General features: G+C 41.6%; 2 protein-coding genes across 4 annotated transcripts; both read left to right on the top strand.

Annotated features, from left to right (window-relative positions):
* Nucleotides 1-18245: 18245 nt before the first annotated feature.
* Nucleotides 18246-45489, top strand: LOC131248541 (protein phosphatase inhibitor 2-like). Of its 3 annotated transcripts, none has more exons than XM_058248861.1 (5): nucleotides 18246-18279; nucleotides 34697-34760; nucleotides 42216-42328; nucleotides 42435-42605; nucleotides 45128-45489. In XM_058248861.1, exons 2-5 carry the CDS (start codon nucleotides 34756-34758, stop codon nucleotides 45403-45405), a joined length of 567 nt encoding a protein of 188 aa, XP_058104844.1. In that variant the 5' UTR covers nucleotides 18246-18279; nucleotides 34697-34755; the 3' UTR covers nucleotides 45406-45489. The 3 variants fall into 3 exon arrangements, with proteins under 3 accessions (XP_058104844.1, XP_058104845.1, XP_058104843.1); XM_058248862.1 differs by lacking the exon at nucleotides 18246-18279 and adding an exon at nucleotides 19763-19784; XM_058248860.1 differs by lacking the exon at nucleotides 18246-18279 and adding an exon at nucleotides 22101-22740 and having other exon boundaries at nucleotides 34694-34760.
* On the top strand, nucleotides 31129-32724 carry LOC131249559 (uncharacterized). Its single transcript, XM_058250364.1, has 4 exons — nucleotides 31129-31609; nucleotides 31727-31857; nucleotides 31941-32016; nucleotides 32094-32724. The coding sequence occupies exons 1-4, from the start codon at nucleotides 31129-31131 to the stop codon at nucleotides 32405-32407; spliced, it is 1002 nt and encodes a 333-aa protein (XP_058106347.1). The 3' UTR covers nucleotides 32408-32724.
* Nucleotides 45490-72089: the final 26600 nt, after the last annotated feature.

The raw sequence follows: 72089 nt of genomic DNA, 5'->3' as shown, positions 1-72089 counted from the left end.
AGGAAGCAATAGGGTCGGCTCAGGTGGGGACGAGCAGTGAAAGATTTGAGCCGAGCTACTACATGTCTTGCCTAGTGCAATGGGCCAGCAAACATGCCCCGGAGGAGAAGATCGCCGGCCTTTTCAAAAAGGCATATGAATCTTTTGTCAATGACCTGGCCTCCATCTTCTATCGGGTAACTCTTTCAATCTTTCCTTGTCTTCAATTTTTACTACATTCGGATGCTCATTCTTTTATTTTTGCGCAGTCCATTCCGAGGCTCCTCTTGACTCGGGAGAGATTGAAGGAAGCCGTCAAGAAGGATGTTGAGGTGGAAGCCCTCAGGAGCGAGGCCGAGCTCCTGCGAGATGAGACTACCTTTCTCTGTTTGGAGCATGCGGAACTCCGCTTGCGAGTTGATGGCGGGAAGGCCCGAGAGCTCCAGCTACAGGGGGTCGTCAGCGATCTTGAGGCTCGATGCGGTGCTGCTACGGCCGAGCTGACTCCGGCTAGGGCCCATGCAGACTCACTTGCCAAGGAGAACACTCAGCTGAGGGACGTACTAGAGTGGACCAGGGCCGAAGCCGCAGAAGAACTGCACAGGGCGGTTTCCCATGCGAGGGATGTCCAACGGGCCGAAGATGAAGCATCCCTGGCCTCGGCCGTGGCCACCGCAGTAGAGGTTTTCAAGTCTTTAAACATAGTTCTTTGAATCCTCCTTAATGGTCGGCCAGAAATATCCTTGCCGGAGTATCTTCAGGGCCAGGGCTCGGCCACCACAGTGGTTTCCACAGATTCTTTCGTGAATCTCTCGAATCACATAATCTGCCTCATTGGGTTGGAGGTACCTGAGGTAGGGCTACGAATGCCCTTTCTTGTACAATATTCCCTCCAGAACTGCGTACCGCACTGCTTTAACTCTCAGATGCCTTGCTTCCAACCTATCCAAAGGAACCTCACCAGATGTGAGGTAACTATAAATTGGGTTTATCCAGCTCAGAGTATCATTTACTGGATTGACCGTTTTCTTCTCTGTCTAGTCAATGCTCGAATGTTCTATGAACTCCCCGGGAATGATTCGTGGGATCTTTCCTTCCATGGCCGAGGCTAACTTTGCTGGGCCATCGGCCCATGAATTTTCTGCTCCAAGGATTTGATGGATAGTGCAGCTCCAAAATTTTTGAATCAATTTTTTTACCTCGTTTAAAGAAGCAATCATTCTTGCTTCTTTAGCTTCATACTCGGTGGAGATATGGTTCACTACCAGCTGAGAATCACATCAGACTTGAATGGACTGGACCCCTAGGCTTGTCGCTAGTTTGAGTCCAGCGAGCAGAGCCTCGTACTCTGCCTCATTATTAGAGGCTTTGAAACCAAGTCGAATTGCATACTGGATGGGTGTGGAGTCAGGCGCGACTAGGAAAATTCCTGCCCCAGCGTGTTTGGCATTAGATGATCCGTCTACGTAGAGAATTCATCCTAGTTCAGATTCTGCCTTTTGATTGCTTGGGGGAACAGGCGAGGGAGCCACTTTGACTTCGGTACTGAACCCTTCTTCGCTTGAAGTGGTGAATTTCACAATGAAGTTGGCCACGGCTTGGCCCTTAACTGCTATCCTCAGACGAAACTAGATGTTGAATTCACCAAGTTCGATGGCCCACTTGGTTAGCTAACCCAAAACTTCGTGCCTCTAAAGAACTTGTTTGAGAGGAGAATCTGTTAATACAATGACGGAATGAGCTTGGAAGTACGGACGTAACCTCTGAGCTGAAATGATGAGACTAAGCACTAGCTTCTCCAGAGCCAGATATCTTGTCTCGACGGGCACCATGGCCTTACTCACATAGTATATGGGATGCTGTTTGCCTCCTACTTCTCTAATCAGAGCCGAGCTGATGGTTGAGGTCGAGACTGCTAGGTAGAGGAACAGGGGCTCACCTTCTTCGGGCTTGGACAACATGAGTGGTGAGCCTAAATACTGTTTCAATTGCTGGAAGGCTTGTTCGCATTCCGTTGTCCATTCTGCCTTCTTATGACTCTTCAACTATTGAAAGAAGGGGAGACATTTATCTGTGGCTCTGGATATAAAATGCCCGAGTGTGGCTACTCGTCCTGTGAGGCACTGTATTTCCTTGACAGTCCAAGGCGAACTCATATTGAGGAATGCTTTGATCTTGTCAGGGTTTGCTTCAATGCCCCTCTAGCTAACTTGAAACTCGAGGAATTTACCAGATCTGACTTCAAAGGCGCACTTTACAGGATTCAACTTCATCTAGTATTTTCAGAGGATGGTGAAAGTTTCTCCAAGATCTGTCAGGTGGTCGGACGCCTTGATGCTCTTTACTAGCATGTCGTCGACGTACACTTCCATCGTATGTTCGATCTGCTTGGCGAACATTTGATTCACCAGCCTTTGGTATGTGGCCCCAGCATTCTTCAGGCCAAACGGTATGACCCAGTAATAGTAGAGTCCCTTATCCGTGACGAAGGTAATCTTCTGCCTATCTGTCAGGTGTATCGCGATCTGGTTATACCCAGAGTAAGCATCCAGGAAAGAAAGTAGTTCGTATCCTGCGGTGTTGTCCACTAGCTGATCAATCCAAGGAAACGGGAAGCTATCCTTTGGACACGCCTTGTTTAGATCCAAGTAATCTACGCAAACCCGCCATTTCCTGTTAGCTTTCTTGACGAGGACTATGTTTGCAATCCACTCGGGGTAATGCACCTTGTAGTTTGTTATGGTCATAGTGACCACCAATACGTCATCGTGCAGGGCTAGATTCCGCGTGCATCTTCTTCTGTGAAGGTCAAACTGCACGAGCTGACCCGAAGCTCCTTGTTGGGCCACTCAGTCAAGTGGACGTAATGCTCTGGATCGAACTTTTGAGAGTGGGCTTTTCGAGCCCAGTTTAAATCTCCTCCACCGAATGAGCCCCCGAAGATGGTGCGGATTTCGGCTGGCTCTTCCGTGGTGTTATTCGACTGTGCTCACTCTCGCTCTTCTTTCCAAACGGTTCTCTCTCCCTTGGCGTATCGGCGCAGGTGTCCTTTATGAATAAGGGTCTCGATCTCATCCTTGAGGTCCACGCAGTCGGCTGTGTTATGACCGTGATCTCGATGAAAACGACAATACTTACATTTGTCTCGATGCTACGGGTCGGCCTTCATACAGATAGGCCAATTCAGAAGCTTTTCTCCTCGGATGTCTAGTAAAATCTGCTCGGTGGACGTGCTAAGGGGGGTGTAGGAATGAAATTTTTTCTCTGACTTTCTGCTCGGGCAACGATCGCGAGAGGCGCAATCATCCAGTCCCTTGCTGGACGGCTAGGATTCTTCGTTCCTAGGCCTCTTCCCTTTGCCAATCAGGTCTGTTACTTGAACATTCTTGCAGGTGTTGAATAATTCCTCGACATTAGTGTATTTCTGCGCTCTAGAGATGAGATCAGCTAATGTCTTTGGCGGATTCTTCCCAGTAGAGAAGGTGAACCTCCCCTCTTTCAGACCAACGAACACGGCAGAGAGTGTCATTTTGTCATCGTAAGCCTTCACTTGTAACACCTCCTCATTGAAGCGAGCGATGTAGTCTTTTAACGACTCCTTGGGCTCTTGGTTAATGGTGAACAGGTGAGTATTCGGCTTCTGACTCTTCTTACCACTGATGAACTGGGTAAGGAACAATCGACTAAGCTCTGCGAAGGAACTGATGGAATTAGGCTTGAGTTGACGATACCAACTCCGAGCGGATCCTGTACGTGTAATCAAGAACCCATGCACATCATCGCGTCCGTCACCGTCTGGATCTGCATCCATGAACGATAAGCTTCCACGTGCTCGGATGGGTCACCAGACCCGGAGTATTGGATGATTGGAGGTATCCGGAATCTCTGTGGCATCACCTCATTCATGATTATCAAGGTGAAAGGATGCTCGGTCTCTTCCATCATTGCCTGAACGACGGTGGGAACTGACGACAGGTGTTGCTTCTTTTCCAGTGTCTGAATCTTGTCGTTGAGCTCCACGAACCGTGTTTCCCAAGGATCTTTGTTCTCAACAAATATCTCCTGGGTGTTTTCTATCTCAGGAGTCCTCCTTCCCCTCCTCCGATCCAACTCGTGACAGAGATCTGTAGGTGTCAGGGCCAAGGTGACCGAGGCATTTATCGGAGCTCAAGTAGCTGCGTTCCAAGCCGAGACTCAAATTTAGGTCGGGGGAGGATTCTGAACAAAAACTGGCGCCCGGGGGGGTTGAGGTCCCTTGGGCCTCATACTCCTCAGCGCGGAGTGAGCTTCCACAAGAACGGGGTTTTCCTGAGCAGGACATGGTTGTGGCTCCTGTCACTGCTTCATCAGGTTAACCTCATCCCGCAGGGCCTTTATCTCGCTTTGCATGGCTCGATACTTACTCGCCCGATTGCAAGAACGCTGGGAAGGCCCTAGGGCTGATTCGGCGTGAAGTAGTGAAGAGGAACGAGTATGCTCATTTTGCTCCGGTTCTGCAGGTATTAATTTCTTCTTTCCTCTTGCCATTATGCTTAAGAATAGGAACCTAACCTTTTATATCAGCTTCCCACAAACGGCGCCAAAAATATTGATGACAAAATCTGGACGACTCCCCGCTCCGACTCTCGAACTCCGAATCGCTCCAGCCCCTTGGACCTGCACACTCGTAATGAGCAAAGGAGACCCTGGTCTAAGCAGGGGACCCTCCGATGCCTAAGTCAGGTCAAGGGAATCTGGGTCTAAGTTGAAGAGTAGAGGGAGAGTGTAAGATGTTGTGTACCTGTAGCAATGGGGTTTCCCTTGAATTTATACCTGACCATTGGATGGATTGGGTCCGTTAATCTTGGCACAATTCGCCCAATTAATGGGATTTTTAAATCGTGGAGATATTACCCGCAATCCTGGGATCGTGTAGCATATCATGCGTATTTGTGAGCGAGGAAATCAGTCATGTTCGCTTAAGGTAGTTTCCTATTTTATCGCATGAAGCGTCCACCTTCCTCCCTAGCCTCGGCTCGGGATGTCAGGATGAAGAAGCCCTGACTAATGTGGATACGGGCCTTCACTGTTGATTTGTTAAATGTGGATTATGTCATGAGTCTGAGCCAAGCACCGGTCTGAACAGAATGTGGACTTGGCTTTATTCATCTGTCGAGCATTCTAGAGGTCTTCCCTCTGAGCTCTGAGGCGGGTCGGCGGATTTGTACGGTCGAGTTGAATTTTCCCGCAACTAATGCGAGTGGTTGACTTATTCGTTTCTGGTCAAGACTGCCTGTAGCTTTTGACTTGAGCTTCACATTGTCTATCTTAGATCACTTCGAACTAACTACTAGCCTCAGATGAGGAGTGCGACTGGGACCAAACCGAGAATTCTTCCTTTCCTTCAATAGCAATATCCATTCGGACTACTTGTTATGCATCCGACCGGATTAATGTGTTGTGGCTCCTAGGATTTGGAGGGGTTCAGATCTTCCCATAACAATGACTATTATAAATTACAATTGTTTGGTCATTCACTAACGATAGTGGCCTTTAAATGGTATTCGAACCTACTGTCGGATTCAATGCACATTTGACAGGAGATGGAAGAGAAATTCCATGCTCATTTCTTCCCTAAGAATAGAGAAATAACTATGACTGATCTCACCCACTTTTGAAAATTGTCGGGAGAGACATGTGAGAGTTATATTACTTAGTTCAAAAGGGTGAAGAGCCGTTGTAAGATCATTATGACTGAAGCCGAATTTGTGTAGCTAGCATAAGATGGGCTTGAATACAGACTTCATAAGAAGTTCATAGGTACAAAGTTCACAAATTTGTATGACCTGACCATGAAGGTATCTAGGTACGAAGAACTCCTATAAGAAGGAACCAGGCAAAAGAACTCATCATTAGGGATATATTACCATGACCCAAATTGTAAAGTCCCAATTGCCAAAGTGGTGACTAAGAAACTACTTGTATGTTCGGCATTGGTCAAAGCGAAATCAACTATATCGACTGCACAAAAAGCTCAAAAGGTTCTCACATTTGACATCACAAGAGCCGATGAAATATTTGACATTCTGTTGGCCGAGAAGTTTATCAAAATTTCTATGAATCATAAGTTATCATCAACTGACGAATTACAAAAGACCAAATATTGTAAGTGGCACGAAACTCGATCTCATTCAACTAATAAATGTGTTGTATTCAGTAACGTCGTCCAAGATAACATCGACTACGGATTATTGAAGTTTCTAGAAAAACGAGAGGAGGCTATGTTGATTGACATGGATCCATTCCCACCCAACCTTAAGGTCACTATGGTCACGACTAATCTAAGAAATCGACTGCATTTAAGAGTCGATCTTGGCCCAAACAATCAAGGAGAGATGCCACGACGACTAATATGGGGACGGCGTGGGTCCTTTTATTCGAATGATAGTTGGCCGAACACCGTTTGTCAAGACGATCAAGGCCCACAACTGTGCGACCGATGTGCTAGAAGAACAGTTCTTGGATGGGGGGATCCTCTTGAATCGAATTGGTGGGGTTGTTACATTGCCCCTAGGCCAGTCAGAGGGGACAACCAGTGCCGGCCACAACGAGTGGTCCCTGATTGCCACCAGCGAGTTGAAGAACAAGCCAAAGAATGGTTAAACCACTAGCAACTCGAGAAGGAATATAGAAGTGCGCTATACATTTGAAATTTCCAACGGCACCAGAAGCATTGACCCGAACTCAGAAGCGTCGATGGTAAAGGCGTCGGGACACAATAGGAAGAGAATCAGAAGAAGTCGTGAGACTGCCTCAGCCAGAGGTAACTCAACCCAACCGTTCCAGAGGATTCTTGTGTCCGAAGGTCCAGTGGCTGTAAATATGGTGGGGGCAGTGTTGTCTCCTATATTACAAAACCGGGATTCTGTTATTCTCGGCCGACCCAATCATTCAGAGAGTCCTAAGGAGGAGGAAAGTTGCGGTAATATATCAGACTACCTCAGTGATAAGTGCTTCCCAACGGATGAATGGTTAGATGATAAACTAAAATCGACTGCTGAATGTTGCAAATTGTCTCACTAGCAAATGCCTTTGATCAGGTAAAAGACATCGATATGGAAGAAGACCCAAGAACATTAGGGGGGTAATGTCTAAATCATGGAGTTGTGTTTGGGACATTGGCCACCAATCATATTCCATTGCAACATAGTTTTCATGTTGCCTTCCAGTTTCTAAGACAGGCCTACCCAGCCAAATAGAATGATAGGTGATGTGAAAGAATATACTCACCTAGTGATAAGACAGTATGCTTCTTTTTTGTTTCAAGAAGATACTAGAAATGAACCCAAGATGAACGGAGCATCTCATGTTAACATCGTCACAGTAGAATCGAGGGCTACGTCTGAAAGGGTGGTCATAGAGAGACCCACTCACGGCATGATGTAGCATCCCAAGCCATTGTACATATCTTCTCACCTCAAAGGATACCTAGTCACCAGAATTTTGGTAGACAACGGGGTTGCCGTCAATCTTCTGCCATTAAGGATGATGTCAAAGTTCGAGAAGACAATGGCCGACTTGATTCCATCAGAGGTGACCATTAGTAACGTTGTTGGTCATGTTACCAATAATCATGTGTCCTACCGATCGATTTGACTATTACGACTAAAATAGTATTGACACCATTTTTCGTTGTTGATATGTCATCAAGCTATAACGCTTTGTTGGGCAGAGATTGGATTCATTCGTTTGCATGTATCCCATCTTCCCTACATCAGTTCGTGATCTTCTGGAACCAGGATAAGGTTGACAGTCATGGCCAATAATAAACCCTTCCTGGCCACTTTGAACGCTAACGAAGCTTATTATTATAAGGAAGCAGGACCAATTCGGTTAACTGGGAGGAATAAGTTTGGCCGACCAACTGGAATATTCGTAAAAATGAATCCAGACAATGTTGTGCATGTTATTACAGAAGTAATCCAACCGAGTGATACCCTGCTAAGGGACATTGTTCCCTATCGGTCGGTTCCATGTTGTACCAGTAAAGAAATTCCATGATCGATACGCTAAGAAATAAGCAATATTAGGCCAATTTCATGGTCAAAGTAAGAAGGCTCGAAGAAAGCCTGAAAGAGATGGACGATGGCTGCCTTGTAAACTTGGCCAATATGGATGTTTCAGCCGAAGAAGATGGCATTGAGCTAAAAAAAGTTCCTGATAAGATGGAGGATTGTTTGCCCAAAGTCTAAGATCCATTGGTAAAAGTCAACCTAGGGATCGAGTAAGACCTAAAGGCCACATTCATTAGCGGCTTGTTAAAGCCACAGGAGAAGAGGCAATTGACAAATTTGCTAAATGAATTTGTTGATTGTTTCACATGGAATTATTATGATATGTTAGGGCTCGATCGTGGTTTATTCAAGTACATGCTGCCTATAAAAGAAGAGTATCGGCCGCATAAACAATTGCCCAGGCGAATGACAGCAGAAGTAACCCACAAAATAAAGAAAGAAATCAAACGGCTTTTAAAGGTTGGTTTCATTAGGCCTATCAAATACACTGAGTGGATTTCATATGTTGTTCTCATTATAAAGAAAAATGGTAAGTTGTGGGTTTACATTGATTTTAGAAATTTGAATTTGGCAATACCAAAAGATGAATACCCAATATCGGTGGTCAATTAGCTAATAGATAAGGCTTTCAAGCATGGAATCATGTCCTTCATGGATGGACATTCTAAATATAATTAGATTTACATCGCAATGAATGATGTGTCGAAAACGACATTTAGATGTCTGGGTAGGAACTTACTGGGTAGTGATGCATTTTAGACTTAAAAACGCGAAGGCTACATATCAGAGAGCTATGAACGCCATATTCCATGATATAATCGGCTGATAAACTGTGGGGCTAAAGATTTCATATATTAATTAGGTAGCTCTTAATACACGTCTAGCTGAACTGTTATTATTTCACAAAAGACATTAATACTCTGTTTGATCCAAGCTTATTATTTTGACATTTTTATTTAGCAACTTCTCACTTGCCAAAGGTCTCGAGCAGCAGAAATTGGTGAAATCTCTCTTCTAGGAAGAATATTTGAAGTCTTTCTGCTAAGCAAAACTCTAGTCATCCAGAGAATTTTGAGATGCCCGGAATTGAAGTCATAACTGGTTTGCTTGTACCTTTTAAACTGACAATTGTTGTTGGCATTAAGAGTCCTATTCAGAGCAAAGCTTGAGATTTCTAAATTATTATTTTCCTAATTTATCATATAGTTTCTTTGTGATTTTCTTCTATTTTCCCTTTGACTTCCATTCCCAAAAAAAAAATTCCTCTTGATAAAGTGTTTTTTTTATTTCTAAAAAAATAACTACAAAAAGAAAAAGAAAGATTTCCCCTAAATGGGTGTGGTCAGCTTGATGATTTCTGGACCTAATTTGACTTGGACTTGCACTTGCTACTTCAGTTAGAGACCAATATGGGTGATCTTGGGTTCCAATTAACAATCAGTTTGGATCCAAGCTAGCTCTCATTTGACCTAGACCCAACCTTACAGCCACAATCAATAATGTGAAAGAGTCACGAGTTAGCTGTGGAAGTTATAGCTTCGAAGGCAGAATTTCGTGAACTTTATGGGAGAACTGACCCCTATATTAATATAAAATTCTATCACTTTTATTTCTCCCTTTTATAGTATCACAAATACAGGTAGATGAGGAAACATTGTCTGGGAAATATCTTAAGCATTTCTCAAAATTAGGATGGTATCCATTTCAAGTACTTATGAATACTCCAAAAGTAAATTGATATATATGAAAGGAGAAGCAAATACACTAATTTTGTGTCTTTCGCATCTAACTTGTGGCTTTACTTCTCTATTAACAGTTTGCTTACTGTTATTCTCATTTGAGCTTCATTAATGGCCTTTATCTTCATTCATTTGCTGACAAGGGTGGTGCTTTGCTTTTCGTGCCAGCTGGAAGGTGGTTGACTTGGACGTTTCGGTCTCATCAGCCATCTCACATTGTATCTAGATGAGGGAGCAATAATACTCGGATCCATGGTAAGTTTGCACTGTTGGGATTTGTTATGTGGAATCACACATATTTGGATCTAAGATAGCAATCCAAGAGCACCAAGCAAACATAAGAGAACGCAAAGATTTAACGTGGAAAACCCTTGTAGGAAAAAACCACGGCACAAAGCGACAGATCTTCACTATGAACATAGAAATTACAAAGAGAAAGGACTTACCCGATTCGAATAACCTCGAATCTCACCCATACTACACCATTTGATAACCCTATAACCCTTTTAGAAATCCTTGGAATACTATTATGAAGCCTTAAAATTACTTAGAAAGGCCTTAGGGACCCCTATTTATAGTTTAGGATACTCCACTTACGCACCTCTCTGAAACCGCCTCAAATTTACGCAGTCCGCGCATAAACCGCGCACCGTCTGCGTAACCCTCGACTAGTCAAGCCTGGGCTTCGATTGGTTGAAGGACCCTTTCAACTGGTCGAGCCTGTCCCTCGACTGGTCGAGCATCTCAGAAATCCAAATACCTCGTTGATGGACTTTAAGTCGAACGGGCTTCGACTAGTCGATCCAGTCCCTCGACTGGTCGAGCAGCGCGGACCAAGATTTAAGACATCAGTGTTACAACAATCTCCACCATGTCTTCAATCTTCAACCGTGTAGCTTCTTGACCTCTTCTTTTATCTCTGCATCACATCATAACTTTAATCAACGCGTCTTGTGCACACTCCATCCTTCTTTTACGTCATCGCCAAGACCAGAGAAGTTGCACAGAACTTGAGATTTTTCTACAGGAACGACCTTGATGATCATGTCTTCTGGATTCACGCTGGTGTGAATATTCTCCAAAGTTACGCCTCCTTGCTCAGGCACGTGTCGGATAACATAGACATCTAACTAATTGCTCCACCCACTAGTATAAACGAGTAACCTGAAATCGACCTTTTGGAATCCACATACCTAACCAACTTTGTCCCTGTCTTCCCAAAAGTAAGACGTAGTCTTTTGTATCATCTTAACGCCACCCAATATTACTTGTTGGGGTATTTGCTCATAACACCAATAGCCTATGAAATAACTGATTTAATACAGACTATGGCATGCACTGCCAGCCACATTCGAATAAGGCCCATGAGACATATCCTGCTTTTTCTCATCTGTTTTGGGACATGTCTTGAGGAAAACTTGAGGAGAGACACGTAGGGAACGTTATCCGGCTTTGCCTGGTCCATCACATACTTGATCAATACCTACCCAAGGTATTCTGCCTGTGATTATGAAAACCTGCTCCTCTTCCAGTCTCAATGAATATCACAGCCGAGAACCTTCTTTACAGCCCCCCAATCCTTCATCCTGAATGTCCCACTTAACCGAGTCTTCAGTACATTGATTTTAGACAAGTCATGATTAGCGATCTACATGTCATCAATATACAATTCTTGACTCACCATGAAGGAACCAAATTTTATACCACTGCCTAGGCGACAGGTCGTACCACGACCTCCTGCAAACTCTTTTTCTCAACCCCTTTAACTTTGAACCGTTCTTGTTGCTTCATGTATATCTGTTCTTCTAATTTCCTTTGCAAAAGTTCAGACTCCACATTCATCCTTTCTAGTTTAAGATCGCATTGGCCAACCAGCGCCAATCACGAATCTAATAGACACCTTGCTATACCGTAGGCACGAATATCTCTAAAAAGCTAATCCCTTGTCTCTGAATATAACCCTTGCTACTAACCTCACTCTGTATCTATGTTCTATCATCCTGAAGATCCACCTACATCTAATCGCTTTCCAGCCTACTAGAGGCTATGATAATCTGGTACAATGAGTCCATCACATCGTCCATAATCACCTTCTACTTCTCAGCACCCGGCTCACCTAGAGCCATCTAAATAAAAGACAAATCCCCCTCGCTTGTAACGAGAGCATATGCGATATTGGAGTCATCCATGTACCCCACCGATATCCTGCGATTATGTTGTGTGATTCTTTTCATAGGTGGCTGCTCCACCTACTCTGTATCTCTGTCCGCGTATCTCACCCTTCATGCTATGCCCAACATGCCACATACGTGTAGAGGTGGAATCCGCTACAGTCACTGCAGCTCCACCTTTTGAAGTGCTCCCGATCAACCTGTAAACATTATCGAGTCGTTGCACTTTCATGATTACCCATGCCCCCTTAGATACTTTAAGGATACCATCAATACTTGTGAACCTGCACCCTATAGCCTCGAGTGCACCGAGAGAAATCAAGCTCTTCTTTATGTTAGGAACATGCCTCACCCCAGTCAGAGTACGCTCTATCCCATCAAACATCTTGACACGCACTATACCAACAGCCACAACATTACAGATATTGTCATTATTCATAAATACCTGTCCACCATCGTACTCCATGTAGCTGGTGAACCAATTTCGATGAGGAGTCATGTGAAAAAATGCCCCTGTGTTTAGAATCCACTCGCTCTTATGATTATCGTATGGGCGTCTGATTGTAGATACAGACAAAACATCACCATCACATCCACTCAATCCATTTGACATGACAGCATTGGCCTCTCTGTACGAAGCCTCAAATTCTTCTCTAGTAGATTTAGGATTTGTACAATCCTTCTTCACATGTCCTTCCATCCCACAATTCCAGCACTTTACCTTTCCTTTGCCCTTGCTCTTAGATTTAGATTTAGAACCTGAAGAAGTTGTACCTTGTTCAGAATTCCTACCCCTTGTAAGTAGTGCATCAGAAGATATCCCCATGTCGACGTTAAACTTTCTCATAGCCTTCCCTTAAAGGGCTGAGATAACAATGTCAACACTCAGGGTTTTATTCGTGGTGCACATTGTGTCCTTGAATGATTCATACAACACCAAAAGAGAATTCAACAACATACATGCTTGTTCTTTATCTTTCACCACTTCCTCCATATCCAGCAATTTGCAAACCAATTTATTAAAGTTACTGATGTAAGCCTCTAGATCTCCATCCTCTACTATCTTAAAGTTATACCACTGCCGCTTCAAGTGTAGGCAATTTTCAGAGAATTTTTTCGCATAGACATCCTCTAACTTTGCCCATAACTTAACCGTAGTTTTCTCCCTCATGACATTGTAGAGAACCTCATCCGTGAGACAAAAATGGATTGATGATAATGCCTTCTTATCAAGAGTATTTCAATCATCATCAGTCATAGTAGACTTTTGTTCACAACCCCAAGCGTAGGGCTGCGATATAGTAATAATCTCGGCGAGACCGAGGTCGAATCCACAGGAATTGAACTTGTGTGTCTTTTGAAAGTAACTAGAAGTAGAACTAGAAAAAGATGAAAATCTAAATCTAGAATATTTGAGAGAGTAATTGTGATTAAAGTAATTAAAACTAATAAAATTAAATATAGGAACTAAGGTGTCAAGGATCCACTTGTAGCAATTGGGAAGCTACCTTGTATGATTCAAGGACACAACTGGAATTGGAGTCCTATCTTACCCAGTTGGTAAGAAGAGATTTGTCAGATATTTGAACTTCTCATGGATTTAATCATCAATGGATGAGAGTGGTGAGGTTTTGGAAGTGATTCTGTCACCTAACCATGCCCAAGAGACAAGGCAAACAACATCAATTTACTAAACCCACAACCAATCATAAGAGAATTGTGAAAGTTAGAGAAGATTCCATCACCCTACCATGCCCGTGGGACGATGGTGAACAACAAGATTTCCTTATTTCATAATTTCAATTCAGGAAAAGAAGATATCTCAAACTATCGCAAATCAATTGTAATTTAAGTCACAACAAACTATTAAAAACTAAAAATATTCTTTCATAATCAAACTAGAATCCAAAAGAGTTCAATAAAACATTAATCAAAACAAAGCAAACATCCCAATTATGTTAGAAGCTTCACCTCTTAACTCTAGCTAAGAGGTTTAGCCAACCATAAACATGATTAAACTAAAGACTCTTAAACAACATAAAAAGATCAACTAATGAGGAAGAAGAAGAACTCCCAGACGGCGGCTCCACCCTTTTGCTCCACTCCTCAAACCTTAAATGATGCCTAGGAGTGCCCTAGGGATCCCTATTTATAGTTTTAGGCTTTAATCTTTCACACTGAGTGAAAATTTATAGAAACCGTCTCAAATTTACGCGGTCCGCACAACTTTTGTGTAACCCTCGACTGGTCGTGGGCTGTCCTCGACCAGTCGTGGGACATCCTCGACCGGTTGTGAGACATCCTCGACTGGTCGATCAGGACGGAAATTTAATTGTTTAACTTGCTGGAGTTCGAGTCGAGGCACCTCGACTGGTTGAGCTTCGATTGGTCGAGTAGAATCTGGGACTGGTCGAGCGTCCGCAAGACTAGTCGAGTCGGAGCCAGGACTGGTCGAGGATTACGCTAATTCATTTCAAAACTCCAATTTTCTTTATTCTTAACTTGATTTTCTTGGATTTTTGGTGTATACATTCTTCATTCTTGGTTTCATCAGATGCATTCTTACCTTTGGTGATTCTTGAGCGTTAAATCCAAGCTTTTAACATCATTTTCAATCCAAGCTCTTAAATTCACATTTGTAACACAAACATTATTAAAATAGAACATTAAGCATTATCATGTTTATAAAACCAAGTAATAAATAGGGTCCAACATGCAATATTTGACCCTCAACAACTTTCGCTCCTCAAGAGCACCATCTTCGCCTTGCTTGATTAAGGAACTAATCATCTTGATCTTCAATAACTCAAGGTTATTTTTCCTTGAGTATTTCTCAATATCATACATAGTGCTTACCATTATTGTTAATCCTGCAGATTCAGATCTATGCCCCAACGATTTCTCTGATACCACTTGTTCGGATTTGTGCTGCGGAATTATACATATTTGGATCTAGGATAACAATCCAAGAGTACCAAGCAAACACAAGAGAACTCAAAGATTTAACGTGGAAAACCCTTGAAGGAAAAAATCACGGCACAAAGTGACAGATCTTCACTATGAAAATAGAAATTATAAAGAGAGAAGAGTTACCCGATTCAAACAACCTTGAATCTCACCTCTACTACACCCTTTGATAACCATAGAATCCTTTTAAAAACCCTTGGAATACTTTTAGAAAGCCTTAAAATTACTTAGAAAGGCCTTAAGGACCCATATTTATAGTTTAGGAAACTCCACTTACGCACCTCTCTGAAACCGCCTCAAATTTACGCAATCCACGCATAAACTGCGTACTATCTGCGTAACCCTTGACTAGTCGAGCCTAGGCTTCGACTGGTTGAGCCTGGGCTTCGACTGGTCGAGCCTGTCCCTCAACTGGTCGAGCATCCCAGAAATTCAAAATACCTTGTTGCTAGACTTAGAGTCGAACGGGCTTCAACCAGTCCAAGTGACCTTCGACTAGTCAGCCAGTCCCTCGACTGGTCGAGCAGCGTAGACCAAGATTTAAGACATCAGTTTTACAACAAGCACGACTGGTTATTCTTTGTTATAAATGAGTGTTCAACAATTCCTTAGTGAAATCTTAGGTGGCTTTTACATGCACCATTGAATTGAATGCATATCTATCAAGGGTGGGTGTAAATAATGGCTACCTTCTGTTTGTGAACTGTTTATTGTTTTCTTTCTTCAGGATATTTGTGGCAACATGGAATGTAGGAGGAAAATCACCGGATTAGTGAGCTCCACATGATGGCTAATAGATATTAAAGGTGGGCCCCACATGATGGACAATAACATTAATGGTGGGCCCCACATGATAAATGACCAACATCAAAGTGGACCCTACATAATAGATGGTGCACATTAAGGGTTGGCCACTAATGATGAATGGCTCACATCTAAGGTGGGCCCCGCATGATGGACAACCTACATTAAAATTGGGGCCCAAACAATTAACGGTCCACATCAAAGATTGACCTCACATGATGGAGTGGATGTAAGGGGGACCAACCTCACTAAAGGAATTAATGCTTATGATGTTGGAGACTAAACATACTTTTTTACTTTTATGCAGATAATACTTATCTCCATAGCGAGGAGAGACCTAGATGAGTTACTTATGTCATAAGTTGTTTATTTAAAGTAATTAACTTACAATCCAAAGACATCCTAAATCTTTTCCTACTACCTTAAGCCACGAGGTGTTGATCCTTTCCTTTTCCATTTTAGAATGGAAATTGAATGATTCATAAAAATTCACATTCAGGGGGCACAGTAAAACAACTTTGATCAAACAATCCTAATCATACAAATATTTATGGCCACAGTCGAAACAACATTGATCAAGGAATCTTAGTCATACAAATTTATGGGCCACAATCAAAACAACGTTGATCGAGCAATCCTAATCAATAAAACAGTGTTCTCCATGCCGGTTACTGTTTCATTGGTTCCATAGGTGCAAATTTTTTGAAAGTGGTACATTAACATTGGGTCCAGCTGGTTGAACGGTCCTGATGGATGTGAAGGTTGCCTCAGTATGAACCCATATCAAGTGAAAGCAAGTGGTATGATGGAAGTAAATTTCTTCCAATGGTTTATAGGGAGCCGATGCAACAAAGAAGGTGGGCCCTTGAATAATTTGGAACAGCTGAGCCAAAAAAGAAGGATGATCCAAAACTCAAGTGGGCCACACCACAGGGAAAAGTGGGGATAGGGATAAAAGGTGCCTAGCACTTAAACCTTCACAGCCCACCAAAGTGTTGCGTCAGGCTGATATTTGATTTTTCCCTTCATTTAGGTAAGACACCTTACATGGTTTGGATCACATACAAACACCACGGTGGGCATACTAAGGTTTCAATTGTAGGCATCCATTTCTCACTATAATGTAGTAGCCTACTTGAGTTTTGGATTTGGGCTGATTTTGTTGCTCCCTTAGCCGAACCTGGGCAAATTATGGATGTTGGGGATGTCATGTACACAACATTGTGGACCCCATAGAGCCTTTTTAGGACTAGATTAGGTGTGGCCAAACCTTATCCACCGTGGGTCCATCTTGATGTATTTATTGTATATCCATGATGTGAGCCAAAAAATGAAGCACATCCATTTCTCGAGTGGACCACACCATAAGAAACAATGGTGATAAAATGCCCACCCTTAAAACTTTCTAGAGCCCACCTCAATGCCCACCATAATGTTTATTTGCTATCCAACCTGTTGATAAGGTCACACTGACCGGCAAAGGGAAAAATAAATATCAGCTTGGTCCAAAACTTTTGTGGCCTACAAATTTTTTTAATGGCCAATCACCATTGTTTCATGTGTTGTGGTCCACCTGAGATTTGAATTTACTTTATTTTTTAGTTCATGTCCTAAAATAAGCGGAAAAAACGGATGGACGACCTCCATGTACAACATATATATATGCATCAACATGGCCCTACCGTCAGGGCTGCACGGTGTTGGGTGAGGCCAATGCCCCACCTAATCCTCACCCTTTTGTTACCCGGGCTCCAACAAGAAATTCTTGTCTGCGTGCAATCAGTACTGCTATTTTGCCGGGCAAAGCGCCTGTAAGTCGTTGGCAATGCCGGTTGATGCAGATTGCCGGGAAAATCAATTCCGAGGTAGTTACTGTGCTCTAAAGCTAGGTGGGGCCACAACGATGCTCGTAGAAAATTCATTCCGTCCATCTGTTTTGTCAGATGATGTCAGGAGATGAGCAAAAAATGAAATATATTCAAAACTCAAGTGGCTGCACTACAACAAACGGTGATGATTGAACGACCACAGTTGAAACGTTTGGTGGGCCTGCAAAAGTTTTGAATCATGTCAATATTTTTGTGTTTTCAGTTCATCCCAGTATAAATGACCTTATGAACGGTTTGAATGGCAGGTAAACTTCACGGTGGACACCAGAAGGTTTTAACGGTAGGCATTTCCTTAACCACTTGTTCCTGTCTTGAGCCCCACTTAGAGTTTTGAATCTGCCTCATTTCTTATATCATGTCCCACTATGATCCGGAAATAACCGATGGACGGGTTAGATTTCTCACAAACATCATAGTGGCCCCACCTAGCTTTTGATTGCAGGAATTTAGGGTTTCCAGGAATCCGCGTCCAAGACAAGTGGCATACCGACTAAAGTACGACTCAGAACGGGCCCGGCCCAGAAACACGGTCCACGTAAGGGCAGACCTGATATTAATATCAGAATCAGGGGAAGTTTAGCGAGTTAGAAGAAGAGAGAGACAAAGCGTCTTCGAACCTTTTCTGTTTGTCGGATTCGCAGGCGAGACCTGATTTCTCCACCCCTTTTCACTCAAGGTACCTTATTCTCGATTTCGACTGTTTTTAACCCTCTCATTTGCATTTTTTCCGATTTTATTTTTTATTTTTTATTTTTTGTTTGTTTGTTTTTGTTTTTTCTCCTTGAAACACAATTCTGGATGTGTATCGTTTCTCGATTTGGAAATGCCTTATTTTAGTTGAGTTGTTATTTTCTTTATATATATAAAAAAAGAATAAATAAAATAAAAGGTATTTGATGTTTGCAGATCGATTGATGCTTTGTGGAAAGGGGTTTGGTGAATGTTGTTTGTTGATTTTGATTTTGATTTGTCGGAGTTGGATTCCGGAATTAGCAAATAATTGCTATTTCTGAGAATTATCTGACATGACAGGTGCGTTTGGTTGCAGCAGATATCATGAAATTTCATGATCAATCAGTCTATTTGGTGCAAAATTTCATGTTATTTCATGAAATTTGATGCAACCAAACATGCCCATAATCCGTGATTTGAAATGGTACCTGTGTGGTGGATAGGTGGAGTTCTTTCTTTCCAATACAACACGAGGAAAACAAGGCCCCAGAATAAAAAAATTATTTGTCTTCGATCCTCCAGTGTCCATGAGCCAAACGCAATCTAAATCAGTAATCAAGGATTCAGTATCCTATCAATCAATACACATGTGCTGATGTGCATGATTTGAACCTTTTGTCTATTTGGCCCCATTGGGGATATAGGGCGTGCCCCTAAATCAGGTGATATTAGCCACCGATTGGAGGACTCTTGAGGATTACAAATTATCGGCTTCGAAAATATCCAATATACAATCAACGTTCATGGGCAAAAAAATCCAGTCAATGGATTTTTATTTATTTATTTATTTTGTACATGGCCTTTCTATGGAAGGTTACAATAGATGAATAGTCCGGAACATGACATGTGGGTGACATGCATGGAAATTTAGTTCTTGATAATTCATGTAGGGGTCGTTTGGCAACTAAGAGTTTAAGGGCATGTTTGGATGCCTATAAGTTTTTTAAAGTTGTAAGTTACATGTAAGTTACAGGTGAAAGAAAGTTACAAGTAATCTTGTTTGGATATAAGTTATAACTTACTTAAAAGTAACTTAGGGCCTGTTTGGATGCCTGTAACATTTCTAAAATGTAACTAAGTTACAAGTGAGATTGTTACAGGTGGTATTTGGGGGAGGAAAGTGACAGATAACTTTCTCTCAACCTCTGACTTTCTTACAGGAGAGGCGAAAATGATACAATCACTTGAGTCATTTTTCAAGTTACTTGTATCTTTAATAAAGGTAACGGTTGGAAATTTTAAAATCAAAATTTTTGAAAAGAATTGCAGCTTGCATTGAAGAGGCCTACCTACCTCAGACGGAGTGAAGGCTGAACGACCATTGAAGGCTACAAGTGACCATTGAAGGCAAGGCTACAAGCAGCCATTGAAGGCTATAAGGCTACATGCAGACGCAATGAAGCCTACAAGGCTGCCATTGGGGAGAATCGCAACTGTGTATTGAAGAAGGTTGGTGGCCATTTTGCTATATAAACAGATATCCCTCTCTAATGTCTCCATCTCCCTCTCTCAGCCTTTGTTTCCTCTCTCAGTCTCCTTCTCCCTCTCCCTTCGAGCTTCAACAAAGTTGGAAACACCTTTCTTTCTTTCTATTGCTTGTTTTCCTTACGTTCTTTTTTATTTTTGCGTTCGGGTCGACGGACACAGTTTGGCTAGAAGGCATGCATAATGGCCGATGATCTGTGGGGCCCACCATCTTGTATTTGTTTTATCTATGCCATCCATCCATTCTTTTGGATCATTTTAGGGCTTGACTCCAAAAATGAGGGATATCTAAATCTCAAGTGGACCACACCATTGAGAACAATAATGATTGAAAGTCCACCATTAAAAAACTCCTAGGGCCCACTGTAATATTTGTTTCACATCCAACCCGTTGATTAGGTCATAAAGATCTGGATGAAGGGAAGAAAACAAATATCAGTTTGATCGAAAACATTGGTGGCCCACCAAAAGTTTTTAATGGTGGGTGTTCAATCAACATTGTTTCCAATGATGTGGTCCACTTGAAATTTTGATGTACCTTATTTTTGGGCCGATGACTTAAAATGATTTGGAATAGTGGATTTACCTTATTTCAACCAACTTTATTTTTTCCAGTGATGTACCTCATTTTTTATGTACATTGTTTCTAGTGATGTACCTTAATCCAAACAGGCCCTTATTTTTTATGTACATCATAGTGAGCCCACATAACACGTAAGCAGCCCATGGACAGTAGTCTGCTAAAAGTGATTACTAATGATGGTGCTATGCGGGCCCCACCATGATTCATGTGTTATATCCATGCCGTCCATCCATTTCTTAGGGCAATCTTGCTGGAGCTCGATGGGAGAGGGAGAAGGAGACTGAGAGAGAGGGAGATGGAGGCACTGGAGGGGGGAAAAGCTGTTTATATAGCAAAAGGGCCACCAACCGACTTCAATACAGTTGCGATTCTCCCCAGTGGCAGCCTCATAGCCTTCATTGCGTCCGAATGCGGCCTCATAGCCTTCAATGGCCGCTTATAGCCTTTAGTGTTCACTCAGCTATCACTCTGTTTGAATGTAGGTAGGCCTCTTAAATGCAAGCTACGATTCTTCTCAGAAATTTTGATTTCGAAAATTTCAAGCGTTACCTTTATCGCTACCTGTATCGAAGATACAAGTAACTTAGAAAACGACTCAACTCCCTCTATCATTTTTGCCTCATTCTCCTGTAAGAAAGTCACAGGTTGAGAAAAAGTTACCTATGACTTTCCTCTCCCAAACACCAGCTGCAACAATCTCACCTGTAACTTTGTTACATTTTAGAAATGTTACAGGTATCCAAATGACCCGTAAAAGTTACTAATGGATTTGTTTCCAGGAAACAAATTACCTAAGGATTGGATTTTGTCAGTCATGCCTGGCAACTTGGGATTTAATGTTGTAGAATCTAGAAAGTTGTTTCGGGCAGGAATAGAAAAGGGGCCTAAGTAGGAATTGGATTCCAGTTGGAATCTGTTTCACCCTGTTTCTAGCTCCCCAAACAGGAATTTTGCCCAAGAAACAGACTCCACTTCCATATGTGTACTTCCAAGGGTGCCAAACAATCCCTTAGGTATTAGTATGTCACATTGGTTACTTTGTCATTACGAAAATTGGAGTTTTGGGTAGGTTTTGCTTGTTCTATTTGAATGCACCACCTTCTAGGATAAAGCATAGGATGCAGCACTTATGATATAAAATTATTGGGTCTTCCAAGTGTCAATTCTCATGTACGCTATTGCAATAAATTTTCAGAAATAGGCGAATGTTCTGATCTTATTTTAGATTTCGGTCCAATTTGTTAGTATGAGGCAGAACTTCGCAAATTTTGTTGTTCTGCCAACAGTTAGCAAAATGATGTGGTATTTAATAATAAATTAAAAAAACTCATTAAATTTTTTTTTTGAAGGCGATTGAAAGAAAGAGATTAGTCATCATCCATTGATAGAATTGAGTGGAAGGTGGGAAAATATAGTAGAGAGGAATTAATTTATACAGGACTACTTTGGAAAAAAAAAAAAGATTTGGGAGGCAAGGAATGATATTCACCCAAATATTTGATTACAATGTCAGTCATTATTCTTGTACGTAGACATTCGAACTGCTTTAATTGAAGTTGTGTGTGTGTGTGTGTGTGTGTGTGTGGCCATTTTAACTAAATGGGCATCCATGTAATAGGTGTGTGTGTGTGGCCATTTTAACCAAATAAGCATCCATGTAGCAGCTTTCACCTGTTTTTATAGATGATTCTGTCTTAAATAGGTTTTTCTCATTGGGTTCTAGATGTTCAAAACATAGCTCTAAAACTGGTACTCGACTCAAAACTTGGCCAAGTCAACTTGCCTAGCAAGATCTTTTTTATTTTATTTTTTGAAAGATAATAATTTTATTGAAGAGAAACAAGGCTGAACACAGGGGAAAGGAAAAAAGTAAAAACAGGAAAGGAAAGGAGAAGAAGAGAAAAACAAAAGAAAATCAAAATAATAGAAACAAAACGCTACCCCATGGCAGCGAAACCCCAAAAAAACCAAAAACTCGACTAAGGAGCGCAGTCACGAAAGAAAACTAAGACTTTGGAACACCCCTGCGGCAGAAGCAGAAGAATTCCTAAAGCACCGGTTGTTGCATTCAGCCCATATCGCCCAAAGCACTGCTAGGAGGATAATCCTCCATTTCCTCCTACAGAGCGCACCTCCCAACTCCGCATGCCACGCGCTAGGAAGATCATCAATGGAATTCGGCATGACCCAGGAGACCCCCGCAAGCTGGAGAACAGTCCACCAAATATCGGAACAGAACGAACAACGCAAAAAAAAAGGTGGTTCACAGTCTCTTCCGCCTGAAGGCACATCAGACAAACATTCTGAAGCTGCATTCCACGCTTCATATTATCAACCGTAAGAATCCTCCTCCTACCTGCCAGCCACCCGAAGGCAGCTTACTTTCGGTAGAACTCCGTAGGACCAAACTGGTCCGGTGTGACATGGGGATGAGACTCATTGAATCAGTTACATCACTCATGGAGACTTGAACCAAGTCACTTGGTTTGATGCAAAGGTTAAAACAACCATAGTCATGGATGCCAATATTTTATGTATTGGTACTGTACCATGTATTGCACCCTTGGGATACAGAAAATTGGGAGAAACATTAGGAAATATTGCACGTATTGCAGTTTGAGGGGAACATTAGAAAAACTTCTAGAAAATGATGGAACTTACCAATGAAATTTTTGGAGATGTTAAAGACATGATTACACACTTTTTACTCAAAACATTATAAAAAACTTTGTAATAGTTTTCCGTTGTTTAGGGGACAAAGCTATTCATTGTTGGACAAGCAACTCAGACTCATATCCACATGAAGTTATGAGGTGGCTCAAAGTTGTCATTGCTTTTGCTATTGGGCGGCTGTAATGCTACTACACATAATTGCAGTGTTGTACTTAGCTCATGAGCTGATGGTACCAAGCAGTGTACTCTCTGACATATCTCTCAGCTACTTATTCTCACCAAACTCACTTGTTTGCCCATCAATTGATTGTGAGCAGTAACCATCACCTGCACCAGCACCGGTTGTGCTTGTGGCTGGTCACCTCCCCAACCATGTTCTGGATACCTCTGCCCATAGGCATATCCTTGATCTGATATGTAGCATAGATTTTAAGTACCAAATTTCAAGGTGCAACTCACCTAGGATTGAAACTGGTACGGCTCGTCTCAACTTGGTCTGACTTGGTCCCATTTCATTCATTTGACTTGGACGATACCACGTCATGTTGGACGATATTTAAAACCATGATCTGTAAGCTTAGTTCTAACCATATCCATAGTTGAATTACTGCGAATGAGTGACATAGCCATTGGAGTGGCGCATCCCATGGCTATATAATGCATCATGGAAGTGGAGCTCCTCCGCTCATCGCTGACATCTATGGGCCCAATGCTTTGTGCAATAGACTCCTCATCTCATGTTTATTATCTCCTATAATGTGAGAACTACTTGCTCATAAACGTATATTTGCACACAAATTGCAACTTTAAAGGGCGAAACCGGTAGAATTCAAATTTCCCCAATATCTTCCATTTTCCACCTTCAAATCCAAAATTTGTTGCCTCAATTACATAGCAATTCATGAAACTCATGTATAGATGGATTTGTACTTGTTTTCTCCCTAATCTGTTGGAAAAATGAACTTGAACAACTGAAATCAAAATTTTCACTCATTGTTTTTTTTTTTTAACTACTTGATTTTGCTCTCAGATTGCAGTTTCTACGCCAAAATTGTGTTTCAATGCAAAGCAGCTAGGGTGGAGTTGTCAAAACACACGTAGGAACAATTTTCCCCAAAAAATCTGAGTTAAAATGGGACTTTTCAATTTTTGATTTTTTTTTTTTAAATTTTCAGCAGCATATGCTAATATCACTCAATATTTATGATATTTCACAAGCATCAATTGATACAGTGTAATCTTATAGAGGGGGTGCTTTGCCTATATATAGTGATAATGATATCAATAATGTCACGATATATCAGCATGTATTGACCGATGTAGTTGATACAATGCATTTTATGTTACAAACCCGTAATATTGTATCAACACCATGTTGATATTGACAATATCGGCTAATGTCGTCAATGCATTGATCACTAATTGTTGCAAGCAGCTAAACCACCAAATCATCGACATTTATTTTTATTTTTATTTTTATTTTTTAATGATGTCAAGGTGCCCCCACTCCATTTTGAGACAAGACTATTCCCCACGGATCCATGCAATCACCCGCAAACCACATGCATTGGGTAATCCTGGGGAGGGGAATCGAACTTGCGTCTGTGGGGAGCACACCCAAGACACTTGCCATTCGCCCAAACACTGTGCGGATCAAATCATCGACATTTTGCTTGCCTACTTATTGAAGTCTTTTGATTTAGAAAGGCTCACCCAAGGTGTTCTGAAACTGTAACGGTGGCCGTAACGGCCACCACTGTTACCATTAAGATATTGGCCGTAACAGCCATTACGGCCATTTTTTTTTATTTTGTGAAAAAGCTGTTACAAGACCGTTACAAGTCCTTTATATACTCTCTTCTTTTTTCTTTTTTTTTTGCCCTATAACGGCCGTTATGGCTGTTTTGACCCTGTAACGCGTAACGGTTCTGACCATTACTGTTACGTAACAGTCGTTACATAACTGAGTTTGAATACCTTGTGCTTACCTACATCCCAGTGGACTACTATGTTATCCTCCGTTGAGTGCACATAACCAAAATGCCACGCTTATTATACAACATCCAAGCCGCTGAATAGATAACCCCACCTTGAAAATCAGTGGATGCAGATAACAATCGATCCATTCATCAGGTGGCCACATGTGTAAATTGAGTAGATCAATTGTCCATCCATTGTTTTCTACATTGTGGCACACCTGATGAATGGATCTGCCTGATTTTTTTTTTTTTGCACCCGATTATCTTCAAGTTGGGGTCTACTTCTTCAGTGGCTGGAATGTTTGTATATGCATGGCACTTTGATGTATAAGCTCAATGTATGGTAACTTAGTAGTCTATTAAGATGTCAATGTGAACATTTGTCATTCTACATAATTTAACTATTTATGACTGTTAAATATTTTGTTATTCATTATACACCCAGTCAAGTCTGAAGACTCAATGAGTTGACCTTACGCGGCTGGAAATCGTGTCAAGTTTTTGTGTTTCTAGGAGTATTTGCAGAAATAGAAATTCAGATTTAATTCTGCTTTATCCTTTGGTTGAAGTGCAACTTTTGGATGACTGTTTTTTTTTTAAAAAAAAAATCTTTTTAGCTTTTTCCTCAATAATATTTCAGTATTCTATTAATAAAAAAGAAGCATTTTTTTTCCTCAGGCCTACTGAGTTTACAGGTTTGAAATCTTTTGTGGGAAGTGCTTTCTATAAATCATGATTATTTTTTATTTTTTATTTTTTCCTTTCCCTGAATCATGATATTGTTGCATTTGGTGCCGGGTTTTTAGCTTTTCTTGTTCCACTAGTTTCCTTTGGGTGCATTTGGATCTTTGCCCCTTTCCAATAGTGATATGGATGCTTTGCAACAATGTTTCAAATAGCGCCCGTAGCGTACACTGTAGCGTAGCGTGGCCGTAACGCTACGTAGCGTCTCAAATAGCGCTACAGGGGTCGTAGCATACACTATAGCTACGTAGCGCGTAGCATCCGTAGCGTAAGCTACAATGTATTTTTTTATATTTTATTTTATTTTTTATTTTTTTTCACGTTTTCTTTGTTTCTAATGTTGAGGAATGTGACACTTGTATTGTACTTTATACTTTTAACCTATGAGATTTTTATTTCTTTTCATAACTGTGACTTGTGGTTTCAATTAGACATTATTAATTAAAGTGGTTTGCTTAGAAAGTTGTTGATGTGATAATTATTTGATTTGGCTTATATATGTGGATTGGCTTTTGATAAATGATAACTAATAGCTTTTTTGAACATGCTTATAATTGATAACATGAATCATCTTTTAGGCATTTTTATATATATTTTTTTCCTTTTTTTTTCACTATTTATTATATTTGTCCTATTTTTAAATTAAAAAATAGAAGTATCGTGTAGCTTACGCTACACGCTATGTATTTAAGATACACACTATTGAGGGCCGAGCACTATGCATCACGCTACCACTATTTAAAACACTGCTTTGCAATTCATATCGCTAGCATCAGAAAGGTAGGTATAGTCAGTGTTCAAAATATCGATACTATCGGCCGATATATCGGCCGATATTATCGGTATCGCACCACGGCGAGACGAAACAGCCCCGATAACACCCGGAAGATACAAAAAATCCAAAACTTTAGATATCGTACGATATTATCGTCGATATCGTGCGATACATTGTCGACATCGCTGATACAACCCACCCCGATTTAGATATCGCGGTATTTCCGCCTCCATTATTGTCGGAAATCGACAAACAGAGTCACGGACAGTCACGGGTGCATTTGCAGGGGACTCACAAGTCCCACTGTAGCCAACAACCCACGACGATAAAAAGCCGATGCCGTAGGTGGTGGAGAATAAAAAAAAATTTGAATTAGAAAAAAAAAAAAAGAGGGAGAGAGAAATCGGATACATACCTGTAGCCGTAGGTTGTAGCAGTGATCAGAGGTGGGCCATTCGACAGGTAAGTAGCCTTCTCCCTCTTTCTTCGAATTTTTCTTGATATTTTCTTCAATTTCTCGGTTCCTTTGCTGATTGGAGCGTGCCTGTGCGGATTTCTCGGCGATTCGGTGAGAAATCAAGCCGGATTTGAGGAAACGGAAGAGAAATCCTCTCCAGAACCCTCGCTGCGTGAAGGAGAGGGAAAGCTCTCGCGACGGATGGGGAAAATGAAGGAGACGTGCGGGATGGGTGAAACAGGGATCGGCGCATAAGGTGGTTTATTGAGCACGTTCTTATCGTACTTAGTAAACTCAGTTGGGCCCACCTGTAATGTATGTGGTCTATCTACGCCGTCCATCTGTTTTTCCATCTAAATTTAGGGGTTTATCCCAAAACTTAGAGAGGGGCAGTGGATCATACCACATGAAACAGTGGTGAAACTGATTTCCACCCTTGAAACCTTTCTGGACCATACAGTGATGCTTATCATTCATCTAAACCGTTAATAAGATCAGATAGACGTGGATGAAGGGAAAATATGAATTTAAGATGGATCCAATCATCCAAGACTTCTGTGGCCAAAAAGGGTGTTTTAACGGTGGATGTTCAATTCAACTGTTTTGTAAGGTGTGGCCCATTTAAACATTATATATGGTTTATTTTTGGGCTAAAGCCCTGAAATTATCTAGTAAAATGGATGGACGGAGCAGATAATATACATAAATCGTGGTGGACCTCACATGAGTTTACAAAGTACGCTAAGCCTAGCGAGTTACTCACTGTACACTCGCATAAAGCCATGTCCGTGTTCTGTGGGTCCCACGATAATGTGTGTGTCGTATCCACACCATCCATTAATTTGGAAATAATTTTTTAGGGCATGACACAAACAATGATGTAAATATAAATCTTTATTAGACCCCGCCACAGAAAAAACCGGGGAGAGTGACGCCCACCATTGAAACTCGTAGCATTGTTGAGGGCTCATTATAATGTTTATTTGTGATCTAAAATGTTCATAAGTCCAGTAAGATATGGAATAATGGAAAACACAAATATCATCTTGACCATCCATCTCTGGTGGCCCTCAAGAAATTTTTAATGGTGAACGTCACTCTCTCCATTGTTTTCTGTGGTGGGGCCCACTCGAGCCCTGGATCTGACTTATTTTTTGGCTCACGCCCTAAAATGATCTATTGAAATGGATGGACGGTGTGGATAGAAAAAATACATCATAGTGGGACCCACGTTAACTTGGTGACGTCACTTGAGTAGCACGCATAAACAGGTTGGATAGTCCACGCAACACCGGCGTTGGATTGTTGAATCTACCTCATTTTTGGTATTTGGTGTGGGCCGACCTATCATCCATGCCGTTCATAACGTCATTCCTACTAGGATGAACTGAAAACACAAATATTAGTCTGATTCAAAGTTTCTATGGCCCCACGAATATTTCAACTGTGGAAGTTTAGTTCTCATGTTTTCAGCCCACTTGAATATTAGATCCTGCTCATTTGTGGTCTCATGTCCTAAAATGAACTCACAAAATGGATGAACAGTATGGATTTCTCGTGAACATCATGGTGGGCCCCACTTAGGTTCCCGTGCAGGACGAAATCGGATTGCGTATTGAGTTACTCAGTACGCTATTATCGTACTGAGTAAACTCTGTTGGGCCCACCGTGAATGTATCTGGTCTATCCACGCCGTCCATACATTTTTCCATCTTATTTTAGGGGTTGAGACAAACATTTAAGCATACCCAAAGATCAAGTGGACCATATCACAGGAAACAGTTGGAATAATGATTTCCACCGTTGAAACCTTTATAGGGCCCACAGTGATGTTTATTTCTCATCCAACCTGTTCATAAGATCACAAAAACATGGATGAAGGGAAATCACAAAGACAAGCTTGATCCAAAACTTCCGTGGCCCCCAAGAAATTTTCAATGGTAGATGTTCAATTCACACTGTTTCCTGTGGTGTGGTCCAATTGAGGTTTGGATATACTTAATTTTTTGGTTAAAGCCCTAACATTATCAGGTAAAATGGATGGACGGAGTGGATAAAATACATAAATCAAGGTGGACCCCACAGAGTTTACCCAGTACGCAATCCGCTTCCTGCTGTAAAAGGCCAGCATTGATGCTCCTCGAGCTCCAGCTGTACGAACGGTTCAAAGGAGATCAAAGTTACATGGCCCCAAAGTGATGTATTTATTATATCTACGCCGTTCATCTTTTTTTTTTTTTAAAGCCCAAACCATCTGATTTTCAAACTATAAATGCATTTGATCGGTCCGGTCCATCTTAAATCTCCAATTCCATTCGTTGGTTTGGACTCCAATGTTGTTTCTGATCATCTGACGGCCACATTTTTCAATGTTTAGATCATCAAATCAATGAGAATTTTTCACTATGGTCATCCACAATGGGGCCCATAGTGTGGACGGTCCAGATTGTTGTTTAAGCTTGCCAACTACAGATGCCTTCCAAAAGTAACCAAGGGCATATACCATAGTATAATCCATTTCATGATGCGAGAAATATCAACTTTTTATATTAAATATGGTTACCTTCGGAAAAAAAAAGAAAAAGAAAAAAATAGAAAAAAAAAGAAAACAAGTTTTTCCCATCTATTTTGAAAAAAATGATCCAGCGCCTTCGGAGTACTGTAAGTTATAGTACTTCTAGTTGCACCATGATACTTGAATAGTCCAATCTATTGATCTGTACCGTCTATTAGATGCACAATACATGTCATTGAATACCATGTAAAAATCACACCAATCGGGCAAATCTAAGCGTCCAATACCATGTACGTGTGGATGGTGCTCTATGGACTATTCCTTAAAATAATCTAACAAAATGGATGAGTGTCATGGATATACAACACATGCCCTAAGGTGGGCCCTAACAAGTACTAATATAATATTATTTTACAGATAAAATATGTCGGGAGGAAGAGGAGGTAGGCAACTTGATATAGGGTGGAGGTACGGTCGGCCCATTCCCGATAATCGATTCGAGAGTATTTGTAATTTATGTCGTCATGTATCGAGGAGTGGTGGGGTAACCCGCTTAAAGGAGCATTTAGCAGGAGGGTATCGCAATGTTGTGGATTGCCCAAAGTGCCCACAGGATGTACGAGAACAGATGAGGACCATATTGAAAAAAAATGTGAAGACAAAAGAAGAATGACATGCACAGGAGAGGAAGATTAGGGAGGAGTTGGAGCGGCCACCATATGCAAATGAGGATGATGTAGTGGATCTCGATAATGATGATGATCCCGAATACAGACGTACAATTCAAGAGTCCGTACGGGATCAGTGAGAGAGGGATCAAGATAGGAGGTGGGACATAAGTAGGCCTAGATTTGAGGGGTCTATCCATGAGCGTGGTGGAGGGAGTGGAGCAGGGGAGAGTGTTAGGGGTGGATCAGGGGAGGGTAGTAGGCGGGGAGAAATATGGGGCATGGGCAGGAGTAGTAACATGCGGGTGCCGGATATACCTTCAGATTCGAGGATGTACAAAGAGGTAGGAGGGACACAAAAGAAAATAAATGAGATGTTTAATGGAGGGGATGTGAGGAAAAAGGTTGAAAAATTTATAGCAAATTTTTTTATATAGGATCAAATCCCCACAAATGCCGCAGCAAGCCCGCACTTTAAAAATATGATAAGTGAAGTGCAGCGTGGGGGTGAGGGTGTGCAGCCTCCCACACCCGCCCAGATCATGGGGAAATACTTGGATGATGAACATATTGAAATGAAGACATACGTTGATTCGTATCGGCAGTCATGGGAGATGTATGGCTGCACCGTCATGTGTGACGGTTGGACCGGACCGACGAAGATGTCGATTATAAATTTTATGGTCTATTTCAAGAGACGGGCGGTGTTCCTAAAGAGTATAGATGCAAGTAGTAAGATCAAGGATTCTAACTACATTTACAAACTAATGCACAACGTCATGCAAGATGTTGGGAGGAGAAATATTGTGCAGTTTGTTACGGATAATGGGAGTGCATTTGTTAAGGCGGGGAAGGATATTCAGAGCAAGTATCATATGTATTGGAACCCCTGCGCAGCCCATTGCATCGATCTCATGCTGAAGGCGATCGGGGATAGGCTATCGGTGAAGACTGTAATTACTGATGCACGGCTCATCACAAACTTTGTATACAACCATAGCTGGTTATTAGCCGCAATGCGCGAGAGGTGTGGTGGGGATATAGTGCGCCCCGGAGCGACGCGGTTCGCCACAAATTATATTGCCTTAAGTAGCTTTCTCAAACACAAACAGGGGTTACGAGAGCTTTTCGCCGCTCATGATTATGTAGAATGGAAAAAGAGGTTGACAAAAGTAACCTATAGAATTGAAGAGTTGGTGCTGGGAAATTCATTTTGGGATAAAGTGCGTGGTGTTGTGGGTATTATAGAGCCTATTTATGTGGTGTTGAGGATGGTGGACAATGAGACAAATCCGTCGATGGGGTCATTGTATCCGTCTATACAGCTGATGAAAGAGGCTATCATGGTTAAAGCTCCCAATGCATATAAGTGGGTGCATGCAATAATAGACGATCGTTGGGAAAGGACGCTTTCTCACCCACTACATCAGGCTGGTAAGTACCTATATGGATTTTTTTTCCATATGCAATAATAAATGAGGGTTGTATTGATGTGTACATGTTGGTTTTCAGCATATTTCCTAAATCCCAAATACCAATACAGCTGGAACCTCTTCGATGATAATTCATTAAAAAGGGCTGTACATGAGGTGTACGATCACTTATTCCCCGACTGTCCAGGGAAAGGCACCTTTGGTAGTGAGGTAAATATGTTCTGCACTTACATTCTCCTGATCTTCATCTCAATCATTAAACACTTATTCTAGTTGCTATACACCATCAACAGATTGTTAAATTCCGCGACGCAGTTGGGATGTTTGGGTGTCACCCTGCAGTGAAGTCAAGGAACGCCATGATGCCATGTGAGTCACTGTAGTAAACTTAACTTTTATATTATTTTGGAAAATCTAGGATAATGAAAGAATCTTATGATATGTAGGCGAATGGTGGTCCATGTATGGGACTGACTGTGAGGTTTTACAACGACTGGCTGTCCGTGTGCTTGCACAGACAGTGTCCTCATCACCCTGTGAAAGGAATTGGAGTACATTCTCCCTCATACATACAAATAAACGTAATAGAATAGGGTATGAGAGGCTTCAAAAGCTATTGTATTGTCACTACAATATGAAGTTACGAGAGAGGTTGCTCCGCTCGGAAAGAAGAAGAAAAGCACAGGAAGACCCACTGGACCTGATGACGGTCGGACAGCATGCATATGCTGAGGATGCGGAGGATGACCTAGTTTACTAGTGGGTTAGGTCGGATGACTTAGATACCTCGGATGGGCGACCAGAGCCACATATTGCAGCAGAAGCAGAGACACAAGGGATTAATGTTGACAAATATGTGGAGCAGCAGAGGTCTCCTGATGAAGCATTCGACCCATTAACGAGGAGTCCGGAGGGCAGCCCGCGGCAGTCACTATCACGCGGGACACGTGGCGGGGAAACATTATCTGACACCGAGACTGAGTCAGAGAGTGATGCAGAAAATGAGTCCGGTGATGATGATGGTGGCGATAAGGGTGACGATGACTCTGATGACAGTAATGATGATGATGATGATGGTGGTGGTGGCAACGGAGATGGTGGCGACACGGGTGGGAGTCAGGATAAGAGGCCTCTTAGCCCTTTTACCGGGGAGGAGAATTTCGATCATTCCATGCAGGACCCTGACCATGGTTCTCGTCCAGGAGAACCACGACCTCATCTTGTTTACAATAAAACATACACGCGTCAAAAGCTACTGCAGAAAAAGAAGACTCATAAACTTTCAGATTTTGAGGAGGAGCTGCTAGCAAAATGCATGAGGGACACAAGCGTTCGTGGCAAGCGAGATGACTCTAAATTTGGATCACGGACGAGGGAGGGGAGCTCGAGTTACAGGCCACAATATGAATCTGGATCACAAACACTGGAGAGTAGCTCGAGTTCTGTGCCATGAGCATGGATATGGACCTAGTGGATATGCGACGAGTGACTCCAGCAGTTACAGCACATCATTTTTCAACCCTGGTCAGGAGTTCACTTCTGCATATGGGCAAGGATATGAACAGCAGTATGGATATGGCCAACAATATGGATACCAATGAGCTTCATATGTGCCCTTCCCAGATCCATATCAGTTACAGACTGTGACAATTACACAGTACCCACGAATGGGCGTATTGATTCAGTTTGGAGAGGATGAGTACCAGCGTTATGTAAGGGAGTATCTTAACTGGTACCACTCTGCTATGACTTGGGCACAATATTGTCGAATTGTGGAGCAGCAGTACTATGCCCAGCCCCGTCGAGATGGAGATGATGATTACGAGCCACCACGCAACTCTATGTGGGTCTAGACCACAACTAGTCCCCATCATTGATATGTATATTTATCAAATTTTACTTCAATTCTTATTTTGCTTTTCAATGAATTGGTTGTGTTTTCATACATGACTATGATATATTTATAAATATCATCCATTCAATTTAAATATAGTTGCATTAGTTTAGTTAAACACCGCATAACTTAGGACCCTATACAAAGGAAATTTATTATGTGCATCTTTTTTTTGAGATGTTATGATTTAAAAGTGTGTATTGTGTATTAAGGGCCTTTTTAACAATCCCCAAAGTTCCATTAAAAAATTCAACCATTTTCCCAATGTTTCCCCATGTTTCCCAAAAAGTGCGATAAACTATGCAATACAAACGATATATCCTGTGCGATAACCGATACGTATCTGTATCTCAAGGGTGCGATACATTGTGCGATACCGATATTTCGAACACTGGGTATAGTGATTTGCAGTGGAAAGTACCTTTTTTGGACTCAAAGCCAAACAACATTCACCACCCAAGATGCAAAGAGGAGCAGATGCTATCCATTCAGCATGGATATCTAATTGTGGTGATTTGTCAAAAATGAAAATGCACCCTTACGATTTGTGGGTTTCGTTTTGATGTGTAATCGTAATTTATTGAGAAAAACCAGCAAAGAGGATGTGGTCCAGTCATGTTTTCATTGCCTCTATCCTCAGGCATTTTTTCCTGCTCTATTTGGATGCACAAGCTCATTGAACACATTCAGTTTTTTAAACAGGAGGAAATGCCAAGTTGATGATGTTTCCTAGCATTCAAAATGTGGAAGTAACCCTTAAATTGTTCGTTCCTTTCAGGTCCTACTTTTTTTTTGAAAAGTCTTTTAGGTCCAACTCGAAAGTAACATAATTACAATTTGAAGCCTAAACCTCGTAATGAATAATGAGGAAAGAGCTATTTGGTCATTTGCACTTTATTAGACAACGAATGATGATTTTATTCAATAGGGTATCCAAATGCGCCCTAGGGCTTCTTTATCTCCAGTCATTCGTAGTTTGATCCAGTATAGTCAAAGATAATAGATCCATTGTCCAATATATTGTCTGGAATATCTGTTGCACTTTTTTGTAATTTATTGGGAGTGCTTTGATTGTCTTGATCCCATTGAAGTATTTTATGTATTCCAAGAAATCGTTGAGAAGTTCTCTCATTTTTGTTTTCTTTGTCATAGCAGGTCAATTTGGCAATTACTGAGGGTGTTTCAGTCATTTAAGAAGACAGTTGATTCATAACATGAGGTAAGTCGTGCCATTTACTGGGGAAAAAATCATTTTTTTTCTATAATTCTGCTGATTTTGCTCTGAGTCCAAATCTTTTTGCAATTTTTTAATATAAATTTTATTGTGACTGTTACACCCATTCTGTATGCCTGTTAAGCTAGCTTCTTTAGCTGCTTTTAGACAAAGATCATGGACATGCTCATGTGTACTATTACTGCTGCTTCATTGTAAGTTAGAAATAGTTTGCACTTTTCTTATCGCCCAACTAGGATTTGTGATATCTGAATACCTTATTGGTTGTGTTTGGATGTTCTGATGGATGCTTTGATTAATAGTTTGATGGATGGATGGTTTGGTCATAAATTGTTTTGTTGTATTAGCTTTTACTTTTGGTTTTCTACAATATTCAAATGGTTGTGGAATATGATTTGAGTCATTAAATGGTTCATAGGCTCATAATCATGATTTAATTCAATTGGATGATTTTGATTTATGATTTTCCTTTTAATGGTTGTGTAGCAATTGAATCATTTAGGGTCAATTTGGCCTGCATCACAGCATTATGCGTGTAGGTATAATGCTATCCACATATACTATTTTGCATTTGGCTCACTAGTTGACAACACAAATAATGAAATTATCTCAAAATCACTATTTCCGCATGGTTTTTTTTTTTTTTTTACCACTTTAAATGAGGCATTATTGGCATAGCTGGATTCTGAGAAATTTGTGGAATCCAGCTATTTCGACAAGAGGGTTTTTAGGATGCGTTGCATTGTCACGCGTCAGGAAGAAACTTGCATTTAAACCACTGTCCATTAGGTGCACACCTTTGGGACTCCTAACATTAGTTGTGTTTAGGGGCATGGAAGTGCTTGTATGTCATTTGATCCATTCATTTATGAGCCCTACGAGGACGAAGGAACTTCCTAAAAAATAGGCCATTCAAGAACTAAGGTGGGCCCCGGTCCGTCAACGTAGATGTTTTATGAAGGATTTTAAACCATTTCCTATGGTTACATGAGTTTTGGATCAATCTGATTTTTGGTTCGGGGCCAACTATGTTGTGGCCAATTTTGGAGTATCCCCGATATTATCAAAATATCCTCGATATTATATGTATCTCCAGCTTGTTGATATTGATAACACTGGTAGTCTCAGAAATTTCAGGTATCGGCGATGTATCGCTAAGTATTGCCAATGTATCAATATTTTCATTTTGTAAATTTCAGGTGTGGCTTGTATTGCCAATATTTTTTACTATATAATATCGCCAGTGTTTCAGCAATCTTTTGATAATATTGCTAATGTATCAATATCGCCAAAATCTGTTTATTAAAAAAAAAATCGTTTCAAAATTTTTTATGGGTGCTTGATTGTATGCAATATTCAAATTTTTGACGATAATATCAATCATTTCATGATATTATCGTGATCGCAATATGGGCGATATCGAGACCACGGTCTTCCGTTTCCTTTCTAGTTGTCAACGATTTCTCGGCGAGATATCATGTTGTTGATATTTTTCAAATATCAATGGATGTTTGGATGGAAGGTTAGATTGTTGGATGGATAGGGTGGTAGGACTAGTTTCTTATGACAACACATGATTTTAAGGCCCCATTAAATGAAAACTTATTATTTATACATTTTGTTTGTAATTTTTTGATTCCTAAATATGCAAATATGTGTATTTTAGCATCTTCTAAAGTTTCATTGAAAAATTCCACTATTTTACCCGTGTTTCCCTAATATTTCCATGCATTTCCAGTTATCAGCGATATCGATATTGTTTCTGTATCACTGGCCAGTGAAACTTGTAGTGATACTGATACTTTAAACACTAGTCCTGGCACATCTGATGAACAGTTTGGATCTTATGCAAATGAGTCATTCCCCGTGTTGGCGGTGGGCAACCCTCACTCACCATGCCTACCTAAGGCTTATTGTTTCTGACTTTTTAAAAAGGAAAGGAGTTAACTTAGGATGGGTTGTGGATTATGGTGGTTAATGCTTATACACTTAAAAAATTTGTCAATCTGTGATGCTTTTAAGACAACCAAAACCATCCAAATTGTTGAATTAAGTATGGATTGAGCATAAAGGAACAATTGCACTTATCTCTCACACATGTAATGATGTGAGAAAGTATCCAGTATTAAATGCTTTGCATTATCTGCACATTCTTATTTTGAAAAGTAGTTGCACTGCCAAACATATATCCATTTTCATTATATTATGTGCACCAAATGGACCCTTAATTGGAAATGATTCACTGGTTCACTGGAACATTTGAGTGAATGTGAGTTTCAGGGAGTGGTGTCAGACTGAGTATCTGATGTATGCAATAATTTTAAAACTAGTTCTATTTTCATGCTAAATTAGTTGGATAGCTAAATCTTCTTCTTCTTCTTCTTCTTTTTTTAAAGAGCAGGTGTGTATATGTATCATATATGATATAACATATATTAAGAAATTTACTAAGAGGCAATAAATTTATATCCTACTATCTAATAATATGCTAATTGTACTAATAAAATATTGATATCCTAATACAGTAGCGCTCAAGCATGCTAGGCCAGAAACTGGCCTGATTGACAACTTTGCTCAAAAGTCCAGGCCCAAGCCGAACCCATGGGCCTAGAAACCAATCAAGACCTGCCCCTAAGTGGGCTGGACTTAGGCCAGAATTGGGCCTGCCAAGCCCAACGTAGACATCATGTTGTATCATGACAAACTTGTGCGATTCAAAATAAATAAATAAATAAAACATGTGCGACTCAATTCTCCTTTTTTGCAAGTTTAAAAATCTTTGAGATGTGGCCATAATTTATTGTAGATTTCTTGCTCGTAGTCCCCTCCATTTTTAGTGTATTTGGAAATACCCATTATGTGTATTTGTAAATAACACCCTATCTTATAACCCTATTTCTATTAACACCCTTGAGATCGCATTCTGTCATGTTCTGTGACAGAATAGCATAACACCATTAAATTGCAGCCATTAATGTTTCATAAGAAAGTTTTGCCGTTCTCACAAAAGACTAAGTTTGCGAAGCAGTGATCATTTTCTAGGCAGCCACCAAAATATCTGAACTTGCATCCTATAGGTACTAACAGATGATTGGAACTGTGCATCGTAAGGGCCCCAGCAAATGATCAAAACCGCTCATCCAAAGGGTGCTAGTAGATGATCGCAACCGCTCCACCAGATGGTGCCATCATATTATTGAAATCACTCATCCAGTTGAGGCCCATGGTTCAATTATCCAGATCATTGGTCCCTTGTTTCCCACATTGAACATGAACTGGCCAAAAAAAAGAAAAAATCAATCCAATCTACTCAATGGGCCACCAAATGGAGTCTACTCATTCAATGAGATGTATTAGTTTTTTAGACGTTTCCATCAACAACGGGGCCCATCCAATCAACAATTCCAGTCTCCAAACCATGGGGCCCTGATGCAGGGACATGCAATAACCTAACCCTAGATGCATGTATAATCAGGTTAAAGAATATTCAAATAAATACACCAATTAACTAACTGTTTCCAAACAAAGGGACTAGGTAAATCTCAACACAAAGATGAGGTTATTCCGTCAGGATCATGCCCCTTAGCATAAGATCACATAAACAGTAAAAAAGGAGGACTTCGGGATATGAAGATAACCCAGATCTAGCATGAGTTAGTTCACGAGTAAGCTTGGATCTGATTCTACTAACTAACCATCCATCTTTTCCGTTTGAACTAGAAAGGGGTATCCAGAGAGAAACGAAAGGGGTGAAGGATAAGGGGTTCGAGATGAAGAAGGTATAGGTCCTTTGTCGTCAAAAGAAAAGGAGGAGGATGATTCTTACCTTTTCCTGCACCTCGAAGATCTTAGAAAGAGGGAAACCCGAAATCGGGGTGGAATCATCAACGCCCAAGGGCCAATCCTGAAACTCAAATCTCTTGAATAAAGAGGAAGCAAATAGACAAATTCTTATTTAGTTAATAATAACGAAAATAGGATTCCTCACAACGTATATATAAGCTATGGAAAAAGTAAAAGTGCATTAAAGCCCCCAGAAACAAGAAAAATAATAAAAATACGAAAAATAAAGAAAGTTGCAATAAAGCCCCAATGAGGTTTGGACGAATGGTCTTCACCGTAGGTTTGCTCCCTACAGGTGAGGGTTCAATTTCCCTCCTTGGCTTTTCCCGATACACGTGGTTGTGGGTGATTGCGTGTATCCGCATGGATTAGTCTCACTTCAAAAAGAGGTGGGGACACCTTGTGTCTTCAAAAAAAAATAATAATAACAAAAAAAATAACAAAAAAGTCCAAAACTAAAACACCCATGCAGTAGGGTGTGAAATCTGACCCATGGATTTATGGTCGGGGTGAACACCCGTGTGGTAGGGTGTGAAATCCGACCCATGGATATATGATCGGGGTGCATTCATGCCACTCCTGCACTCGTAGCGCATCAGAAAGTGGGTCCGATGGACCCGTCATCCATCCACATCAACTCCTCCGCTTTGGTACTCTGTCGGCAACGCCTCCTCCTCTGGTACACTCTAAAGGGTGCACCATTGATGTCTACATCAGGCCCACAAGGTCCTTGTGCATCAGGAAGTAAATGGTGTCCTAATGCACTAAAACATTACAAGTGGGTCCCATGGTTAGCTTATCTGGATGGTTGATTGATGTGCTTAAAAGTGGATGATGGTTGCACCGAAAGTCTCAAAATTGGCACCGAGGGCATGCACTAGCAGAAGCACCTTTTTCACCCCTCTAAACCTACCATGTAGTTGCAAATTCCAACCACCACTAGTCATGGAAAGCCACCAGAATCCAATCATGTCATTGAGGATGCCGGTGGGTCGGCAATGGTGGTAGGAATGTAAGTTGTAGGCAGCCATGATTAATGGCTATTTTCTTTCTCTATGGCTATTTTACTGAGCTTGGTAGTTGTGCTTATAAAATGATTCAGTCACATGGAACCTTAGTTTGGTTATTGCACCAAAAATTTGCTATTTATACGATTTTGTTTGCTTAGGGTCTCTATTTTGGATGTTTCTTGATGGAAATTTGCCCTTGTATTGGATTTTGTTATGGATTAATTATCTGGTCTGGACAGTCTTGTGCATTAGGATGTGGAATTGTCCCGATGCACCCATTATGTAGAAGTGGCGGACATGGGTCCATGATCCAGACCATTGATCTAATGGCTCAACTGAGGATGAGGGTGCCCCAAAAATCTTCCAGATTGGAAGTTCCTAGCCAACCAATTTTCTGTCATTTCCCAGGCCACTGCTGTTTTCTTATCCATCTATTTGTAGTCCCCTGAGCAAAGGGTTAGGCTCTTCCAGTATGGAAGATTTTTTTGGAAATCCACTATAAAATTCATATATTTAATTTTCTAACTATCTACTATCCATGATAGATATATTAGAATGAATGTAATATGAAAATTTCTTACATTTATGTGTTTGCAATTATTTTTGAGGGCAAAAATTCATGCGTAAATAGAAAAAAAAATATATATAAAAATATAAAATGGCACCACAAATATGTAAAATGCACATTAACATGTTCTACTATGATTAACACATCATATGACATCATTAAAACAGCAAAAGAATTATTAAAAAATGATTTTTCGAATTTTCAAAAAAAGGGCCGAAATAAATGCGTAAATAGAAAAAAATATTAGAAAAATATAAAATGGCACCCCAAATATGTAAATTGCACATTAACATGTTCTACTATGATTAACACATCATATGAAGTCATTAAAACAGAAAAAGAATCATTAAAAATGATTTTTCGAATTTTCAAAAAAAGGGCCGAAATAAATGCGTAAATAGAAAAAATATTTAAAAAATATAAAATGGCACCCCAAATCTGTAAAATGCACATTAACATGTTCTACTATGATTAACACATCATATGATGTCATTAAAACAGCAAAAGAATCATTAAAAATGATTTTTCGAATTTTCAAAAAAAGGGCCAAAATAAATGCGTAAATAGAAAAAAATATAAAAAATATATAAAATGGCACCCCAAATCTGTAAAATGCACATTAACATGTTCTACTATGATTAACACATCATATGATGTCATTAAAACAGCAAAAGAATCATTAAAAAATGATTTTTCGAATTTTCAAAAAAAGGGCCAAAATAAATGCGTAAATAGAAAAGAAATTAAAGTATATATAAAATGGCACCCCAAATGGGGAAATTGCACATTAACATGTTCTACTATGATTAACACATCATATGATGTCATTAAAACAGCAAAAGAATCATTGAAAAATGATTTTTCGAATTTTCAAAAAAAGGGCCAAAATAAATGCGTAAATAGAAAAAAATATTAAAAAAATATAAAATGGCACCCCAAATCTGTAAAATGCACATTAACATGTTCTACTATGATTAACACATCAAATGGCATGATTAAAACAGCAAAACAACCATTAAAATTTGATTTTTCGAATTTTAAAAAAAGGGGCCAAAATTCATGCGTAAATAGAAAAAAATATTAAAAAATTATTAAATGGCACCCCAAATCTGTAAAATGTACATTAACATGTTCTACTATGATTAACACATCATATGACATGATTAAAACAGCAAAACATATTAAAAAAAGTATAAATACCTATTTTTGACGAATTTTTGAAAAATGGCCCACCGAGCTTTGATTCAAAAAAATTTGTGATATAATGTGTTTTTATCTCAAATACCTAGCTAAGGTTGGTCGAAATTAGTAGTAGAAGGAGTGAAAAACAGTTTGGAAGCAAAAGGTTTCAAAAAAACAGCAAAAAACGAGCTAAAAATGAAAAAAAAAAAAGTTACCGTTTCGGGCCCGTTACGGGCCCGTAACGGCCCGTTACGGCCGTTACACCCCGTAACGGGCCCGTATCGGCCGATACGGGTACAAAAAATCGTATCGGCCGATACGGCCCCGAAACGGGGAAATTTGCCCTTGTATTGGATTTTGTTATGGATTAATTATCTGGTCTGGACAGTCTTGTGCATTAGGATGTGGAATTGTCCTGATGCACCCATTACGTAGAAGTGGCAGACATGGTTCCATGATCCAGACCATTGATCTAATGGCTCAACTGAGGATGGGGGTGCCCCAAAAATCTTCCAGATTGGAAGTTCCTAGCCAACCAATTTTCTGTCATTTCCCAGGCCACTGCTGCTTTCTTATCCATCTATTTGTAGTCCCCTGAGCAAAGGGTTAGGCTCTTCCAGTATGGAAGATTTTTTTTGGAAATCCACTATATGTTGTGGAGCCCATCAGAGCAATGATCTGGATCATCGAACCATATGCCCACTTGTATGTAACGTGTGCATCAGGACACTTCATGTCATTATGCATTAGGACCTCTTAATTCCTCTTTTAAATAACCTTATTGCATTTTTTTTATCACAATGATTATCCTATTTTCTCCTAATTGTTGAGTATCAGGGGCCATGTAAGATGGAATGAGGCTAACTTGGATGAAATTGAAGCTAATAAACCTGTGAGGCAGAAAATTACAGAGCCCAAAACACCATACCACCGCATGACTGATGGAGATGGTAAATTGATGCAGCCATGTATTACTGCCTATATAACCATATTATTGTCATGAAAATATATGGAATAGTCACAAACAGTGTTAACTGGATACAATGATTTTTGTAGGTTCAGTATCACCAGTACGAAATTTCAATAACTGCATGGGAAATGCTGAGCATGCAGATGCAATTCGAAGTGCTTTGAATGATGTAGCGTCATCGAGTATTATGTATCCCCCGAAGAGCGAGGGTTGGGCATCTGAAGATGAGGCGGATGCAATGGAGCAAGATGATGAAGGTTGTTAGCTTCACCTAATTGTCATTTTTGACCTACATGCTTATAAACATGTTGCTGCTTTTGCCATGTGATTGATGCATCTGATGATATCATGGTTTGCTTAACCTGCAAATTGCTCTGTGGCTGATATTCTCAATCTCTAAATTTTATTTTTTCTACAGAGTTCATCTGTTATTGCTGCTGTACTGTTAAGATCCATGTTCATATGAAAATGTAGTTAATTGTGCTATGACATGCCATATATTGAGGTTTGCTGATCCTAGACACGTATGTGAGGCAGCCCATCTGCATTTGACTACATGTGTTTATGTGGTACACTGGTACAAGACTCAAGATATCCATCAGGTGGGTCCCGCCATGTCAACGCCCTGGCTAAAAAAGGTATGTTAGAAATAAATGGACTGCTTAGAAACTCAGCCAAGCTCTATCCCATTCATCCTTCTATGTAAGAAACTGTGACCCTGCTGATCGGTGGTGAACAGGCACGACTTTTGATCTAGGGCATCTACAAGGTGGAATCCACCTGATGGACAGCTTTTGCACACGTAAGCATCATCGGTGCATGTGGTGACATGTAGAGGGGTTGCCTTATACACACGGGTGGGATTAGCAAACCTCAACAAATAATTAGGTCATGACTAAAAATCCGTCTTTTTTTTCTTTCACAGAAAGAAACTGCACGTGTACACAAGGTGAAAAGGCGGAACCCACCTTTTGCCATATTAAGATAGCTCATGGAGCAAGCACTGCTTAAATAGATGAGAGGATAGAGAGAGGATCTCAGTGCTGCTCTTTATTTGTTAGATCTCAGTTGCCTTTTCTTGTTTTTTGCATCGTGGATTTCTGCTACTGGGATCTGCAAACGTAAATATCCGTACTGACATAGGAATCAATTTTTTTCTTGGGGAGTTTTTTCTTGGGGAGTAATAAATGGGAAGGGTTTCATTTCCCTCTGTCTACAACAAAAGTTTTATTGGAAGAAGAAACAAACAAATAACAATTGAGGTCTAATCTCTATTAAAAACCTTCAATCTAACCTTTCTTGTATCTTCCACTGGTGAAAAATCTATGGATCTGACTCTGTAATTATTTGCCTCCAATCAGTCAATCCATGGTTGGCTTCACATGGAATTGAAAATTCTCATTTATGCACAACTCAAAATACTCATGAGTAGAATGAATTGTTCAAGTTCTTGTGGAGTTTCTAACTCTTGGGGCTGTTTGGATTGGTGGAAAACTCTGGAAAACCATGGAAATGAAATCGATTTCCTCAGATGTGACGTTTTCTCTGTTCTCAGAAACAAAAATGAGTGTTGAAATCGATTCCATTTCCATGGCTTTCCCCCTGGACAAAAAAATGTTAAATCTAGATTTCTACAATTACACGAGACATCTATCACTTCTTGACCGTTAGCATTTCCATGTAAACTATGTGTTCTAAATGAAAACGTTCTCCTGTCAAATCTATATTTAACTGTTCCAATGTCATGTGCGCTTTTTTCCATTTGCCGTGTGCTGTGTAGCTGAACACAGCCTAGCCGCAACTGCTAGCACAGGTTCAACTCTTTTGAGGAAGGAAGAAATGATGGCCGTCAAATGGCATAAGGCTTCTGATTTCAGAGTCTTTCATACCTAGCCATTCAAAATACCCATCTTTGCATATGTCCGCGTGGGTTACTGACACTGTTTAGGCAGTCTACTAAGAATATGCCCACCTGCAATTTCCTGTATGCACTTTTTCTGTTAATATTGTGAATAGATTGTGTTGTACTCTTTGTAATTCTTTCAATGAGACATCTCACCCTGCACTTGGCTATGAAATTTCTGATAGAAATTTGAACAATGAGTAGCGTGTATTTGTTTTGTGAAGAGCATCCATGATTAATCTGGACCAAAGTCATGCACCCAGTTGTTTTCAGTTGTACCTAGCAGCCCCATGTTTCAGTTGTCCAGAACATTGTTCTGATGTAGCTGACCGTGGATGGACCATGCCCCTAAACTAGTCCCAGATTAGAAGATCCTGGCCACCAATCTTGAGCCTTCCTTCAGTTGAGTGTGGACTGTTACTGTGTTTCTTTTCTTAACCATCAATTTTCAGGCCATAAATTGGAAGGCCCTATCCAGGAACAAAACTACAAGCCCATTTGTACAAAACTGAAAACCAAGATATGCTGTGCATTACCTTGGGCGATGATTATATAATTCCTCCCATTAAATTGTCTGTTGTATCTTTTTTTCTTTTTTCTTTTCTTATACCCACACACCCACACCCCACGCACTCACACACCCACCCGCACCACATGGGCACTTGATCCCCAGTCACAGTGTTGAAACAGGAGTCTGTCTACCACAGAGCCATGTAGCTTGTATCTTTCTGAATGATCTACTTTCTGATTTATAAGAAATCTTAAGACATGTTAATGTTGTAATTTGAACTGCTAATTACCTGACTCAGATTCAATAAAGAACAAGAAAATCATAATGGTAACTTGCTTGGTTTTTCTCTCTTGATTTTCCTCCAGATTTTGATGCTGACAGAGACGGATTGAGCTTTAAGGACCTTAGGAGGGCCCATTATGACGAATTCTGGAAGGTGAAAGAACTCCTGCAGAAGGGGTCCTTAATGGATGATGAAGATGAATATGACAACGGCAAGGAGAAGAGGAAAGATCAATGCAATTCATCCTCATCTTTGACAGGCGGCATGAGAGCAATAGACATTGAAGGTGAAACTTCCCCTCCGCATCAACAACAGAAACAATCGTCTAACCACAGTAGACAGTACAAAGGCATGATGTGAAAGCCGTCGGTTACCTTGGAAATGTCTTCTTCGTTTTATTATAACACTTTAAAACTGTATGGTTCGGCTTAACCAGTTCACATATTCCATGTTTCTTAAAATGTTGGTGAATCATCCACCTTGCACATGGCAGGCACACATGCACATCAATCTAGACTTTCTGAATCATGCCCGAGAGTTGTTCTTACCAGACAAGCTGAATCATTTGATTATTGACCATTGCCCTTTTACCCATCCATTTGATTGCCCCCCACCAGAGTAGTCATTATTATCAAATAGATGTGATTTGGGTGGATGCATAATCTAGAATGGGCCCCACGATTTTGATGATCTGGGTTGACATGCATGTATGCCGCATGTTCAGTTCATGACCCATCACCGTCTAGAAATTGGTGGAAAATGTTAAATTAATCATGTGTGTGTGTGTGTGTGTGTGTGTGGAGAGAGAGAGAGAGAGAGAGAGAGAGACTCACAACTAGTTGGACCGTGCATTTTGGTCCAACTAGCTGGGCATTTAATGAGAAAAATTCTCTAATGCTAATTAATGTTGAGAGGGGCGTTTGCTTCACGTTAGCCTTTTAAGAGGTCTTTTGAAAATGATCTTTGACTTGGGTGGGCCCCACTGGTGTTAATGTAAAATCCACCTTGACCATCATCGTGTGTCACCCCATGTTAGATCTAAGAACCGAAATCAACTCCATCCATGATTCAAGTGGACTGCACAATTGAAATTAGTGTTCAAAACAAGCTCACCTTTTAAAATAATTCCTTTCATGAGGCACACTTTAATCAAGTATGGGCCTGATTTTTTAGTTCTATGCCTAGCTTTTGACGTGGCATCTAATGGTTGGAATGGATTTCACTTACTCTTGATTCTGGGTACTGTAAAAATCAAAGGTAGATGTCTCTCCCTCAACTTTTCTACTAGTGTGTCCTACCTAAATAAAAAAAACTGGCCTGATATTTTGTCTCTAGATGTAGAATCAGATCACACATCTGATGGTCTCAGTGGATTTCACATGCACATCAAGACATCATGGTGGGCCTAATAAAAATAAGGTTAGACATTCATCTTCCACTGTTAAGCTTCTTCCCGGCTTCCTTACAAGAAAAAAAAGTCATGTCAGGAAAAATATAAAGAGTGGATTAAGTGCAGTCCATTGCTTATACAACACAGTTTGTCCCTGACCATGCCGCCCACCTTCATGTATGTATTGTATATCCACGCGGTCCATTGGTTTTTTCAGCTCAGTTTAGAACATTGATCCAAAAACGAAGCAATTATAAATCTCGAGTGATCCACACCAAATGGAAAATAGTGAAAATTGAACTTTTACCATTAAAATTTCCTAGTTCGTAGGGCCCACTGTAATTTTTTTACTTGCCACCCAACTTATTGATAAGGTTACAAAGACCTTGACGAAGGAAAATAAAAATAAAAATAAATTTCAGCTTAATCCAAAACTTCTTGCCCACAAAAAGTTTTTAATGGCCAATCACCACTATTTCTGTGGTGTGGTGACAACCAGTCCTCGTCCACCTGAAATATGTATCTATTTCGTTTTTGGAATCCTGTTCTATCATGAGCTAAAAATATAGATGTAGAGAATGGATATACAATAAGTTTATCATGGTTGGCCCAGGATCAGGGATGCACAGTACTGCCACGAGTACAGGCTGCACTCAATGTACTGCCACTTTTTTGGGAACAGGCACCTTTTCTCTCCGGGAATACCAAGAAGTTTAATGGCAGGAGAGAAAGCTTACCTCGATTTTTATATGGCCCACCGTATCATGTTCGGATCCACTCTGACCATTAGATGTGTAATCTCATTGTAGGTGTAGAGAAAAAATATAAGGTAGATTTGTAATTAAGGTGAGCTACACCAATGGAATATTGGAATATTTGAGGGAGAGACATCCACCTTTGATTTTTACAGGACCCCAATCATGAGCTCGTGAAATCTACTCCAACCATTAGATGCGAAAGTAAAGGCTAGGTGCGGGAGTTAAAAATCATATCCATACATGATTCAAGTGGGCCTCATTAAACAATCATTTTGGAGGGTGATCTTTTTTAGCATACTATTTCCAATTGTGTGTTCCATCTGAACTACTAATGGGTTTTATATATTTTCAGTTCATAAGTCTAACATGATGTGACAAACGTGATGGTCGGAGTAGATTTTACATTAACAGCACAGAAGGTCCCACTCAAGCCCATGATCATTTTGAAAGCTAACTTCAAACAAAGTCCAATTTCTCTTTCAACATTAACTGGCATTAAGTAGAACGAGTTGGACGATCCAATTAGTTGTGTGTGAGCATTTCACACACACACACACACACACACACACACACACACACACACACACACACACATATATATATCCGAATGCTCAGTTGCGCATCAGTTCGCATGGAACTCATGCGAACTTTTTGAGAACTCATCATACGTTATGAAGTCTAAAATCTGAACAGTTCATGTGATGCAGCACCCCATGAAACCCCCAAGCCCAACTTTTACTTTGATCCAAAACTTTAGTGAGCCATGAAAAAAGAAAACAATTTTCTCCCTTGTTTTGCATCTCTTTTTGCTAGTGTCCACCAGAGTGTTAGATCAGGGTGAAAATTCGTCACTAAGGGTTTCATGGGATGCCGCATCCCATGGACAATTCAGATTAGATGCCCATGACACGTGTGCAAAGGTGTGCAGGTAAGCATGCCTCTCTCTCTCTCTCTCTCTCTCTCTCTCTCTCTCTATATATATATATATATAGAGAGAGAGAGAGAGAGAGAGAGAGAGAGAGAGAGAGAGAGAGAAAGAGAGAGAGAGAGAGAGGTACTATGCGCTCGATGTATGTTACCTTCCTATGAGGTCGAGGGCTGGCAACACATTATTAGTTGGATGATAAAAATTTTAAATAAAAGGTGAGATTTTATAGGAAAATTGGATAAACAACATGGTGAAACCGGTTATTAAAATACCCCTCTACCTTTATCTCTTTCATGCATATTTTTTGTAAAAAGCCTTGCATTAGAAACCTAGGTGGGGCCTACCGTGGTTTTTTTTTTTTGAGAAATCCACCTAATCCATCCATTTTTCCATATCATTTTAGGACAAGAGACCAAAAATGAGCTGGATCTAAGACTCAAATGGGCTGAAAATGTGAGGATTGAACATCCACATATGAAATATTCGTGGAGCCACAGAAGTTTTAAATTAGGATAACATTTGTGAGTGTGTGGGGGTGTGTAAAAAATAAAAATTTTAAAAAAGAAAAAGAAAAAAATCAGTTTTTTTTTTTTAAAAAAAAGAAGAAAAAAAAAGAAAGAAGAAGAAGTTTTAAATTAGGATAACATTTTTGTTTTTAGATCATCTCAGTAGGAATATTAATATTAATGGTATAAATGCAATTGAAATATCACTTTCGACCCAGAAAGGTTTCAATGGTAAGAATTTCTCTACCCACCTTTCCTTTAGTGCAGCCCACTTGAGTCTTGGATCCAGCTCATTTTTTGCCCTATATCTTAAAATGATCTTAAAAAACTGATGGATGAGGTGGATTTCTCACAAACACTACAGTTAGCTCTTACCAAACACAATACAACGCTAACCACCTCGAGAATTCCTCAGTGATGGAAGTTCAATTCACACGGTTTCTATTCACTTTGGTGCGGATTAGATACTCGCTACTGACATCACCAAGTTCGGTGGGCCCCACCATGATGTATGTTTTGTATCCACACCTTCCATCCATTTGGAGAGATTATTTTAAGGCAACATGCAAAGAATGAGTTAAATCCAAATCTCCAGTGGACCAGTACAGAAAACAGTGGGGACAGTGACGCCCACCGTTAAAAACTTCTAAAGGTCACGAAAGTTTAAGATCAAGCTGATATTAGTGTTTTCTCTTATTTCATGTCTTTTTAAACTTTTGAACAGGTTGGATTTCAAATAAACATTATAGTGGGCCTTGGGATAGTTTCAATGGTGGGAATCACTCTCCCCAGTCACAAAAGTTTGGGGTCAATATGAAATTTGTTATTCCTCTTTATCTATGTATTTGTGACCTTTTTAACAGATTGGATGGAAAATAAATATTTTGGTGGGCCCTACGAATTTTTTAACGGTGAAAATCATTATCCTCACAGGTATTTTTGGTGTGGTCCATTTGAGACTTGGATATGATTCATTTATTGTCTAATGCTTTAAAATGATCTTGAAAAATGGATGAATGGTGTGGATATAATAAATACATCATTGTGGGGCCCATGTACCTTTAATTTCCTTTGAACTGTTCCTACAGCTCGGAGCTGGAGGGGCGCGGATTGGATACTGACAAGGTCAGTAGCCAAATTGCTACTGAAGTGACATCACCAAGTTATGTGGCCCCACCATGATGCATGTGTTGTATCCATACCATCCAACCATTTGTAGAGATCGTTTTATGGCATTACAAAGAGAATGAGATAGATCTAAATTTCAAATGGACCCACTACAGAAAATTGTGGGAGCCATCACACCCATCGTTGAAACATTTATAGGGCCCACAGTGATGTATTTTTGAGATCCATCCTATTCATAAGTTAACATAGAGATAGATGAAGTGAAAACAAAAATATCAGCTTCATCGGAAACTATTGTGGCCCACAAGAAGTTTTGAACGGTGGATGTCACTGTTGCCACTATTTTCTATGATGGGGTCCAGTTGAACTTTAGATCTATCTCACTCTCTTTGTAATGTCATAAAACGATCTCTAAAAATGGTTGGATAGTATGGATACAACACATGCATCACGGTGGGGTACACAGAGCTTGGCAACGTCACTTCAATAGCGATTTGGCTACTAACCTTGTCAATATCTAATCCGTGCCTAGCAGGAGGGGCGTTAGCGCTCGTCTTTGCAGGACACGTATCTACACCAGCCAATCTGCTTCCCTCCAACGCTAGCTGGATGCGAATTAGCTACGGGCATTCTACATACTATGTCACCAAGTTATGTGGGACCCACCATGATGTATGTGTTATATTCATGTATGGGACCCACCATGACGTATATTCACTTGGACATATCAATTTAAGGTATGAGACAAAGAATGAGTCAGATCCAAAGCTCGAATGGACCCACCAAAGAAAACAGTAGATAGAGTGACGCCCACCATTAAAAGTTTCTAAGGGCCAAAAAAGTTTTCGATCAAGCTGAAATTTGTGTTTTCCCTTCTTTCATGTATGTCTTAACTTATGAATAGGTTAGATCTCATATAAACATCATAGTGGACCGTACAAAGGTTTCAACGGTGGGTGCAAGGGTTTAGTAGAAAACACACGAGAAAGAGAGAGAGAGAGGGGTATTTTAATAATAACTTGATTCTCTAATAACTATCCTGTAAAAAAAAATTTATTTAACATTGACGAGTAACATGCCACCTGCCCTTGACCTGAAGGTAATATATGGTGGAGCGCATAATACTTTTTCCTATATTTATATATATATAAGTCATGCTCACCTGTGCACCTATACACATGCTCACCTTTGTACACGTGTCATGGGCAACTAATCCAAACGGTCCATGTGATGCAGAATCCTATGAAAACCTAAGGTACAAATTTTCACCATGATCTAAAATTTTATTGGGCCATAGCAAAGAGAAATGAAAATCAAGGGGGGAAATTATTTTCATTTTTCATGGCCCACCAAAGTTTTGGATCAAAGTAAAAATTGAGCATAGGGGGTTTTATGAGGTGCAGCTTCAGGTGAACGATTCAGATTTTGGAGTCACACCACGTATGATGAGTTCTCAAAAAAGTTTGCAAGCGTGTGAACTGGTGCGCAGCTGAGCATTCAATCAAGCCGGTCTATTCGAAAAAACATTATTGGATTGGTCACAATCGGTGCATCTCGGGAGAGCCCTGCTCACACCCAAACAGCATCGGTCGGCCTTATCATTATCTACGTGACTGTGTTACTTTCTTGCCTATTTGTTTTTTGGATTAAGGGCAGAATCATGCTTGCGAACAGATTGATACTGACGGATGCCAATCCAAGCCATTCATGGACAAAAGTTAACCAGCCAATGAAACTACTGGTTCAGATAGCATTGTTGCTGTAACATGTAAATGTTGGTTGGGAGTTGAAAGTGTGAGGCACACCAAAGTCGGGTTTATGACTTAATCCGACTTTTGTTGAATCCCTGCAAACGGAGCATTTGCATGCCTATAAAGCTTGGCAAAATGGGTTGGTTGAGCCGTGGACTTCAGCGTGCGTTTGCCAACAATTTACTGAATTCTAGCAACTTGCAGCTGGTCCAGCATACCTATGGCTATAGCTGGGCATCAGGTGGAGTCGGACCGAGTTAGGGCTGACCCGATCCGGTTTTGAAATATGCCTGGCCCTGACCCGAACTTGACCTGCCTCAGTACCGAGTCCAGAATGCTTGACCCGAGTCCGAACCAGTCAAAAGTAGTGAGTCAAGTCATGTTGGCACCGGATCAAGATATGAGAGAGAGAGAGAGAGGAGGGTGGTGGGTGGTTGCCGGAGTTGGAAGAGGAGGATGAGGGAGGGAGAGATATTTTGGGTTCAAATTGAGGTCGGGTGTAGCAAATAGGATTAGAGATACTTAGAAACTAAGGTTTATACACACACACACACATGTAAATTTAAGTCGAGTCAAGTTTGATTGGATCGAGTATCAGGTCAAGTTCTGGGTAACTCAGACTCGACTCAGTTTGAGTTTGGATTGGACGGAGCTTACTAGGTTCGTACCAACTCACCCATTCAGCTCGGATGGAGTCGGTTCTGAACGAGTTGAGTCAAGCGAGTTGAGTCATCCGGTGCCCACCTCTACCTATGGCGGGCATGCATATGCGTCCAAACTGTCCAGTTCAGTGGCCCATTTTGGATGGAGCACGGGAGGAGCTAGGTTTGTACCAATTGGACAATAGTCACTGCTCAATTAGTGCCCATCAGATGGACGTTTAGTATTTTGGTGGGCCCTGATCAATTTCTTGTTAGTGTTCTCGTCGATTTTGCGGGTTTCTTACACTAAAACCGAAAGGGAATTCCAAAGGGCTGCCAGGGGAGAAGCCTACCCAACGGCAACGGCCCCACTACCGTGTAGGTGTTCGAGGGAAGGACCGCACTGTTGTGTATAGGCCCCATCATACTGTAGATTTTGAACCTCTGCATTTTCATAAGGTTAAGGTCCCCATGGTAGGCAATGCCATATTTCTTAAATCTTAAAAACCTTTAGATCGCCCATCGCTAGTAATAATAGCCAAACGTGCGGCTAAGATCATCAGTACATACCATCTAGTGGGCCCCATATGGCGACACCTCATCCATGGTTCTTTTTGAACCTAACACCATTGATGGAGCAACAAGCGAGTACCTATCAAAGAAATTAAAAAAATTCAAATCACACGTAAGAGATCACGTGGGAATGCTGCTTTTTCACGTATAAGATGGGAAAAACATTAATCAAATAGATAAGTGATCCACCAAAGAATTATTTATGAGGTAGGAAGAATATCTGTGCCACATCAGCATATAGACTCTTTACCCATAAATCAGTTTTGGCTTGAAAGGGATTGACAGGTTCCGTACGTGTCTAATCACTACTTATATCGTAAGGACTAAAAAATATCTGTTAAAGTGGGAAAATATCACAAGATTCTTACCAAGGAATAAGTTAAAAATGACGGTAGACATGTGAAATGCGTGGACGACTGATGACGGATGGGCTTTTAAATATCTTGTATCTAATGGAGATTTTCTTGTTTCTTTTTTAAAAGAGCGGGATGTCAATTCATCAGGAATTCTAAAGTGTGCTCGAGCGTGTGCTTTTGACTCACACGCGTATGAGAGATCTGAGCTGCCATCAGGCGATTTCCTAGGTGCAGATCTAAAAAAACAGGATGATGTGATCGTTGGTGTGCCAGGCACGTGGAACGCTGGAGATTGCCCACCTGATATCGTACTCACCTGATGTTTTACAGCGATCATATACGCATCGCCAGATGAACGGCTCTGATATCACACAGGTGTGTCTACTTTTCACGTGTACTTCCTACGGAGTGCACGTAGCTTCCGCAGATTGGACATGGCAAAGCAAGCCGGGCGCGGATTGCGTGCTACCCCCACCACTGGAGACGGACGGTCCTGGCAGAGGATCTGTGGGCCCCACGTGAAGTTTGTATTTTATCCACACTGTCCATCCATTTTAAAAGATCCTTTTAGAGCATGCATGAGCCGAAAATAGATGCAGATCGAAATCTTGAATTGACACGCAGTTGCGAAAATAACGCCCACCGTTGAAAGCTTCGTAGGGCTCATTGTGATGTTAAATTGCCATTTAACCTGTTCATAAGGTCATGACATAACTGGATAAAGGGAAAACATAAATCAACTTGAAGCTTTCGTAGCCCTCATGAGGATTTCACTGGTAAGCATTCCATCGCCACTGCTTTTTATGGTGTGGTCAGCTCAAGACTTTCATCTGCCTAAAAAATGATCAATCAAAAAAGACGGACAGCGAGGATAAAACGATCTAGGTAAATCTTAAGTATATACTCTAATACTTAGTAGTAAGAGATTCAACCCAACTCTCTTCATCTTGGTCACTTCAAAGGAATATCGCATGTAAGGTGTTTGATTTTGAAGTTGAATAATTCGGTGTCAACGATTAGGGGAGCAAAAAGAGAGTTAATTGAAGCAAAAAGAGCATCGATTAAGCAACCTTAGAAGGCGCTGCAAAGGGGATCAATTTGACAAGTAAGTGTCATGTATAAGTCCATACTCTCTTGTGTAAAATTAACGGTAAGAATTTGTGACCTAAATTCAAATATATTCTTGTGTAAGATGTAGGCTCTCATGTAAGGTCGAATTCACTAGATACAAGTATGTATATGTTAGTATTCGTAAGAGTCTCTAGTGAAAGTAAACGTAGGTTCTTAAACTAAGACCGAGGTTGTTGGTTAGCCAATAGAAAGCCAACTAAGTCTCCTAAGGAGCATCTGGCGGGAGTGTACGTTAGGTTCTTATGTAAGACTTAGATCCTTGTGTAGAGATATAAAGGTTAGAAGTAAACATATTGAAAACCTTTGATAATGAATACCAATACACTCAAAGAGAGTGCGACCGCTGGGAGTGGAGTAGGAAAACTGAAGTACTATACATACGTTTGTTTGTGATTGTAAATTGCATACATTTTATTCATACTTATGTGTTTTATTAGTTAAGTCATTTGAATGCCAGACACTTAATTTATAAAGCATACACAAGCTCATTATTTCTTATAGATTAATCACTTCGTTAGCATATCTTCAATAGTGTATATCATTAGACTAACTTTGACTTAGAACCCTTAGTGTTATTTTTACCTTGGTTAATTAGTTTAATTAAGATAATTGAATTTTAATTGATATATTTTTAAGTGGTCTTATTCACATCTTTCATGACTTATCCATAATTCTATAGCTTTGCCAAGCTTCTGCATGCATTGAGGTAAATTATCCCACACAATTTCACGACCTTTGTTAGAGAGTCGCTAGAGAGTATAATGGTCCCCCAAAAAGTGTAGTGGTCTCTTGTACAAACTTCCAACTGTCGTGGAAGCTTCAGCTTTGGTGTGGTCCCCTCATAAAAAAACAAAGAAAGAAGAAAAAGGGCAAATAGCCCTCATGTGTTAGGGCCTCACAATAAAGTCTTTTTGGCCATCTTATATAAGGCCCACTGGTTTATTAAAAAGCAAATCTACCTCATCCAAATGATAAGGGTTTTAGTTTTATGTCATTGTCCTAAGTTTGAGAATAAAAATCATCATGGATGGACCACTCCATAGGAAACAGTTCTAAATAAATGAACAATATTAATGTGATTATGGACCTCAGAAAGCTTCAACAGAAAATGCAAAAAATATTTATCTGTCATTCATGGTTGTCCAATTAACATGAATGGATGAAATCTCTCAGAGAGTACGTAAGCCCAGTCATGATACTTAAAATCTTGTTCAACTTCACAGATAAGCTACCACCGTACATTCATTCCAGCCTGCAAAAAAGGACATTCTCATCCTAAAAACCTTTAAAAATTAACTCAGACAAACAAAAAATAATAATAATAATTTCGAAAATTGAGGTTCGGTTATTTTCAAAGGTTTCGTTATTGGATTTCGATACAATTTTTAGACCAATGGATATGTGAAACTTAGAAGTTGGGTATAATATGGTCTTTGCACATCCTTGGATGATCTTACAATTCTTCCCATTAAAGATATCCATCTCCGCTGTTTTCCAAGGCACGTGTGGTCCGGTTTTGGTGGATCCTTTGACTGTTGGGACTACCATGGTGTATGCACTTTACATCTACACCATCCATCCCTTTTAACAACTCATTGTAACCCAAAAAAATGAAGCAGATCCAAATCTTAGGTGGACCACATCACAGGAAACAATGGTGATTGAATACCCACTATTAAAAACTTCTTGAAGACCAGGTAATGTTTATTTTCCAATCCAACGAGTTCATAAGGTAAAAAAACCTAGATGAATATCAGCTTAATTCAAAACTTTTGTACTACACGAGAAGTTTTTAATGGTCAATCACCATTGTCTCCTGTGGTGAGGTCCACTTAAGATTTGGATCTACTTCGGTTTTTAAATCATGCCCTAAAATGAGCATTCAAAACGGATGAACGGGGTGGATGTAAGACACATACATCAAGTGGGTACCACAGTCTGGGATCCACCCACTTCGGTGGATTACGCGCCCATCGAGTATTTGCATTGAATCCGGGGAACCATTAAAGCACCATGGTTTCCAAACACGGTGAGATCTGGTTACGCCACGCGCTACTACTAAAGATGTGGCTCACGTTACCTTTCGCTGACAGGCGTTTTCGGAATAACGCCTTGGTGTAGACGCCGATGCATGGGACGGGAAACTAGGTGGGCCACCGTGATGTTAATGGATAATCCACTCCGTTCATCTATTTTTTTAAAAAACCAGGTTAGGTTATGGGCTCAAAAACGATGAAAATCCAACCCCACCGTACTGGGAAATCCACTCGGTCCATCCGTTTTTCCATACTATGTTGGAACATCGCGCAAAAACAATAAATATTCAAAACTCAAGTTCACAAGAAAATGCGTTTAGGTAAATGCCTGCTGATTCAAAACTCAAGTTCACAAGAAAAATGCGGTTAGGTAAATGCCTGCTGATTCAAAACTCGAAGTTCACAAGAAAATGCGGTTAGGTAAATGCCTGCTGTTGAAACCTTTACGAGGTTGACCCTGATATTTACATGCCATCCATACTGTTAGAAAGTCATTCCTACTTGAATGGACTGAAAAAACTAAAGATAATGTGATCCAAAATTTCTATAACCACGGTGGATGTTTCAACAGTGGACGTTTAATCCTCTGTCATGCAGCCCACGTGATTTTTGGTTTGGTCTTTTTTAGCCCATGACCTAATATAGACTGTAAAAATAAATGGACTGAGTAACTTTCTCACAAACATCAAGGTGGCCCCACTAAGCTTTTGTAAGAAGCTCCGGCGGAGACTTTTGGCGCAGAGTAGATACTGACAAGGTCAGTATCCAAACAATTACTTAATTGACGTCACCAAGGACCCCACCATGATGCGTGTTGTATCCATACAGTCCATCTATTTTATGGCATGAGAAAAATAATAAGATAAATGTAAAGTTCAAGTGGACCCCACCATAGAAAACTGTGGGGATAGTGACACCTGTTCAAAACTTCTCAGGGGCCACAGAAGTTTCCGATCAAGTGTATATTTTTGTTTTCACTTCGTTTGTCTCAATGTTAACTTATAAATAGGTTAGATCTAAAAAATACATCATAGTGCATCCTATAAATGTTTCAATAATAGGTGTGACTGATCCCATGGTTTTCTGTGATCGGTCCACTTGAACTTTATATCTGTCTCATTCTTTTTCTCATGCCATAAAAAGATCTCTACGAATGGTTGGACGGAATGGATACAACACACGCATTATGTTGGGTCTACAGGATGTCACTTCAGTAGCGATTTGGCTACAGACCTTGTCAGTATCTAATCGGCGCCCGGAGACTTTCGGATGTTACCTCGGTAACTGTACTAGTGGAACCCGTGTCCAGCCGGTGTTACCCGAGCAACAGGCGCCAATTAGGTTCTACTCCACCGGTACCTAACTTGAAACTGACGTTTCTGTGGGGTCGACCTTGATATGTGTTTTATCCCCACTGTTCACCCATTTTGAAATATCGGTTTAGTGCATGAACCGAAAAAAGAGACCGATTGAAGTCTTGTCTGAACCACCCCACAGGAAGCCGTAGTGACAATGACCCCTTACATTTGAAACCTTTTTGGGCCCACCTTGATGTATATTTGCCATCCAACTTATTCACGAGGACAGGTAGACTTGGATGAAAAACTTACGCGGCCCAAAAGAGGTTTTCAGCCCTAGGCATTTAATCCCCACTGTGTGTGGTCCACTTTACCGTTCAATCTGTCTCATTTTTAAGCTCATCACCTAAAGTGATTTTTTCAAAATGAATGAACGGTGTGGATAAGACATATATAATATGGTAGCCCTTCAGGGCCTCTCACAGGACCGTCGGTCTCCGGTTAGGTCCTGGTCGGTAGTACCCAGTGCCGCCTGCGGGCGAGTGGATTAGGTGAGAGCCCGGACTCACCCAAGACGGTGCTGCGCTTACTGTGGGGCCCACCTTGATATATGTATTCTGTTTCTATGCAGTTCATCTGTTTTTTCGTATCAATTTAGATCATTATCTTTTATATATATATATATATATATATATATATATATATATATATATATATATATATATATGAGGTAGATCTAATAATCAGATGGACCATACAATAGGAAACAATAGCCATTAAACACCCTACCATTAAAAACTTCATAGGGTGAACTCTAATGTTTAGGTAGTGTTTATTTGTCATTCAATCTGTTGATAGTGTCAGGTAACTTTGGATGAAGGGAAAAAATAAATATCTTCTTGGTCCAAAACTTTCGTGGCTCATTAATATTTTATCACCATTGTTTCTTATGGTATGGTCCACCTGATAATTATATATGCTTCAATTTTAAAATAATGTCCTCAAATGATTTCGAAAAATGGAAGGACAGAGTGGATATAAAATACATGCATAAAGGTGGCCCATAGTAAGGGTCGCGCCGTCTTAGGAGAGCCCTGGGTTCTCACCTAATCTGCTCCCTGTACCCGGGTTACACCTGCTCCCCAGTAAGCATGAAGCGGACTGGGTGTTACCCAGATAGGGCCATCTTGATGATGTGTTATATATCCACGCCATCCATCCGTTTCTCCGTATCATTTTAGACCATGGTCCAAAAATCAAGAAGATCCAAATTTTAAGTGAACCACACTACAAGAAACAACGCTGATTGAGTGCCTCACCATTAAAAGTTTATAAAGGGTTCATCGTAATACTTATTATCCATCCAACCTTTTGATAGTATCAAGAAGACTTAGATCAGCTTAATTTAAAACTTTTGTAGCTCATAAAATTTTTTTAACGGTCATTCATCATTGTTTCTAGTACTATGGTCCAGCTGAAATTTAGATCTTCTTAAGGTTTGGGATCACGTTCTAAAATGAAATAGAAAAACAGGTGGACGGTGTATTATCATACAATAAATACATTAAGGTGGGTCCCACAGGTTTTGGGTAAGTGGGTGTTACCTGTGTAACAGCTAATCCGCTCCTCAGAAGCACGGTACTTGGAGTTGGAAGCAGGCTGCGTAGCGTGCACGCGGTGCGTTGACGTCACCAAGTTATGTTAGGCCCACCATGATGTATACGTTGTACCAACTCCGTCCAACCATTTTTTACATCATTTTAAGGCAAAACTGAAGGAGATCCAAAGCTCAAGTGGACTGCTCCATTAAAAGTAGTTTTGACAATAACATCTACCATTGAAACCTTCCTGGGACCTACCAACGTATTAATAAAGTCACATGGAACTGGATAACGAGAAAACACAAATATCAGCTGGATCCAGAACTTCTGTGGCCCAAACAAGTTTTCAAACATTCTATCGCTGCTGCTTTTTGTGGTGTGGTCCACTTGAGATTGGGATCTGTCTCATTTTTTTGTCTATGCACTAAAGGTAACTCGTAAAATAGATGGACCCGAATATATAGCACATACGCCATGGTGGGCACACAGAGCTTGTGACATCAGCAGTCAGCACACCATCGGGGTGGGTGGGGATTCACCAGATCCATTAAATCCACGTGGTTCTCTATATCCATTGAATCCACGACGGTTGCACAATAAATTATACACATAAATGAGGTTAAAATAGAAGATAATTGCTCCCTTAAAATTAAGAAGAGATGATCTATTGCGCCAATAGTGCGATACGTTATGGTACTCGTATTGAGATTTATTCTCAAGTGGGTTGATTAAATTAAATAATAAAAATACTTAGAGCCTTGTATATGCACTTTTTTGTTTTTTTTTACCTTACTTTATTCACATATTTGAAAATTTTTGCTTTCCCTTTAAAATTTTGTTTGAAAATGAAAATGTTTAAAAAGTTTAGTCCCACAGTGCTTGGGGAGATAGGAAAATGGATTTGTATGTTTTGAGTTCTCTGGTATTCTTACTTGACTTTTGTGTTCCAATGTGAAGTATTAAAACACATGCATGAATGTGCACACGGTCGATGGTGTGGATTGTGAGGCAATGTGGCTGTAGAGCCAGTAGTGGCGCACTTCGCATATGCAAATCATGTCGCGAGTAACAGTCCCACGCGACCTTTTATGGACCAAGGTGATCTGGTGCGACTAGGTTACATCGTTATACAATCGGTCATAGTAAGTATGTCCATAGCAAGATCGGTCGATTGGGAGAGATCAGAGTCGGTTGTGAATGGCCGTGGCATCAATTGGTCAAAAGTGAGTGGCCATTTTACCTATCGGTTGGCAGATAAGGTTATCCAGTCATTCAGCCCACATATATGACTATTGCGCTAAACGGCTGATGAAATCCAACCATTGAGTCGATCAATTGACTATTATTGACCGTTTCGCAGATTGGCCAATCGGAAATGGCTACATCACAAATCTGTCAACAGATTTTAATTATTACTATGTTTCTTTGCACTGAATGGTCAATGGAATCCAACTGTTATAAGAAACGGTAACTTCCGCCCTTTGAGTTAAGTCGTGACTCTTTTCAAATGACTTGACCATTGTGAACAGTTTTAGATATGTCTTTAAGAAACATCTCTTTGTGAAATTACACGACCACTCATTCTCTATAAAACTCCTTGTAAATTATGGTTTCAGAAAGAACACATCTATTCTCTCCTTTCTTCCTCTGTAAGCAACAAGTGGGTTTTTTTTTTTTTTTTTTGTTTTTTTTGTTTTTTCTCATACACAGAATCTACTAGAATAGAAAATTGTGTATTGAGTTCGTGTTGTGGTCTCTTTATGATTGTTGCATGCAGAACTACCAAGGCTTGTATCCTGTAAGCAGTTCGCTAGAAACCCAACAACGATCTCGTACCAATAAGAGGTGACGAATAACGCTTTAAAGAAATCATATCTAATATGTGCTTCAAAGCTTGATTCCATCCTTGTTATATATATATATATATATATATATATATATATATATATATATATATATATATATATATATATATATATATATAAGACCCGTATCATAGACCGTACCGTTCCATAGACTTCCGCGGTCTTCCCGGTCGAATTTCGACAACCTTTGACCCTAAACCAGTATTTGCGCGTGACCCTGATTCACATGCCGTCAACCTGAATCGACTCAACCCAGGACTTGTACCTTAGCGACCGTGTCGTCGCTGCGGTTCCGATGCCGCGACTCGCGCGCCGATGTGATGCTCTGGCCAGGAGATGTGGGCCAGCGTTCGGTGCGAGGAAAATGTCGCGCGTGCGAATTCCGAGAGAATCTTTACAAGATGTCACATCAATCAATCCTATCATATCAAGTATATGTCAAGTACACATCACCTTTCACCCTTTCCCAAGCAAGCCCCAAAGTTAAAAAGTTCTTACAAAGCCCATACTTTTCTTACACCATTTGCCACAAAAGTCAAAAAAGGTCTCCTACACCCATCACTCACCACATTAACACATCCATCACCCATCTCTCTCCCTTTACAAGTCTCTCTCTCTTATTCATTCTCAAACCAACTCTCCCAAGCAAGAGAAAATCCAAACATATGAGCCTCTCCAACTCTTCCAAGCAACAAGTGTGGCCCACCTTTCCTACCCCTTCATCTCCCATCTCAACCATCCAAACCTCATCTCCTCCGTTGGAATCGAAGCTAAGGAACTAAGGAAGCCAAGGGGGCAAGAAGATCAAGTGGTGGGTGCTTTGATAGGGTAGTTTTAATGTTTTTAAGATGGGCCAAGTAAGGCCAACCGATCAATGGTTTGGATCTCACTTTGGACCCTAAGATGTGGCCGATGACCCACTTGGATCATCATGATCATTCCATGATGGGGCCATTCTCCATGGACCCCATCATGATGTTTATTTTCCTTGCATACTTAGGGTCATCTAGACCGTCTATTTTAGTGGAGAAGGGATCTCCACCGTTGGATTTTGATTTAATGGGCCTATGTGTAATGGGACCCACTTGATGTATGTTGATCTCATGGGAGGGCCCATAGTGTCGGGGTCCCTCCATCACGTGTGTCCCACTCCCACTCTTTCCCTCTCTCTCCCTCCCTTTTATGTTTTTTATTTTTTGATAATAATGAGGTTGTGTGGCCCACTTGAATGGACCCCACCATGAAGTAAGTAATTTATCTAAGCCGTCTATGAGTGGGGCCCACCTTATATGTACTGTACCCACACCACCTACCATTTGGGGGCCCACCTAAACAGGGCCCACCTTGTGCGTGTGAGACCCAGACCATCCAGCGTCCAGGGACGCTGGACGTGCATGGAAAACACAAATATTAGCTTAGTTCCAAGCCAATGGGGGTGGCCCACTTGTGTAGGCGCCATCTTGATGTATGTTTTCAATCCATACCATCCATTCTATTCCCTAGCTCATTTTAGACGTTGAGCTGAAAAATGGATTCAATCCGATGTTTTGGCAGGCCATAGCATAACGAACGGTGGTTTTCACCGTTAAAAATTCACTTGACATTTCAATACACCAAAATATATTGAATATTGGGCTTGTTTTGCTTGTCTTGAGCCATGGAGGGCCATTGGACGGAGTGGATTCTCAAGATATGAACCCCACCTGTGAAAACCCACAGGAACACAATATATATATATATATTAACATCAGCAGCAGCAGGCGCTGCTGCTGTGTCAGAAGGCAGCAGGCGCTGCCTGCGCACAGGGATGGGCGGATGGGCAGCAGCCCATGGGCCCAACCGTGGGCCCCACCGTGATGTATATATGTCATCTAACCCGTTCATTGGGTGGGCCACTCCCTGAAGTGGGCCCACTCCAAAAATTAGCCTGATCTAGAGCTCAAATGGACCACACCGTAGGAAACAGTGGGATTGAATGGCGACCTTTAAAACTCTTTTTGGGTCCACAGGAGTTTTGGATCAGGATGAAATTTGTTTTCACTCTTCATCTAGGTCTGCGTGACCTTATGGACAAAATGGATGGCACATAAGCATTATGGTGGGCCCCACATGGGACCCACAGTGATGTATTTGTTTTGTTCACACCGTCCACCATGGACGGTGGAACCCACCATGGTGCATGCATCTTCACCACACCGTCCAGGGCTGGACGGTGGGACCTAATAATGCATGTGTTCTCTCCATGCTGCCCATCCATGTGGACCCCACCATAATGCTTGTGATGCACCCCCAACCGTCAATCCATTTTGCAAGCTCATTTTAAGGCATGAGCTAAAGAATGAGTCAGATCCGTGGTTCAAGTGGGTCCTGCCACTACTATTTGAAGTAAGGATCGGTTGATCCTTTGACATGATTCATGTATATGTATATACATATATATATATATATGTATATATATATATATATGTATGTATGTATGTATTTGTGGCCATTTTTTTAGGGCCCGCCTTGGCATTTATAAGGCCCATGTTATGAGGCTCATTTGATGTACATATGTGGCCTAATTGGTGCGGCCCATTTGATTTACATAAGGCCCATGTGATTAGGCCCATTGTGATGTATTTTAAGGCCCATGGGCTATGGCCCATTGCAATGTACATAAGGTCCATTGGTGAGGCCCATTAATGTGGCCCATTTGATAAATGTAAGGCCCATGTGATACGGCCCATTTGATATATTGAAGGCCCAATGGGATGTACCTAAGGTCCATTGCAATGTGTGATCCCATCATGGTTTATGCAATGATGTTTACGACGGGCTATGCCTTGGGAGTAATGTTGGTTTGACATCCACATTGCAAGTATAGTGTTGGTTAAATGTCCACATTATGACTCACCCTAGGGCTCATTATAGGCCCGTACATGTAATGTGTAGGCCGTCTACGCCCATCTTCGTTATGAACTGCATCCATTACCATATAACCTACTTAGTATAGTTCAATGATTCACGATCATACGCATCAAATGTATGCTTGATATGAGGAGTGATTAATCATAGCATATACCCTCGGGCAAATTGTTTATGGGCTCCCGGATAGGCGGTACTGCCCTGCATGAGCGCATGATACGCGTAGGATTGCTGCATGACTGGATAGTGTGATTCATGCATTCGCATTGTGTGATATGATACTTTACGCCCTAGCGACATCAGGGCCGTAGCCTCCACAGGCGTATCGTGGTTGACAGGATTGAATACCAGAAATCTTGTTCTACATGGGGTGTTATAGATATCCCTGGGTGAAAGTCCCTAAACCCTTATGGTACCAAGAGGTTGCTACAACGTCTAGACCGAGTGAGTGCATGAGCGCCGAGTGCCGATTACCAGACGGTTGCGCTTTCCACTATGTCATGTTCAGTTGGAAGGGAGTGCGACCTTACCCGCTCGAGAGGAGGAGGTAAAACTAAGCTGAGTCTGACCAGCTCGAGGAATGTGTCCGCTATTGACGAGCTGAGTCCGATATTGGCAGGCAGATAGTGAGGTCTCTTCCACTCACCTTGCGTGCGATGGGGTGACAATCTAGTTGGGGTGTACTAGACCCCGGTGATATTTCAGATTTTGAGCTGTATTGATATGTGGACTTAGATGAGGATTTGTATGCTTGAGTTGCATTTCACATTGCATGACCTTGGTATGGCAGACATCATTCATGCTTTGCACCGCATGACCTTGGTACTGCTATGGTATTCTTGGCTTTCATCAGCATGTTCTGCATTACTCTGATATTGCATAACTGCATTACCACCTTGAATACACACTTTCACCACCCTCTAAGCTTTCTATAAGCTTATGCACGACCGTTACGTGCAGGTGACTTTGGATCGCAGCAGCGCTGAGGCTTAGCACATGGCAGATTATTTTGGAGTTTTGTTCATCATCATTGTATTTTCTTTTATGCTCATTGTACTTGTAAAGTTTTTGATCATAGTGAAAATGTGATGGAGTTTTTGGTTGTTGTTTGTAGGTTATGCCTCTAGTTATGCTTATTATGAATCAAACTAGTATTGAAAATCCTCTTAACATCCTAGGTTCGAAACCTGGCGAATGGGCAGTGGGAGCCGAGAATGGGATTCTACGGAGGCTGTCGGCGCCGGATTAGGCAATCGGGAATTTTGTGAGCCCGATTTCCGAGTTTGGGGTGTGACAAGAGTTGGTATCAGAGAATAACTCGAAAATAACCAAGAACAATATTACATGTCTGCTATGAATGATTGAGTCCTAAGTTCGGATAGCCTAGCGATCTTTTAGTACAGACCCTTAACATACATGCCTTCGCGAGCCTTTAAGTTGATAGGCACCTTCGCTCCTTCCTATAGGACATGTCGCGTAGGAGAGTGACCCGATCGACTCCGGCACCACCACCTGAGACTCCGGCTCCACCACCTGTGGCTCTCGCCTTACCACCTACGATTCCCGCTCCACCACCAGAGATCCCTACTGTCCAGCCTGTAGATGCAACTCCTCCACTAAAGACCGGTGCGGATCTGACCGTATCCGTGAGTGCCTCCCAGTTGTAGTAGATGTTGCAGGCTGTGACGGCCGCACTTCAGGGGCAGGGCAGACACCCTGTTGTTTCACCGACCCAGGCAGAGCAGGAGAGCGCGAGTGCCCTCCTTCGAGAGTTTCGACGGCTCGATCCCCCGCGTTTCCACGGTGAGCCAAACCCGACGGTAGCTGAGAGATTGCGCCCCGATGTGGAGAAGATATTTGAGACGATGGGATGCACGACTGAGCGGCGAGTCCAATTAGCTGTATTTCTCCTCCATGGTGAGGCTGAGCACTGGTGGATGCCAATCTCCCGAGCAACGGGTGCTGATTTTGTATGGACTTGAGAGGATTTTGTAGATCGGTTTGACCGACAGTATTTTCCTGATCACATCCGACGACAGTGGGCGTTGGAGTTCGAGGCCTTTGTGCAGGGTGATATGACAGTGGCTCAGTATGCCACTCGTTTTGTAACACTGTCTAAATTTACACCATACTTGGTGGATGATGAGGAGCGGAGAGCCTGCCGATTTGAGGGCGGCTTACGTTACGGTCTTCGAGGTCGTGTTATTAGGCATGAGCTCCCGACTTTCGAGGGAGTGATACGGAAGACCCAGATTTTTTAGGCTGAGTGGGACGGTTCTCAGTCTGATCGCAGTCAGAGGAGGGACCAGAAGAGGCAGGGTCCTTCCAGTGATTCCCATCAGGGTCGACCACAGCAGAGGCACACAGGTCGCCCAGCTTTTCGAGCGCCAGCAGCACCTCCAGCACCACCTCTGAGGCAGTTCACCGGCTCTTGTTTTAGGTGTGGTGCGACGGGGCATGTATGTGGGAGTGTCCTCACCCCCAGCAGCAGTAGCGGCAGCTAAGAGGTCCACAACAGCAGCAGTAGAGGCCCCCATAGCAGCAGCGACAGCAGCCCCCACCACCGAGGCCACCTCAGCAGTAGCATCAGCACCAGCCTTCGAGACCGCAGCAGTAGAGGCAGCAGTTTCGACCGCCTCAGCGACAGCAGCAGCAGCAGCATGCTCAGAGGGGACAAGCACCTCTCCAGCCGGCTCAGTCTAGATTCTATGTGGCCCAGCAGGATCCTCAGTCATCTGGAGGAGTCGTTGAGGGTATACCTCCAGTATCCGCATGCATTGCACGTGTGTTGTTTGATTCTGATGCATCGCATTCTTTTGTGACCGAGAGTTTTTACCGATCGACTGGTTTGCCATTGGAGTCTGCTCGTGAGGGTTTGTCAGTATCGACTCCCTTGGGAAAGACTGCAGTGTTGGGCCGATTTTGTTAGTCTTGCCCCGTTCTGGTTGGGGATATCTTTTTGCCTGCCGATCTGTTTGTATTGCCGATGTCTGAGTTCGACGTCATCCTGGGCATGGATTGGCTTGCCGAGTACCACGCCATATTGGATTGTTCCGAGAGGACAGTCACGTTTTGTATACCTGGCTTGCCGCAGTTCCAGTTCATTACTGAGCCCAGAGGAGAGCCATTATCTTGTATGATGTCATGTGCCATAGAGGAGCCCATAGCGGTGAGCATTAACCAGTTGCCCGTGGTTTACGATTTTTTCAATGTGTTTTAGGAGATTCCGGGATTACCGCTTCGTCGACTCACCGAGTTTCAGATTGATCTCGTGCCCGGTACCGCGCCTATTTCGAAGGCCCCGTATTGTATGTTACCATTAGAGTTGCGGGAACTGCAGAAGCAGTTGGACGAGTTGTGCGAGTTGGGCTTTATCCGTCCGAGCAGTTCACCGTGGGGAGCGCCGGTACTCTTCGTGAAGAAGAAGGATGGCTCGTTGAGGCTCTGCGTAGATTACCGCAAGCTCAACAAGGTCACAATAAAAAATAAGTACCCGCTCTCGAGGATTGATGATTTGTTTGATCAGCTGCAGGGTGCATAGTTCTTTTCAAATATTGACTTGCGTTCCGGTTATCATCAGATTCGAGTCCGAGAGGAGGATATTCTGAAGACAGCATTCAGGACGCGTTATGGTCATTTCGAGTTTCAGGTCATGTCCTTCAGACTGACCAATGCGCCCATAGTGTTCATGCAGTTGATGAACGAGATCTTCCGCCCTTATCTCGATCAGTTTGTTGTAGTCTTCATCGACAACATTTTGATCTATTCGAGGACCTGTGAGGAGCACGAGCAGCATTTGGAGGTTACGTTGCAGACCCTCCCCGCATACCAGTTGTATGCGAAGCTGGAGAAGTGTGAGTTTTGGTAGGAGGGGGTGAAGTTCCTCGGTCACGTGATGACAAGGGAGGGTGTCGCAGTGGACTCCTCGAAGGATGAGACAGAGCATCAGTGGGGTCAGCCCACGAACGTGTCTGAGATCCGCAGTTTCCTTGGTTTAGCGGGCTACTATCGGCGTTTTATTGAGGGCTTCTCTCGTATTGCAGCCCCGTTGACCAGGTTGACTCAGAAGGGCGCAAAGTTTATTTGGAGCGACGCCTGCGAGCGAGCATTTATGGAGTTGAAGGACCGCCTCACGTCCGCTTCTGTTCTCACTCTTCCCTCTGGGAGTGATGGTTTTATTGTATTTACCGATGCCTCACATATTGGTTTGGGTGTTGTCCTGATGCAGCACGAGAGACTAGTGGCCTTCGCTTCTCGTCAGCTCAAGATCCATGAGCTAAACTACCCCACGCATGATTTAGAGTTAGCTGCAGTTGTCTTCGCACTGAAGGTGTGGAGACACTATCTTTACGGGGTTAGGTTCGAGCTCTTTTCTGACCACAAGAGCTTGAAGTACCTCTTCTCGCAGTCTGAGTTGAATATGAGGCAGAGGCGCTGGATGGAGCTCCTGAAGAACTATTATTTCGATCTCCAGTACCACCCGGGTAAGGCGAATGTGGTGGCAGATGCCTTCAGCCATCAGCCACGAGGCCTGGTGGCACATATGATGATTCAGGAGTGGCAGATGCTCGAGGATATAGGAGAGTACGACTTTGAGTTTGGCTTGCATTCTTCTATTGTGCAGTTATCGAGCCTGTCGATTCAACCCTCTCTTGTCGCAAGGGTGATCGAGGCTCAGCAGGCAGACGAGTCGTTACAGGATTACCGAGCAGAGGCAACATCTGATAGTCAGGCTGATTGGCAGATTGGTACAGATGGTTGACTTTGCTTCAGAGGCCGATTATGTGTCCCGGATATTCCTGAGCTACGCAGAGATCTTATGACCGAGGCATATCGATCGTGGTTTTCTATCCATCCTAGCTCGACAAAGATGTACTGCGATATGAGGCGACAGTATTTTTGGACGGGGATGAAATGCCAGATTGCCAGTTTTGTGGCCGAGTGTGACACATGCCAGCGTGTCAAGGCCGATCATTAGAGACCCCCTGGTCTATTGCAGCCGTCGAGTGTCCCGATGTGGAAGTGAGAGCACGTGTCGACAGATTTCATTATGGGCTTGCCGAGGACTCAGCGCGGTCATGACGTCGTCTGGGTTGTTGTGGATCGTCTGAAGAAGTCGGCACATTTTATTGCTATTCGTGCGACTTGGCCTTTGGATCGGCTTGCGAGAGTATTCATCGAGGATATTGTGAGACTGCATGGCATTCCAGTCTCGATCGTTTCTGACCGACACCCGAGGTTCACGTCTCAGTTTTGGGGGAGCTTTCAGAGAGCGATGAGGACTGATTTGCAGCTCAGCACCGCGTACTATCCGCAGACTGATGGCCAAACTAAGAGGGTCAACCAGATCCTTGAGGATATGCTTCGGGTCTGCGCGATTGATTTCGGGGTTAGCTGGGATGAGCATTTGCGATTAACTGAGTTTGCATATAATAACAGCTATCAGGCGACCATCGACATAACTCCTTTTGAAGCACTATATGGCAGACCATGCAGATCACCGAGTTGTTGGACCGAGGTTGGAGAGCGTTGTCTCCTAAGTCCCGAGCTTGTGTAGGAGACATCAGAGGCTATTGATATCATCAGGTAGAGGATGCGCACAGCTCAGAGCCAGCAGAAGAGTTTTACTGATCGTCGGCGTTGTCCCTTAGAGTTTGATGTAGGGGACCATGTATATCTCAAGGTCTCGCCCATGAAGGGCGTGCGATTTGGAGCGAATAGCAAGCCTGTCCCGAGATTCATAGGACCTTTTGAGATCACTGGGCACGTTGGCACCATAGCTTATCGGCTTGCCTTGCCATCTCAGTTGTCTGGCGTCCACAACGTTTTTCATGTCTCCATGTTGAGGAAGTGTGGGTCAGACATCGTTCCTATTATCGATTGGCAGCCGTTAGAGGTTCGTGAGGACGCTTCTTACATCGAGCAGGTCCTCTGGACCAAGGTCATTCCGTTGATAAAGGTTCAGTTGGGTCACATTCTGTCGAGGAGGTTTCTTGGGAACGCAAGATTGAGATTCGAGAGTGTTATCCCCATCTTTTTTATGATTAATTATGTTGTATTTTGTATGTTATCTCCGGTTTTATATAATGATGTCATGTTTCTTCTTCCTTGTGAGTTATGCTTTAGTTGCGATGATTGTACAAATTTTGGGGATAAAATTTTTATTAGGAGGGGAGAGCTGTAAGACCCGTATCCTAAACCGTACCATTCCATAGACTTCCGCGGTCTTCCCGGTCGAATTCCGACAACCTTCGACCCTTAACCGATATTTGCGCGCAACCCTGATTCACATGCCGTCAACCTAAATCGACTCAACCCAGGACTTGTACCTTAGCGACCGCGTCATCGCCACGGTTCCGATGCCGCGACTCGCGGGCGGATGCGATGCTCTGGCCAGGAGATGTGGGCCAGCGTTTGGTGCTAGGAAATGCCCTGCGTGCGAATTTCGAGAGAATCTCTACAAGATGTCACATCAATCAATCCCATCATATCAAGTACATGTCAAGTACACATCATCTTTCATCCTTTCCCAAGCAAGCACCAAAGTCAAAAAGTTATTACAAAGCCCATACTTTTCTTACACAATCTGCCACAAAAGTCAAAAAACGGCTCTTACACCCATCACTCACCACATCAACACATCCATCACCCATCTCTGTCCCTTTACAAGTCTCTCTCTCTCTTATTCATTCTTAAACCAACTCTCCCAAGTAAGAGAAAATCCATACGTATGAGCCTCTCCAACTCTTCCAAGCAACAAGTGTGGCCCACCTTTCCTACCCCTTCATCTCTCATCTCAACCATCCAAACCTCATCTCCTTCGTTGGAATCGAAGCTAAGGAGCTAAGGAAGCCAAGGGAGCAAGAAGATCAAGCGGTGAGTGCTTTGATAGGGTAGTTTTAATGTTTTTAAGATAGGCCAAGTGAGGCCAACCGATCAATGGTTTGGATCTCACTTTGGACCCTAAGATGTGGCCGATGGCCCACTTGGATCATCATGATCATTCCATGATGGGGCCATTCTCCATGGACCCCATCATGATGTTTATTTTCACTCTTCATCTAGGTCTGCGTGACCTTATGGACAAAATGGATGGCACATAAGCATTATGGTGGGCCCCACATGGGACCCACAGTGATGTATTTGTTTTATTCACACCGTCCACCATGGACGGTGGAACCCACCATGGTGCATGCATCTTCACCACACCGTCCAGGGCTGGACGGTGGGACCCAATGATGCATGTGTTCTCTCCATGCTGCCCATCCATGTGGACCCCACCATAATGCTTGTGATGCACCCCCAACCGTCAATCCATTTTGCAAGCTCATTTTAAGGCATGAGCTAAAGAATGAGTCAGATCCGTGGTTCAAGTGGGTCCTGCCACTACTATTTGAAGTAAGGATCGGTTGATCCTTTGACATGATTCATGTATATGTATATACATATATATATATATGTATGTATTTGTGGCCATTTTTTTATGTATGTATTTGTGGCCATTTTTTTAGGGCCCGCCTTGGCATTTATAAGGCCCATGTTATGAGGCTCATTTGATGTACATATGTGGCCTAATTGGTGCGGCCCATTTGATTTACATAAGGCCCATGTGATTTGGCCCATTTTGATGTATTTTAAGGCCCATGGGCTATGGCCCATTGCAATGTACATAAGGTCCGTTGGTGAGGCCCATTAATGCGGCCCATTTGATAAATGTAAGGCCCATGTGATACGGCCCATTTGATATATTGAAGGCCCAATGGGATGTACCTAAGGTCCATTGCAATGTGTGATCCCATCATGGTTTATGTAATGATGTTTACGACGGGCTATGCCTTGGGAGTAATGAAAGTTTGACGTCCACATTGCAAGTATAGTGTTGGTTAAATGTCCATATTATGACTCACCCTAGGGCTCATTATAGGCCCATACATGTAATGTGTAGGCCGTCTAAGCTCATCTTCGTTATGAACTATATCCATTACCATATAACCTGCTTAGTATAGTTCCATGATTCACGATCATACGCATCATATATATGCTTGATATGAGGAGTGACTGATCATAGCATATGCCCTTGGGCAGATTGTTTATGGGCTCCCGGATAGGCGGTGCTGCCCTGCATGAGCGCACGATACGCGCAGGATTGCTACATGACTGGATAGTGTGATTCAT

The sequence above is a fragment of the Magnolia sinica genome, chromosome 6, assembly GCF_029962835.1.
Source record: "Magnolia sinica isolate HGM2019 chromosome 6, MsV1, whole genome shotgun sequence".
Classification (NCBI taxonomy): domain Eukaryota; kingdom Viridiplantae; phylum Streptophyta; class Magnoliopsida; order Magnoliales; family Magnoliaceae; genus Magnolia; species Magnolia sinica.
Note: the sequence above shows the minus strand (reverse complement) of the source record. Positions and strands in the feature narration are given on the sequence as shown.

Excerpts from the sequence above, each read along its gene's own strand:
- LOC131249559 (XM_058250364.1), top strand. The coding sequence starts at position 31,129 with ATGCTGAAGGCGATCGGGGATAGGCTATCGGTGAAGACTGTAATTACT. Across the intron at positions 31,858-31,940 it reads AAGGCACCTTTGGTAGTGAG|ATTGTTAAATTCCGCGACGC; the intron begins GTAAATATGTTC and ends CACCATCAACAG. Across the intron at positions 32,017-32,093 it reads AAGGAACGCCATGATGCCAT|GCGAATGGTGGTCCATGTAT; the intron begins GTGAGTCACTGT and ends TATGATATGTAG.
- LOC131248541 (XM_058248861.1), top strand. Across the intron at positions 42,329-42,434 it reads CCGCATGACTGATGGAGATG|GTTCAGTATCACCAGTACGA; the intron begins GTAAATTGATGC and ends TGATTTTTGTAG. Across the intron at positions 42,606-45,127 it reads AATGGAGCAAGATGATGAAG|ATTTTGATGCTGACAGAGAC; the intron begins GTTGTTAGCTTC and ends ATTTTCCTCCAG.